Genomic DNA, 72,089 nt, shown 5'->3' on the forward strand with positions numbered 1-72,089 from the left:
ACAACTAGATCTAGCGGATTACGATGAAATTTTCCAAAACATTTTTCAATAATGTGAAAACCATATTATGAATAAATATCTTTAAAAATACAGTTAATAACATTAAAATTCAATTCCAGATAATTAAAGCCATAAAAACGAAATAAAATAAAATATTCTAACATTTTCAAAAAACATGCATATGTCACCAAAAATAAAGGCAAATCGAAATATAAAAACATTACAACAAAAGGTACAGTACGAATGTGTCAATCCTCCAAGTGCCAGTTACATGTTGCCCATCAAAAAGTATATGAAAAGATAAAGTTTGGGGAGTGAGCTAGGGAGCTCAGTGTGTTCCAACAGTGCAGAAATAAAAACATATAATTTAGATTTCAAAATCAGTTCATCAATAAGGTCATGAAATATCGATAGAGGTTTCAAAATTAGTTCAGTTCCAAATTGTGAAAACGTCAGTAGTGTTTTTAGTTTAAAATTTCATAATCGCCCTCCAACCAAACACCATATGCATTTCCCCAGAACTACATCTATAAGAACTTACCCTAGGCCCCAAAGGGCATAGGTGCCAACCTAAAGGAGCATCTTGGGTCCATAAGGTCTTACTCTAGCCGAAGCATAGGTGCCCACCTGAGAGGAGTACCTTCAGGCTCATAAGGACTTACCCAATGCACATAGAAGAGGTACCACCCTAAGGGAGTACCTTAGTGTCCATAATGTCTTACCACTAGGCCCAGGAGGCCACTTAAGAGTCGTCTTATGTCCATAAGGAATTACGAGTTCGATTGGTCTAAACTTATATAAGGAATTACCAGTTTGATCGAGTTAAATATGCAGAGACTTCAGATATATATTTTTCAGACAGTAACCAGTGATATCATGAAATCAAATTTTAGACATTTTATTTATCAGTAAAAATAGTAACCAGAGAACATGAATAAGACAATAGGCTTAAACTTTATTAAATCAGAAATCAGACTTTAAATTAGATAAATCATACATAATAAAGCAAACAGATAGTCACATTGCAAAGAAAACAGTCATGTCCACATGATTTTTTAAACAGATGTATGGCAGATAAAAAACACACCTCACAAAAAGTATTAGTTCGGGAGATCTATCGAGCACCAGCTTTACTATGATATTCAACTAAATGAGAACCTAAGTTATTATAGAATAGGGTTATAATCAGAGTAATAATCTAAACTGGATATTTAACAAGGCCATTAAAAATACGAGTATTCACAGGCTCTCGCGGACAAGCGGATTGAGAGAAAATGAGTTGAGCAGACAGACGGTCAAGAGATCCATGAGTACCTTAAATATTCGATAGCATTAATTAGTTATTGACCCTTTAGTTAAATTAGATGCACTGAAACAAATATTTAATTTATATATACACGTTCAGGTTTACGGGTCAATTTGTAGGTTTTCGAGTTCTAATTTGGAAAAATGGACTTCATATTCGGACTCAGGACGTCGAAAAACATAAAATATGATTTTTTTTTGGAAATTTTGACTTTTTGGTCAAAGTTAAAGTCAACGATCAACTATGGTCAAAGTCAACAGGTCGGGTCAAACAGACCCGATTCAGGTCGGGTTGGGCTGGTCCAGACCGACTGGACCGATCTAGAAGGCTCACTGAAGCGTGGGAGAGCCCCACACGCACATGACGGTGCTCGGTGGCGTGTGGCAACGGCAACGAAGTACGGGGCTACTGCCGATTATTCCACGAGAGACCAAACACACGAAATGATCCAATTCATCATCAAATCAAGGCAAAACCACAATAAAAATTAACTAAAAAATATTTGAAGCTTACCCTAACAATGGACAAAGACGGCGCAACACTGGGCGACGGGCTCGATCATGTTCTGATCGGAATCATCTGGGGAGTGTAACGATGGCCGGCGTGAGGCTCATCGGCGACTAGAGCGACCGAATCGAGTAAAAAATGTGAAGTATTGAAATGGGTTTTCCTCAATTGATTACGATGGTCGGTGATCAAATCGGGGTCGCCAACAGTTGGGGATTGATTATCGGAGGATGTCAGTTCGATTGATAGCGATGAAGCGTGACAATGGCGGCCGGATCAGAGCGAATCGCGGTGGTGAAGCGACGTGTAGGGTTGGGGTATAAAATTTAGGAATAAATTTAGGGTTTTTACTTGCTTGATAGGGGTTTCAGTTTTGGGTATATAACTCGAGTTACAATAATTAAATAATATATTTATTAAAAAGAAACACAAACAGTAGCCCAGCTTAATGGCTAAGGCATGAGTGCCCATGACCCTAGATGGGTTCTATACCCCACAACCACTCTAAAACATTTTTTATGTCAGGTGAGTTATGGGTAAATTACAGGACTAATCCCTAAACTCTCTACATATACAAAATTAACCCAAAAAACTTTAATATTATTCATTTTAGTCCCTTAATTAAAATAAATTAATTATTATTTAAACTAAAATTTTGGCGTGTGACACCTAGCTAGCTACCTAAGCTAACTAGCTAGCTACCTAAGTTACCTAGCTAGCTAAGTAACCTACTAAGCTACCTAGAAACCTTCCAAGCATGCTACATCATTCGGCCATGTGCCAAACACACCACCTTGGTCGAATCATCATATCACTTGGTGTGAAGACCTATGCTTTCAAAGGAGGAGTTGCAACCATACAAACCAGGCCATGTGCAAGCCATGTGCATCATTTAGGCGCCAAGCACCAAAGGGATCCAACCATTCAGCCAAAGCATGCAATCTTCTCATTTAGGTGCCAACATGAACCAACACCATGTTTATTCGACCAATCATTTTTTCTCATCATCCTAGCCGAACCATCACCTTTATTTTCATAATTAGTTATAAAACATTATATATTTATGAAAGGGAATTTAGTTTGGCCAAAACATCCTCTAGTTATTCGACCATTCCTTTTCATTTTCTATATAAGGCTAATGCTTGGGCCTTTGTTAGGCATCTCTCTTTGATCATTCAATATATTTTGAGGTTTTCCCTCTTTAATTAAGTTTTATGAATTGTATCGGCTTATCAAGTACTTTGTGTGCTTGTGGCGTCAACCCTTTCTTTTTTTCATATATACTTGTGTTTCTTGACTATTTATAGTCAACAGGGCCAAGACCTTTGTTACCACCCCTTGTTCAATCTATAAGGTTTGATGTTAGGATCTTTATATCCTAGTTTCTATTTTTATTGTTCAAGATACTACCGGCCTTTATCCATTCTTTTATAAGCATACCAACGCCCAAATCATTTCACAACCCAAATCATTTCACAGCCCAACTATTTCATATCATTGCAAAACAGTATATCTATTAACTTTTACATCAACCACCAAGCCTGCCATTTGAGCCTATCTTTTTCCAGACACTTGATCCATAACTAGATCCACAATCAAGGGCACGAGTGCCTTATATCATTAATAAGTCATGTTTTATCATCTTAACTCAATTTAGAAAAAATAAATCGATTTGAGTGACATGGATTTGGAGTTGAATTGAGTCGAATAAAATTGTCCCGAATGAATTTTAAAGGCTTAGTTAGACCTAAGACCCTTGGACTTTTGAAGAAAAAATTAATGTGACCCTTGAACTTACTTTGCACCCAATGTGTAACACCCCCAACCCGTACCCGACCCGAATACGAGTCTGAGTTGTCACATTGACTTTTCAAACTTTGACTCTTGACAATATTCAAAGAAAATTTAAAACTTTCATTAAAATAAAAGCGGTTTATTTACATAAATTGACCCAAAATAATCAAAATCGATTAGAGCATATTCAACTCAATCAATTAGTACATGCCAACTATATTCACATTAACCAAACACATTTAAATCATCTATTTTCTGATCTGAAATTTTGTAAGGGAGATGCTGACCTGTCTTGCTCTTCTTCGCTTCTCTTCTCGCTTTTTTAACCTACGTGTGAAACAATCACACGCTAAGTCTATAACTTAGTGAGGCATAATTAAATTTACTATAACATACCATATCTAATTGCTATTATGCATACTTCATGTAGACTTTATAAACTATGGAATGCATTATGTATCAAACATAACTACTAACATATGCATATCAATTCTTTATTTTTATTATAATTCTTATCCTTATCATTGATTTCTTAATCATATTACCTTTTACTCACCATGCATACACATCATATATAACTATACCAATTAACAATCGTATCATTATGAGATTGTTGTAACACACTTAACATTACCAAACATACATATCACATATAGTGTATTTGTTATTATCTCTTGATTAGCCCATGTACACTGTGAGAACTATAGATATGTGAGTCTATTGAGGTTGTGCACTAATGTTGTCACCACAGCTCGTATAAATGTACCGAAGTGACACGTAGAATTGCACCGTAGTGCCACGTAGAAATGCACCGAAGTGCCATATAAGTTTGTCCCTAAGGGCCACGTAGAAAATTCCTTAAGAACCATATACATATACCAAAGATCAAGTATGTGTCTCAAAAGACCTCACACATATTCCAAAGAATACATATATGTCTCGAATGACCGCGTAGACCCTCGACTCTTGGCATGCCAACTATACCTCTAGCTCTCATGTCACACAACATGGGCATTAATATTTATTTTATCATACATTCACATATACATATATTCTCATAGTTCTTTCACATAGCTCATTGTCATATAAATCACATATCACATATACATATAAACACATGGTTCACTTACGCGTAGAACATATTCATATGATTCACATATCACAGAGCTTATCACATATAATTGTATTCTTTTTCATATAATCACATAGTCATGTCACATAGATACGTATTCAATACTCATAATCGCATATCTTATCTTTTGTTCTAATAATTTCATATTTATCATTTAACACATCGATTCTTATTGCATATTTTATATCATATTCTTATACCATTAATTCATAATATAGTTTAGGTCAATGTCGCTTAACTTATTTTGCTCTTTCACTTATTCATATAATTTCATTATCCCAATTTCTAAAATTTATTACAACCTCTTGTACTCTTTTTCCTATAATTGACACATTAATGTCATATAATTTTTATTTCTGATTTCTATAACATCCTCACATGATTTTAAGTACTTTGATACTATACTTCATATCATATAAAAACCTAACAGTTTTAGATCATAGTTTCATTTAACATATCGACCTTCCTATATTACTTATCTGACATATTCTTATACTCATTGTATAATAATTTCATCTGACTATATCTTATGTTCATTTCATGCTTAAATCATAAAATATCTAATTTACCCATATATATATATATATATATATATATATATAGTTTACGCTACATATTCAAATAATCTTATTTGAGTCTTATATGTAATTGTTACTTATTTTATGTCATTTCCCTTTTACCAATTTACATGATTTATAACAATAACCTTTACAATAACATATGACTTATATCACTTATCTCACAATATTTACATACTCGATTATTCTATTTATTTGATTCAGTTCCATATACCTCCTATAATCCTTCTCATAGGGATTCTATAGTTCTTCATTTTATAATCCATATATCATAGTTTCTATAATGTTTATCCTATAGGTTCGTTTCACCATTATATAGTCATGCACACATACAAATAATGTAATACATATAATCACAAATAACACATATACTCATCTTACACTCATGATCATGCTCATGATTTCATGCATACTACCATAGAAAATAGACTCATCGCGAGTCTTGTTTCCATTCATCATGCTTCACTAAAATGCACTCACCTTAGCCTTGTTTACTTTGAATCAATCCTAATCCTTTGATTGTTTCGGAACAAGCTTTCCTTCTATATCTACATAGTAATACATTGACACTTATCAGTATACTAATTAACTATCACTTCTTAGGCTAAAAGAAAGGCTAATTTCATCTCTTAATGAAGGTATGTATCGATGCACTACACCATGTATCGATGCATCCCTTGACGGGTGCATCGATGCACTATCTATGCATCGGTGCATAAATTCCATTCGATGTTTGTATTTAAGGGGGTTCATCGATGCACTACTTGTGCATCGATACACTGATGGCATTCGATGTTTTTATTTTAAAAGAGTGCATCGATACACTTCATGTGCATCGATACACTTTGAACAATTTCTGGGATTTACTCATGATGCATCGGTACACAATGAATGTGTATCGATGCACTCTGCCCATAATTCACTTCTTGAATCCGAAAACTTATCCATTTTGGCTTAAATCCTTCATCCTTCAACCCCTTTTATATTCTTAACTCCAATACACATACTTAAACCAATATATATACTCATTTATTTCATCTTAAACCTCAAAATTCTATCTTCCTCATGAAATTCAAGAATTATACCAACTTTGTAACATGATTAAATTCCACTTTTAACACTTTGTTTGTCTTAACTATATTGATGACAAGTCAAATTTAACTTTCAATTCTAGATATGAACTTTATTCCAAGATTTCATTCAAAAACTCACAATCTTTAATCTCTTCTAATTCCATCATCTTTTGATTTTAAGATAACTTAAGCTTTCCTTAAGCTTAGTTATCATATAATAATCATAAACCAATCTTAAATTTAACAAGAAACTAACTAACCAGAAACTCACCTTTGTTTTGGGTTCCCACGCATGAAGGAAGAAGAAGATAAAGAGACCTTTGGAAGCTTATAGATTTCTCTTCCATTCCACGTGGTTAATATATAACCTTTCTTTAATTTAATTATTTCCCTTACAAAAGACCCTTTTGCCCTTCACTTCATCTAATAATTACTCACCTCTTTCAGGTAATATTCCAAATGAATCATTGAACTATTCCATTCTTCTACTTTAGTCACCAAGTTCTAAAAATTTTACAATTTAGTCACTAACCCATAGATTGGGATGTTACACATGCGACTCTTAAATATAAAAAATAATAATTTATTATTTTAACTAACAGAAAACAAATTAATCTTTACAGTGTTGACATGATGATTCATAGTCCATAATGACATTCCATAATTGACATGGTAATTCATATTGTTCATATGTGTAATACGTATAAAAGAAGCGTCATTCTATTATAACTCATCAAGCAACCTCAGTGGTTAAAATGAGTATTATTTTCCCTAGTGGTTTCGGGTTCAAACTGTTACGTCCATAGAGTATGTGTTATTAATAAATAAGAGATATTATGAACATATACTACCTTATAATCACCCACTCTCTTAAAAAAAATGTTAGTCTAATCATGATTTAAGGATCAAAATAATTTCTAAAGCGATCACCACTAATAATCTTCCATCGTTTAAATGTTAATTGGCTAAAAATTCACCCACATAAAACATTTTCCACACTCTAATTATAGACCTAAAGTGTTTTAAGTAGGTCGTTTACTACATCATAACCCTACTTTTATAGTTCCTGCTGACTATAGCACCAACATCATTTTTTTTTGGTTAAGAAATAATAATTAATATAATTCCTGTAGATTTTAAATCCCTAATTCCCTGCCTCAATCACAATGTTTCCCATTTTATTGCGTTCAATCAATTACTTATTGATCAAAGAATAATGTAAATCATGGTGATAATCAAATGGCAGACCAACTTTAAATTCTACCAAATTAAGGTTGTATAAAACAATAATTAGTTTGCGGGCATCTAGGCCTTACAATCAACATAGTTTCGTTTCCTAATCATTCATAATCAAATACTTGTGGAGCATTTTAAAATGCCCATAAAAAGAATTTACTTCTCTTCATTGTTATACTTTGTTTCGATATCTCGCAACATACATGATTTCTCAGACTGATGTTTTTCATTTATAATTTATTTGAGAAATGAATCCACTTATTATTTGTGTAATCAAATTTTAATTATCAAAATTACATTCAAGTTAGTTTAGAATACATTATAATGTATTACTTTATTTACATTTAGTATATCAGGTTATTCTATTCGTTATACATCTAAAGACAATTTACATTTGACACTTCTTATCTCCCATGGGTTTTGGATTCAATACTCATTAGGAGCAAAATTCTCATTCTCTTCCCCTAGGTTGAAATAATTCAGAAAAGTAAAGATCGTTTATATTTATATAATTAATTGTAAATTATTACATGATATAAAACTATTTTAATTTTACATAAATTTAAGACCGTTAGATGAATTAAAATAGATGACTGAGATTAATAGTAAGAAATGAAAAAATATTAATTGAAAAAAAAACAAGGACTTAATCTCATCTATTTATTTTTGTTCATCCAATGGTCCTAAATCTGTATAATACTAACAGAGTTTCATATTGTGTCAGTGGATTAGGTTAAATTTAAAGTTGTTAGGGGTGTTTTGGTTCAAAATTAAAATTATTATTAGAAACCTCACACTCTTGAATCAAATTCATAAGTTTGAATGAAAAACATTATCTTTAGTAGATAATATGATATTACTAAGGTATCAAAATAATATAATATAATATAATACGTACCTAAATTACAATCCTATGTGGCATCTTAATAATTTGATAAGTGAACACTTTCGCTAACTAATACACCAACTATAAAATTGATTGAAAAAACTAAGTCACATAATTAACAAAAAAATAATTAATAACTACTAAACAAATATCGTCAATACCTAAAAATTATTTTTTAAAAACTATCTAATGTATCAATTAAATTTTAATTTAATAGTTAAATTAAAATTATATATGCATATCATTAGATTTTTAATTCTGAATGTGATATATGAGATCAAGAATAATTTATCTGGCTCTTCTCATTATGTTAAGTAATTTTAGGTCTTTATCGTAGAGATTGTGGAATTTCAATTGTATTTGCACATGACAAGAAAATTCTCATTAGATGTTCAGTCATGGACTTAAAAAGAGTGTATAATGTTATATTATTCAACTAGCATAAATATTTATATATATAGGGAATAAAAAAAGATTTATGGTAAAGATAAATTTCTAAAATTTTAGGAGGAGTGAACTTATAAAATTCTAAGAATGAAAATAAATCATTAATTGAAAATACAAAGAAAATATTTAAAATATTAATTAATTTAAAATTTTTAAGAGGACGACTGTCCCAATCATCTCCTTTAATCCATCCATGTGTATATACCGTTTGAAAAAAAAAACAGAATTTGAGACGATCTAGACATCATACTTTTGAAGTATTTTTAATTATATAAATGATATTATAAAGTTTAAAACGAATACTAAACAGATTATTGTAATTAGTTGACAAAGGAAGATGAGAATGAATGTCTGGGCCCCCGGGTGGGGAAAATACAAAGATGTTTGAATGTTAAGTAATTGTGGGAAAGTACCAATTGTGTCTTTCAACCCATCTCCACAGCCATGACCTTGTTCAAAGGGAAATGGCCCAACTTCAGATCATGAAAACACCTTCCACCGAAACTTGTTTCTCATTTAAAGATGATAACCATTGTTCCATTTTTGTACAAAATCCTTCTTCCTTTTCCCCAACGGAAAAGGGTATTGTTTATCTCCCTTTCTAACTTATTCTCAACTTCATCGTTTGATATCTTATAAAGTAAATCGGATGATAATATATTATTAAAAGTTTATTTTTTAAGGCCATTGTGACTCGTGTGAGCCATGGTATACGGCTTAGGGTAGTGTGGTGTGGTTTAGGTCACAGTGTTCGAGTACAACAGAGGACAAAGAAGGTAATGTCCTTTATTTGACACTGATATTTGGTGGCCATTGTATTATACTTTGCTTCTTGAAATGCACAATATTGTCCACTTCCGCTTCTTCTTGGAGTACTATAAACAGATTAAAACGAAAGTGGTATGGACATTTTGTTCAGAAAAAAGAAAGCAGATTTATCTGATCTTATATCATACAGCAACAGGAAACACCTCAACGTGATGTCCGTCTCAAATTTCATGGTCCACTGCTAAAGGAACATATACAAGTTGTCACCTTGTATGATGGATTTTTTATGTTCGATAGAATAATTCCATTTTTGGTTTCAAAGGCCGAGAAGATCAAAAACCATAAATATTTCACTCAAATAGCTGTAATTTACACACTGTGCTAGCTGAGCTCTAGCTAGCTTATTTTCCTAGAATATTTATATACATATAGCAATATTGTAGGTCAAGATTTATAGAGACAAAACACCATATCTAACAGCAAGCTAAAATTAAGGATAATGGCTCTTTTTGAGACCGAGTTTAGTCTTTATCTGAGCCTGGGATGCACTTTGACCTTAAGGGGGTTAGCCATTTCACAGGAGAGCCTAAGGACTTCACCCAGATCGACCGGATTATTGTCGTCTGATGGCACCCACTTGAACCCATGCAACAATGTGCCGACCCAGAAGGTAACGGTGGCTAAACCTAGAGTCTTTCCAGGGCAACTCCGACGGCCCGACCCGAATGGCGACAGCCTGAGGTCAGACCCCAACACAGAGAACTCCACGTCAGGACTTTCCTTAGACACGAATCTCTCTGGCATGAAATTTAGTGGGTCCACCCAAACATCGGGGTCCCTTGTGATGGCCCACATGTTAACCATGGCGGTGGTCCCGGCGGGCACGTGATGTCCATCAACGGTAGTGTCTGTGATTGCTAAACGGGCCCATGATAGAAGTGGACCAGGCGGGTGCAGCCTCAGAACCTCCTTCACCACCGCCGGCAGGTAAACCATCGACTGAACGTCTGGTTCCATCAACGGCCGTGATTTCCCGACAACTTCATCAAGCTCCGCCTGCACTCTTGATTGGATTTCAGGGTGAAGCACCATTCTCGCTAGTATCCACTCTATTAAAACCGCCACAGTATCTGTTCCTCTAAAGATCATCTCCTATATAATATGAATATAGTATGATTAGTTTTTTTTATAAAAAAAGGTAATCTTTTTAAGCAAACAGAATAATTGTACGTTTTGTTCCTTATAAATCCTTTGAAAAACTAAGAAATTGTATTATTATAGGAATCTAATCAACAAATTGTTCCCCCAAATCATTATCAAGATTCCAACTAGAAAACTCATGCAAGAGAAAACAAAAAACATGCATATAAAATAGTAAATTGTTTTCTTTATGAATTATAATGGAAATTGCCAAGAAGCTTGTTTCTTACCCAAAGAACGGCGACCATATCGTTTTCCGAGAGTCTATCAGGTCCGTTGAGAGAAAGTAAAACGTCGACAAAATCATGGGTTTTTGTTCCAGTTTGGAGTTTATGTTCCTGGATGATTTTGTTCACAAATTTGTTCACCTTGGGAACAAGTTCCGAGCAACGAAGCCGGATTTTTTGAATGTCTAAGCCACCAAGCCATGGAAGATGATCAAACCAATTGAGCTTACCTAGTAGGTCGTAACCTTCTTCAACAAGCTGGCCGATTTCTTCTGTTTCAGGATTTGATGATCCCAGATGATATTTACTACCAAACACCGAGCTCATCATGTTGTTAAGGGAAGCTTTCTTGAGTAAATCACGTACGGAGAACTCTCCACGATGATATGAAATGATGGACACCATTTGAGACGCGATATCCAACCTTTGTGCCTCCGTGGAGCTGATTTGTTTAGGGCAAAACAGATGTGTTGCAGCGATTCTTCTTAGTGTCCGCCAGTAAACACCATAAGGAGCGAAACCGATTGCTCTGTTGAACATTAAACTATAAGCCGATTCCTTCACCGGACGATTAGCAAAAACAGAACTGTTAAGAATCTCTTTGGCAACATCAGGGTTGCATGTGATGATAACCCGTGTATCACCCAAGCTAAAAGCCATGAGCCGCTTAGCACCAAAGGATTTAGCTGCAGCGGAAAGCTTGTGGTGAGCCAGGTTATCCATGAGGTTTAAGCTTCCAACAATCGGAAAGCCTCGTGGTCCTGGAATGGCGTTATCGGGCTTTGTGAAAGCTCTCTTGGTCAGCCAATTATACTTGCCCCAAGCAGGACCTCCGGGATAGAACCAGAAACACAAGGCCATGGCCAACCAAGCCATGCAAAGGAAAAGAAGAAGCAAGATGGAACTTTGGGAAGAAAAATACTTGCATTTGGATGCAAGAAATAAAACCCAGAAGCAATCTGAGTGTGTCTCCATGAAGAAGGAAAAGATTGGATGTTTGTTTCAATGAGTGAATGATTTCCTTTTTTGGGTTAAACTAAGAAATGAGTTGCTTGGTTTATATAGAGATCTGTGTACTAAGAGCTGTTACATATACGTGTATAATTATTTTTCTAATATAATAAAAATTCATTTTTATTTCAAAAATTATTTTTAAAAATAATTACGGTATTACGTACCGTTATATATGTACGTAGCATTCCCATAAAAGTAACGGTTAAACAGGGCGTTATATTTATCAGCTTTATAACGGAAATAAATAAAATAAAAAATTAAGTCAAAAGGTACGCCGCCACTACCATAACGGAAGATGAGATTCGAGGAGTTTCATGCCCCATAGAGCCAAGTTGGAATTTTTTTTATTTTTTTCATTTACTTTATATATTAAAAACAAGCTTTCAGATTTAATTTCAGATTTAATTCCACAATATCAATTTTCTTTTATGAATTTGTAAAGAAACCGTATCGATTTTTTTCTTTTTACAGTTTGAGAAATCATTAAAACAATTATTAGTGATCTCTTAATTAGCATTTAACAGAGGAAAAAATCATTTTATGCCGTTGATTTCAGCATAGTAAACCTTTAAGTTGCATTAAACAGTGAAAAAACATAGCATTTCTTCTCACATGTGTACGGATCATTCACTTGTTTTCTTAATAAATATTGCCAACGGAATAATTTGGATCGTCTTTTTTAAACCCTAATTTAGAATTAATTACTTAGTTCGAACCTTAGGATAGATCCTGACTTTTAAATTTTAAATATTTATATTAATAATTTAATAATTAAATATTAATTTTCATTATCATTTATATTTAGAAAAAGTTAATTTCATGTTAACATTTATCACGTATGATTATAAATGAATCGAGCTTAAATGAATAAAGTTATTTTCATGTTCATTTGTTTGTTTTTGAATATGTTCATGTTCGGTTTGGGTTCGTTTAAATTTTTAGTATCATGTTCGTGTTCATTTATTTGTTTTTGAAGGTGTTTGTGTTAATTCATTTAGTGTTCACGAACATGTCCGTTTAACATTCGTGAACATGTTTGTTTAACGTTCGCAAACATCATGTTCGTTTAATGTTTGACAACCAACACTTTTATTTTACATTTGCAAATCAAAGAAAACGATGAAATAATGCCACTTGTCCTTAAGTTCATTATGCTTCACAGTTTGAACTCCAAAGTTCATCTTATATTCAATTTAGTCTCCATTTTTAACAATATATAAAATGTAAAAAAATAAAAAGAAAATAAAACTGAGTAAACAAGCTTATAAACGAGTTGATAATCGATTTTGTTCATAAACGTAAATAAATCAAACACACATTTATTCGTTAATTTATTAAATAAACATAAATTTTTATATATAATCATTTATTTAACTTAATAAATAAATACAAATAAAAGTTATACGAATAGTTGGATAAATAATTTATCAAACACTATATTCATTTACCACCTTCCCAATGATATAGTGTCTATCCACGAATCCCATGTGGATATTTCTTGTCCGAACGTCATGTGTCCCGTGCATTTTCAATTTTCCTTTTATTGTCTTCATTTCAGGACTCCACGTGTCTAAGGACTAAGGTCCCATGAAAGGGGTAAAAGGGTTTGGAAAAAAAGGACATGTCCTTTATTCAAATCGTTTGGTCTCAATCATGTGCCCTTAACAGCAAGGGACCTTGTTGTCTTTTTCGAATACCATTGCCTAGAAGCAAGGGACATTGTTGTCATATTCGAACACCGGAGAAGGACAAAAACAATACCCACACGGATTCGTCCTAGTCATTACTCCTTCCCCCTCAGCTGGGCCCTACTTTGAATTCGCTGACAATTGGTCCCACTTGGTCAAACTTTAAGCTGATCATTGGGAGTTTTAACTTTGAATAGGCTCATTTTTACCATAATGGTACGAAGGCCACTCGACACCCAACTTCAAGTCCCAACAATATTGCCCAGAGCTCAATCCAATGCCCCTGGTCATCGCGGAAAACTCGTCCATCGTCGATGCTTAAAGAGGAGATTTTGTTGGATTAAAACTTTTTTTATTCGAAATAACAAGAAATCTCCAAAGAAACTGATGAGATTTTAAAATAAATTTTATCGATTCCGATGGATTATCAAAAAGTAGTTATTCAATCATATTGAATCAAAGAAATGAGGTTAAATTTCATTTCTAAAAGTCAGTTTAGACGTTTGAAATAAATTATAATCTAGAATCAAATTTTTACGACCCTTTGAATCAAAACTTTAAACTTGTTCTTACGTTGTATCTTTCAAGATCAAGTCTAGAAGATCTTTGAAACGGACTCATCCATCCAAAAATAAGTCTATGTAAGTAAACCTTGGTCCAAATTCTCTCTAATCTTGTTTTGTCAACACAAAGAATATCAAACTCATTCTTTAAGATCAAGCCTCAACAACCTTTAAAGTGAACCTCACCGGCCATGATTAAGTCTCAACAATCCTAGATCAACTTTCAAGTAAATATCTATTTTCCCAAGGTTGTAATCAAATAATTTTCTTTATGTTTCAAAAATTATCCCTAGATTGTAATCCAAATTCAAAATTTCGATAGCTTGTGACTAGTCACCAGTTTGAGTGATTAGGGTTTAGTTGTATGCTAGGGATACCATAGCTAATCAAATTACCATATCTTGGTCAAGACACACACTAACTATCAAGGCTTAACTTATATGATATTGTCACGCCCTTGGAATTTCAACGCCTAGAATGTGCGGCCTTAGTCGCTTTCTTTGTGATAGCGGCTAAGTCAGCCTGAAAACAATCCAAGCAGAGATGCTTAGGATAACCGACGAAAGCAAAGAAAACAAGAGAACTTTGCAAGCACAAGAACAAAATCAAGAGAGAGTTTGAGAGAATGCTATGTGATTTCTCAAAATGAAGAAGTGAGTACAAATGAGGATGAGGGACCTCTATTTATAGTGGAAGCTCCATTCAATGAACAATTAAGATCTAAGTACATCGACGGTCCAGATCTATACAATCCCACAATCTAGGGGAATCATATCTACACAATCTCTCTATTTAAGGAAAGTACATCAAGTTATTGAGAATATGCCTTAAATAGATTATTATAAGGATTATAAAAAGAATCTGAAGTATTATGCATTAACCAAGTGATCTTCCTACCATAATCGTGCCAAGCTCTTCATCTCCATGGAATGGGTCAGTCTGAATGGGTGTGGGAAGGCCCAAAACGCCAATCAAGTAGTCTTGGGCTCCTTGTGTTGCAGCGACCTTGGCCATGGGCACGCGGTCTGTGACATTCTCCACTACTGGTTCCGGTGACACCCTCGTCACTCGCCTCAAATGATATTGGTCTATCATGGGTCTAAATTGCCAAAGTCCCTTGGCATGTTCCCAACTTCCTTCACTCTCGGGAAGTCCCTTCCACAAAACAAAGTACTCATGCCTTGGCAATGTCCTGGACGTCGAATAACTCTTTCTTCCTGGATGTCTTCAACCTTATTATCATAGGAGACCTTTACTCCGAATGGCACCGTGTGACTTGCCTCGGTCATGATCCTCCTCATCCCGATGGCACGGCTTAAGGAAGCTAACGTGGAGCGCAGGATGAGCTCAGATGGTTAGAGGCAACTCCAATCTGTAGGCCATGGAGCCTACCCGCTTCACAACTTGAAACGGACCCTCGTACCTCCGTACAAGTCTTGCCACTCCTTGGCAAACTTATGTGCTGCAAGATTTGGTCCATCATACTTAGTAACAACCGTGTTGGGTGTCAACGATTATTGCCTGGTTACGATCTCGAATGGACTTTGGTTTATCGCCTTGCTCCGTGCAAGTTGTAGAAAAACTGAGCCACATCCAACAACTTTGGCCAATCACATTGAGTGGCACTCACATAGTGCCTAAAATAAATCTCCAAAAGAGCATTCACTCTCTCGGTTTGCCCATTGGTTTGTGGATGGACTGCTGTGGAAAAGTTCAAGCTTGATCCCATCAACTTGAACAAATCGGTCCAAAATCTCCCAATGAACCTTGTGTTTCGGTCACTGACAATGATTTTTGGTACTCCCCATTAGTTCACCACGTACATGAGGAAAAGTCGAGTTACCTCCTTGGTTGGACATACCTTGGACGCTGAAATGAATATCCCATACTTCAAAAACTTGCCCACCATAATCATGATGCTTGAAAGCCCATCAATATTTGGCAAACCGACTATGAAGTCCATGGAAACACCTTCTCATGGTCGTTCGGGAATGGGAAAATGATGCAACAATCCCGTCAGCTTCTTCATCAACCTTGTCTTGTTGGTACACAAGGAAAGTCTTTACATAGGTCTGCACATCTTCAGCCATATGCGGCTAATAATACTTTTTCGCAAGTAGTGCCATGGTTCGATCAACTCCAGGATTTCCCGCCCACTTGGAGTCATGACATTCCTTCATGAGCTCTTTGTGCAGTTTTCCATACTGAGGCACAAAAAGACGATGCCCTCAAGTATAAAGTAACTCATTTTTAGCCAAAACTCTCGAGTTCGTCCCTCATTGGCTCCCTCCATTATTCTTTTTGTCATATGGTCATGTGGTAGCCCTTCCTTAATCCTATCTAGTAAAGGACCCTCCACCGTCTCGATGTCATACATTTGGCTTGTACTCCATGGAAAAGTCAAACTCAGCAAAGAACTCTTTCCAACGTGTTTGCTTGGGAGAAAGTTTCTTTTGAGTAAGGAAGTAGTTATTTGCAACATTTTTATTGAAAAAAACGAACCTGGAACCAAGCAAATAATGCCTCCAAATGCGAAAGCAATGCATCACTGTGGTCATTAGGGGTGTATTCGGTTTGGTTTTTAATAAAAGTTAAACTGAACAACAATAAACAGGTTTTTGAAAATTAAAAACGAAACCGAATTGTATAAAAGCTTCCTGACACTCTATACTCCATTCCCACACCTTATCCTTTTTGAGCAACTCATTCAAAGGTGTAGCCATCTTGGAATAGCCCTTCACAAACCGTTAGTAATAGTTGACTAATTCCAGGAAAGCTCTAAATTCAGTCACCTTAGTGGGTGGTTTTCATTCATCAATGGCTCGAATCTTGTCCCTATCCATTCAGAGCTTGTCACCTCCAATAACATGGCCTAGGGATAAGACCTCATTATACGAAAATGAGCACTTCTTCTTGACAAAGAGCTCATTCTCCTGTAAGACTTGGAACATTTTCCTCAAGTGCTCAGTATGTTCCTCAAGAGTCTTATTATATACCACAATATCATCAAGGTACACTACAACGAACCGATCAAGAAAGAGTTGTAGTATATTGTTCATCAAAGTGCAGAAGGTTGCGGGGGCATTTGTGAGGCCAAAAGGCATCATAAGGAACTTATACGAACCGTAACTTGTCATACAAGCTATTTTCGGTTCATCACCCTCGCCTATCCTGACTTGGTAGTATCCAGACCATAAATCCAACTTGGTGAACCACCTTACACCACCAAGTTGATTAAACAAGTTAGCTATCAACAGGATCGTGCACTTGTTCTTCACAGTGAGTTTTTACAAAGCTCGGTAGTCGATGAACATCCTAAGAGATCCATCATGCTTCTTTTGGAACAACACTGGTGCACCAAAGAGTTCCTTTGACGGTTGGAAATACCCGTCATCTAGGATTTATTTCAACTGTCTGCAAAGCTCCTATAACTCTGACGGGGCTATTTGATAAGGTGCTCTAGTGGACGGCTCCGTATTTGGCACAAGTTTGATCTTGTGGTCCACCTTCTTTTTAGGTGGTAAACTCTTCAGTAAATTTGTTGGCATCACATCTCTAAACTCTATCAACACTTGGGACCTTCTCGACCATTGCAGGCTCATCTCCCGCCAATGTCACCATAAAGGTGGGCTCCTCCTTGCGTACCCCCTTTGTGAATTAGATTGCGTAAAAATCTTTGCCCCAACTCCAACCTCTCGGCTCACCGAAATGATGCATTGATGCCTCGGATCAAGTATGCACAAGAAATTAGAAAACGAAACAGGGAATGCATTGATCCGATCAAGGAAACTAATACCTAAAACAAAGTCAAAGTCATCAAGTGGGATTACCTTCAAAGTTTCTTACCATTTCACCCTCTAATGTCGATCTCAACTCCTCTTACAGCCCCTGTAATTGGAGCCTTATTGGAATTGACAGTCTTGATAAAGCCGCTTGCCTTCTTCACACGAAGGTCAAGTTTTTTGGCAATTTGTTCAGACATGAACAACTCGGATGCACCAGTGCCGACTAGTGCACTCATCTTGTGGCCCGCCATAATGATGTCCACAAACATCATTATTTTCTTGGAATGACACTTCTAGACTTCTATAGATCTCAAAATGGAGCCAAGCTTCAAGGTCTCATTATCTTATCCATCATCCTCATTGATGGCAACAACTTTCTCATGAGGGGGGCAATCCCTCCTCATATGCCTTCCCCTATAAATGAAGCAAGATAAGTCATTTTTCTCCTATGAATTGGAAATCATCTTTGGCCAGTCACTTGGCTTTCCATTGCTCCCAAATTGCTTGTTTGATCCACCTTTAGCTTTCTCTCCCCCACCATTACCCTTGGGCTTTGGCTTTGGTTTAACAGAGTCGCTATTTTTTACTTCAAATGGGACAATGGCCTCAACTGTATCTAATGCTTTGGAGAGTTCGATCATTTCCCTCATCTGGATCTCCATGTTGGCCCAATGATGAAGTCCATCCATGAATACAAAGAACCCTTCTAACTCACCTAATTATGGGATTTATATATTGATCTCTGTGAAGTTCTTGACATACTCCAAGAGAGATCGGTCATGCCTCAATTGCTTCAACTTTGCTCACGCCTCGAGCTAAGTATTCTTGGGATATAATTACTCGTTGAGTTCTATCACGAACTATTTCTATGTCTTGATCAGAATCAACTTATCCTTCTTATCGGAACACCTACGTCGCCACCATAAGAGAGCGAAGCGACATTAGACAAATAGTTGGAAGCAACGTTTACCTTGGATTCATCATCTTCCACACCCATTCCTCGGAAGAATTGTTCCATGTCCCAGATGAAATTCTCCACATCTTGGGAAGTTTGAGTCCCCTTGAACTCCTTCGGCTTAGGGATATCGATCCTGGGTATAGGTGCTAGTGCCTCCCCAGTCACCCCATTTAGTACAATAACCTTGTAGACCAACAATTCACTCTTGAACTCCTTCATCTCCCGCATCATTTCTGCCTTCATGGCCAGGAACATGTTTTCTATACCTCTGATCCGCTCATCCACCTTCTTGGCCATATCATCGAGGACTCTCTAAGTCTTCTGGTTGAGCCCTTCCTCCAAAGACTCTAGCTTGTTCAGATGAAACTCGGACGAATCTTGAGTCTCATTGACTTCGTTGTATAGATCCTCAAGACTGTCAACCCTTCGCTCAAATGATGCCACAATATCCTTCGAGTTAGTACGCTTCTTCGCCACAACAGCACGAGTCTCTATCACTTCGGTTACTATTGAGGCCTCGTCTTGGTTTTGTGGTATAATCTCTCACAAAACTAGCTCTAATACCACTTGTCACGACATTGAAACTTCAACGCCTAGAACGTGCATCCTTAGTCTCTTTCTTTGTGATAGCGACTAAGTCAGCCTGAAAACAATCCAAGCAGAGATGCTTAAGATTCCCAATGGAAGCAAAGAAAACAAGATAACTTGGTAAGCACAAGCACAAAGACAATAGAGAGTTTGAGAGAATACTATGTGATTTCTCAAAATGAAGAAGTAAGTACACATGAGGATGAGAGGCCTCTATTTATTGTGGAAGCTCCCCTCAATAAACGGCTAAGATCTAAGTGCATCGACGGTCCAGATCTATACAATCCCACATTCTAGGGGAATCATATCTACACAATCTCTCTATATAAGGAAAGTACATCAAGTTATTGAGAATATGCCTTAAATAGAAGATTACAAGGATTATGGAAAGAATCTGAAGGATCATGCAATAATCAAGTGATCTTCCTACCATAATCGTGCCAAGCACTTCATCTCTTTGGAATGGGCCAGTCTGAATGGATGTGGGAAGGCCCAAAATGTCAATCAAGTAGTCTTGGGCTCCTTGTGTTGCGGCGACCTCAGATATGGGCTCGCGGTCTGTGACAATATACACCAACTAGTTGGATTAATATATTAATGATATCGAATTCATTGAGTTGTCTCGGTGGTAAGAAGAAATGTTATTATCTATAGAAGACCTAAGTTCGAGCAACTACGTTTGGAGAATGTGTGTTATCTTAATTTAAAAAAAATTCTAAACATATGTCAATTTAAAATTATTCAAAAGAATCATCAATGAAAGATGACATCATAACCCTAAAGGATTTGTCACGATAATCATCATTTACATGATATAAATATTAGTCAAACGAGCGAGTCCATGTTCTCTAAACTAGTGGACTATATTAGTCTTTCCTACTTGAGAAACAAAAAGGGTTTTCCAAAACAGAAGAAAAGCAATGGAAGGTTTAAAATAACCCAACTATGAATCTTTTGAATGTTTAGCAGGAACTTATGGTTCATCATATATTGTTCACTGTCTTTTAAGAGGCTCTTCCAATTTGCTCAAGTTGTTGATTCATCATTTTCAGCATTTTCATATTATTCTTTTGACCCAATGATGAGTTACAGAGATAGAGTTGAGAACTGTGTGGTTGTTTCTATATTAACATATCAAAGAAGCACTACCAGTAGTGAAAAGGATATCCAATTAATGAAAACCCCAAGAATATTGAGGCTTTATTCTTTTGCTGTGATAATTAAATATTAGGGCTTTTTTTAACTAAAGATTAGTCTAGTGCTTTAATTATGTTCAACTTGGAAGCTCGGAAGGGTTGCTAAGTAGAACTAGGGACATACCTATGATTTTAGGTTAGATGATGAACTTCTAAAATTTTAGGGATAAAAGTTTATAATTATAGGGACGAAATCATATTATCAATAGAAAATCAAAAGAAAACATTCAAAATATATGATAATTTAAAATTTTTAGTGGGACAACTGTCTCGGCCACCCTCAATCCATTTATGGACAGAACCACCATCTCTAGTGACAAACAAGTTGCCAGTGCAAATCAACAAATAAGGTAGCAAATCACTGAGATGAAGAGCCATTAAATTTGCCATAATTATTAACTAATTGACATTCACATAGGCGTGTGATCAAATCAGAATTTCTTTTTCTTGATTTGGATTTGAATTTCCAAGAACTTTACCTTGGTAAATGGCTTTTACATAAATGTGGATATATTTTTTTAAAGAGCAAAAGCTTTCATTGGTTAATGTAGCTTGTGCCTTCGGCAATCATGGGAGGACCGAGGCTAAGCTACACTTGAGTGCCATAGCATTCAAATTCTTATCTTTTCTTCTATTCTTTTCCACTAACGGATGAATAGCACAGATCCTGTGACCACCAACTGTTTTTGAAAAATCATTCGATAATTTAATTTAAATATAATTATGAATATATTTAATTAATAATTATAATTAATTTTATTGAATTAAATGAGATTGAACCACTAATTACTTAGTCTATTTCTTACATAGGGAGGTATAATAAGAGTGATTAGTCTTGGTTATAATTTATAATAGAGAAAATAATTTCAGTGACAAAAAATGTCTTATAATATACGATTTTAACCAACTTTTTTTGGATTTGCCAAAATGACCAACTAAATCGCAATGCGATCGATAATTCGTAACGCGATCTCCGATATCGCAAATCAGTTTCCAGATTCGCAACGCGAACTTCGACTATCGCATTGCGATTTACATATTCGCATTGCGATAGTCCAAGTTCGCGTTGCGATAGTCGAAGGTCGCGTTGCGATTTTCCAAATTCGTTGCGATAGTCCAAGTTCGCGTTGCGATTTATTCCAAATTTGTTGCGATAGTCCATAGTCCAAGTTCGCTTTGCGATTTACTACAAATTCGTTGCGATAGTCCAAGTTCGTTGCGATAGTCGAAGTTCGCGTTGCGATAGTCGAAGTTTGCGTTGCGATTTATTTCAAATTCGTTGCGATAGTCCAAAATCGCAATGACTGGTGGTATTTCATTTGTTTCTTAAGAATTTTCTCTGAAAAAATAGTATTCGTACGGACGTGTCAAAGACACGTATTACCACGACCACGAGGCGAGGCGGACGGCGGCGGCGGCGGCGCGCGAGAGTCTTCCTTGTTCTCTATCACTCAACAAGGAAGTGGGAAAGTCAAGCCTTAAATACCATTCCCAATAGTGTTTCCAATACTATGTGAGATTGAGCATTACAAACACTTGTTTCCAATACTATGTGATTATTCAGGAAACAATTAACAATCATGCCTCTTAAAATAACTGAATCAACAACCAATTGCATTAGTATCAAAACATTAAAAAAAATTGCATCACTCGCGAGAATAAAAAAAATTGTTATCGTGCAATTACAATCAATTGAAAATAAATTAGAATTGCATGAAAACTAAACGAACCACAAATACTTTTCATACATATATTAAAGTCATTAACTATAATTCACAAATAATATCACTATTTAAGGCTCAATCCCACATAGTATTGGGAACAAGTGTTGGTAATGCTCAATCTCACATAGTATTGGAAACACTAATGGGAATGCTATTTAAGGCTTGGTTTTCTCATTTCCTTGTTGAGTGATAGAGAACAATGGAGACTCTCGCACGCCGCCGCCGCCGCCGCTGTCTGTCTCGTGATCGTGGTCGTGGTAATACGTGTCTTCGACACGTCCACGCGAATACTATCTTTTTAGAGAAAATTCTTAAGAAACAAATGCAATACCACCAGTCGTTGCGATTTTGGACTATCGCAACGAATACGAATTTGGAAAATTGCGTTGCGATAGTCGATGTTCGCGTTGCGAATCTGGAAACTGATTTGCGATACCAGAGATCGCGTTGCGAATTATCGATCGCATTGCGATTTAGTTGGTCATTTTGACAAATCCAAAAAAAATTGGTTAAAATCGTATATTATAAGGCATTTTTGATCACTAAGATTATTTTTTCTTTATAATATCAAACATAATAATTATACTTTATCAACTAAGTACGGTTATGTATTAAAATTATTTGTAACTGTAAGAGATATAATTACAATTTTTTATTCAAAATACCAAAGTATTAAGCATTTTTTGTTATATATATATATATATATATATACTTAAAATTTTAATTTTCAGAATTATTTATGATTTTTTTAATTTTACAAAATAATGTAAAAATATAAAATTTTAGAAAAACACTAACTAGGACTAATCATGGAATTGATTCCATCTACCAGCTAGCTAGGCCCAAGGTTCTCCAAGAATGCTACTACCTACAACTATAAAGCCACCTGGTGGCTAAAAAACAAAATACAAACATCTTTTTATTAATTATTAAACGAGATATGATCTTTTTACCTGCAAGGGAAGGTGGATCTGCCCTTCATGGAATCTAAAACCTAGCTCATTGTGAAGCAGTTTTATTTATTAATCTGTAATTGCGTAGATACGTACGATGTTTTTTATTTGTATGATTAGCTTAGTTAGCTGAGATTTTATCCACAGCATAAATCTTCAGGGTTAGGTACAGAACTACTGATATTGAAACCTTAAACTGTCATTTGATGAAGAGAAAAAGGAGGAAGACTGAGCTGTACTCACCCAGGGAAGAACCCTTAAAAGTATTAATTGATGGATCGATTCCCTCTCAGGCTCAGCTTTGTGTGTGCTTTGCATATTATATTTTTGCAGAATCCATTTCCAGCCAATCTCACATCTTCTAAAGCAAACGCAGATTTGTTTTTCTTTTGCAGAAGAATTATACACACACACAAATCTTGCATCAAAAGCTGCCACTAAGTTGCTTTTATATATATACTACAAGTTGATTAAGACCTTTTCAAGTGGGATAAAGGCTTGGCAATGAGAACATATACTACAGTGGACGTGGTGAGGCATATGTTCTTGAACGAAGCAGAATATCAGAACCCATTTCTCGGCTTTTACTGTGGCCCAGATCACCAAGCAACTGTACAGCTGGTAGAACTAAAGGTGTGTTTTGATTCAGCCCTAGCTTTAACAGGCAGAATTTTGTTGGGAAAATTGACGTCTGAACAAATTGATGAATAGCTTCGCTCTGGGTTTCACATCATTGCCTTATTCTTTATATTCGTTTTGGTTGAAAGTGATAGAGCTTTTAAGATACACTCTTGATGTTAACAGGGCTTTGTCTTTAACCAGAATGTTTAAAAGTTAAAGCTGAGAAAAGAAGAAGATATGTGTTGGGGAAATGGGAATGGCCTAAATTGGCACTATACTTTATATATATATTACTTCCTATATTATAGGTGTTCTTAGGGGGAAAATAGTTAATTTGCATTCATTTTTATAGATGAAGATTGAATCTCAATCCTATGAATAAGAGATGAGATGAACAATCATCACAATACCTCTCATGGTTAATTAATATATTTTTTCTTATAGTAAATAAAAAGATATGATCAATTTACACTAAATAACTTTTTTTTTTAATTTTACAATATTCTATGATTATTGTATGAATATAAATAAATAACTAAAATTAAAAAAATTTACATTCACGTTATCCATTTTCCCTTTATCTGTAAAAAATTATTACTTATTTTCAATTATGGATCTTAGCCATCTATCTACATGTATATAATAATTCTAAATTAATCTACGACTAAAGAAATTTTACACCCTACAATTAGATACTATCCCATAAATAAATAAATACCGCTTTACTAATCTTAACAATTATCCTTAAATCATCCATATTTGTATTATCTCTGCTCACGGTCCTTGGGCAAGCCGAGTCCTTGACCAATGACTGCAGTTGGGCTTTTTAAAAGCAGTATATAGGAGAAGTGTAATATCTCTCGGATCCAAACAAATGGAGGTTTAAATCTCTGGAATATTGTACGCAGAAAACAAAGAAAAATAGGAGTGTTTGATAATTATTTTGGGAGTTAAGCTATTTATTATAATGCACGTGGAACTTATCACGGAAATAATGAATTTAATAAAATACATTATAAAAATAAATCTCATTATATGAAATAGAATAAAATTTTATGGAATTTATCACGAGAAGGGACAAATTCTAATTATTTATTATGTTTTATGAAACTTGTCACTTCCTCGAGACAAGTTCTACACGCACTGTAAGAAATGACGGAGATCTTAAAATAATTCACAAACACTCTGATTTTTCAAAATATTTTTACCGCTTGCATTATTTAGTCGAAGAAGTCAACAAATGGAGCCCCATTTGTATTATCCAAATAAAAGCTTCTATATATATGGGCCTTTAAACTGGGCTTTATTTAATCAAACGGAGGCCCGAAAGACACACTAGAAAACCCGAGTCGATCATTTCGATTCCGAGGTTCCCAAATTCATTGGACTCTCTCTGCGCGCAGATTTTTAGGGTTCGTAGCGGATTTCAATTTCCTCTGCCGTGTTTCTTTAGGGTTTAAGCTACAGATCAATTTGTTTGATTATCACTTGTTTTAATTGTAATTACAGTGAATCAATCAGAGGAGAGGAAGGAGAAATTACGAGTCCGTATAAATGGATGCATCACAAGCTTCGTCGTTAGGGACTACGGGTGGGAGCGGTGGAAACGGCTTAGTAAACAATCAAACCAATGACGCGGTAAACGCAACGCCGAATGATGATCCAAAGCAGAATCTGAATCAAGTAATAAACTCCATCCAGAAAACCTTAGGTCTTCTCCATCAACTATACCTCACCGTCTCTTCTTTCAATGCCGCTTCACAGCTCCCCCTCCTTCAACGCCTGTAATTTTTTTTCATCAAAATCCTATTTATTTTATTTTGCAAGTTTTTTAGCTTTTTGCACCATTGCTGATCTCATTAGGGCTTTCAATTTTTATGTTGTTTTTGTAGTAATTCATTAGTTACGGAGCTCGATAACATGGCTAAATTATCTGAGAAGTGTAATATTCAAGTGCCAATGGAAGTTCTTAAGTCGGTTTGGTTTCCTTTTATTATTACTTTTATGTGTCATTTTTGACAAATTTAGTTTCTTTTCTTTGGTTGCTAATAGTAACTTGTCCGTTTTTGTGTTAGTTTGATTGATGATGGGAAGAACCCTGATGAATTTACGAGGGATGTTTTAAACGACTGTATTGCAAAAAATCAGGTTACTAAAGGCAAAACCGATGCCTTCAAGGTAGTTCTTATTTCCCCTTATAGGATGGTTTCGTTTAATTTTATATTATCAAGCACAAAATGATCTTTATTTACTGTAATATTGAATCTTATAGAGTTTACGGAAGCATCTTCTTGAAGAGCTCGAACAGACATTTCCTGATGAAGTTGAATCCTACAGAGAGATTCGTGCAAGTGCTGCTGCTGTGAGTTATTTTGATAATTATGCTTTCATAAATGTTATCTATGAGTAGTAATTAGTTATCCTAAACGCCTTGACTGATGATATGTTATTTGTATAATCGTTGCATTTTGGTTCTTGTGTGGAAAATCTCCTTATTCATGGCCTCTTGACATATCTTTCTTTCCGTCAATGCTAGTCTACTCTCACTGTAACCTCTTGTTACCCTCTTTGATTTCATCATCGGATGGATGCTGTCTTTCCTGCTTTTTGAAAATGTCTAGGCTTATTTTCTTCTTATCTTTTTTTTTTCTTTTTGTTGCATGTCTTGTTATTCCCATGCAGGCTTGCACAGTTTTTTGGGTTAGATAAGGAGTGAAATGAAGGCATTCTAAAACATTGTTTTCCTGTCCAAAACTTTCTTTGCATGCGTGTCTTATGACATAATGTTTTTCTCCCATTTTCTTACTCAACTGCTCTCTGCTTGATAAAAGTGGAAACAAGCATTTAATTATTTTATCTATTGGTTGAGGAAGAACTTAAGAAGAATTGAATATCTGTTTTTACAATATCTGAACTTAGTACGCATCTTATAATATTTACAATGCATGGTTTAATTTCACAAACTTAGATTGATATGAACTATGAAGTACTTAAATGATGAAACCTTGAACTGTGCATTTCAAATGTTTGCATGGCTTAATGAGCATAAAGTTAGTATGAGACTACATTGAAATTGTTAGCCTGATAAGTTTATGAATATTTCTGTTGTTCCCTTGAAAATCGAATCTCATTTGTCATTCTTTTTTCACTGATTATGTCAAGCTAAAGCTCTTCATACAATGCAGGAATCTAAACGGCTTGCTCAATCACAAAGTATTTTACAGAATGGGGATGTAAAAGTCAAAACTGAGCTTTAGATGCTTGTAGTTGGAGTTCTTCCCTCCCCCACCCCACCTCTTTTTTTTATCTATATAGGTTTCTGTATGTACTAGATTTGCTCAATACATTCTGATGTAACAACATTTCTGGCTTGTATTAAGAATTCGACAATTTGCAGTGCTCTCTCTGATTTTAATTTCCCTCTTGTTTGCTTCATTTGTACGTACGATTAAATGATTAATATAAACGACTAAAGGGGTTTCTGATGTGCTATAGTCTTTCAAAGAAAGCACTTTTGTCTGACCTTGTTAGCATGCTCTGTGGGTACAAGCACGATACCCTACACCTAGGATTTATCTGTTGCCATGCTTATATCATGCAAAATTTGACATTCTCGAATGCTTGTTAAAATTCTTGCTATTCTCTGTATTTTGGTTTCATTTTAGCTTTCTGAACCGGGAAGATAGAAATATGTGTGTGTGTGTGTGTGTGTGTGTAGAGAAGATCAATATTTCACATTGAATTCAGTTGGTGGGCTTTTGATGCAAGGGGCCTGCATATTTCATTTTCCATTTAACTTCACCAGCACTCCCACCAGTTCGAACTACAACTTGACTCATCAAGAAAACAATTGAACTCGAAGCTGCACCCATTTTCCGATGAAGTCAAGGAACCATCAGTGTCTTCTATCTTGTTCAGAACCACCCTATCTTCATCCCTTCTCTCAACATTTCTGTTATTGTCATTGGATGAAAACAAATGGTCATTTTCTTTGAATATAAGGGTAACCTTCTCGTTATGTCGAATATAGCACCACTGTTTTCGTCTGCTCTGTTTGATCCATTAGGTTGGTTTCCATGTCCCATTTCAAGCTGATTCTTCAGTTTTTGCAGCTGTTGGGAAACCACTAGGATTAAACCGGCAATATCAAGGTGCTTCAAATTCAGTTCAGCATGCATGGCGAATGATAAAGGAAATACCTGGATACGCAAGGATTGGTTTTCTCGTTTCAAGGATTCATATCTAGAGGAAAGAGCATCATAACTGTCTTTCAAAACGTTGTAATCTCTTTCAATTTGCTTAGCTTTTGATCTAGCTCTCCTATTCTGGAACCAGATAGCAATCTGTCGAGGCTGCAGTCTGTCGGAACCGTCTTTCGGTTGGGCCCCGGAATTGGGCTTCGACTTAGATTAAATGTATTGGAGTCGCCACTGACCATTTATTTTATTAAAAATGGGTTGATCGGATACCTTATTTCTTACCTGATCTGCGTTGTACCAGAAATGTGTCGGGTTCGGGAGTCGGTTACGGTCAAGGAAGGATTAGCACCCTTGAACCACCCTTTCGGTACTACGTAATTTCCAGTTGTCTTTATCAAGAAAGTTGTAATTTTAAATTAAAAGGTAAAATTTGATCCTAAATTACGTACCACTGATTAATTGAATGAAGACCATTAAGAAGAAAACGTTACGTTTGGAGTGGTGAAAATAAATAAGATATAACAACCACAAAACCAATGATACAAATAAGAGGAGACAATACAAATAAACTAATGATAAATAAGATAAATAAAGGAAAAGAAATAATAAAAAAATATACTAAATAAATATATATATACATATATGCATGAATAGCTAAAAAAACATACAAACAAAGAAATGAAAATTATATAAAAACAAAGGAATATAAATAAAACATGTATTAAATAAAAAAGGAAACACAATAGAATAAAAATAAATAAAGTAAATGAAAAAATATAAAGAATATACATATAATAATAAAAGAAAAAAATATATGTTTATATACGCTACCAATAATACTTAAAATAATAAAAATAATGATGGTTATGTATATATATATATATATATATATATATAAAATAAAATAAAAATGTACATAAGATATATATATATATATATAAGGGAATAAAATATAATAATAATGAAAATATAGTATATAATAATAGTAGGGATTAAATTGAAAACGAAATAAACTCAAGGGTCAATTTACAAGGATTTCGGGTTCAATAATCGATTCAGAGGACCAAATTAAATGTTTTTGAAACTGGAGAACCAAAACGCAAATCTCTCGCTTCTTGCAAAAACACGCGGGTCCGAGGAGTTCATCAGGTCGGGTCGGGTCGTGAGGCTGGAACGGGCTTAATATATGACTCAAACAAATTTTTTTAGTTTCATTTCTTTCCTCACAAATCAAAAGCCCCCCTCCTATTTTCATTTCTCTCTCGCCTGTTCTTCATATATGAAGAACACGGCGGATTTCCAGAATCCGGTAACCATACACCGCCTCGCCGCCGCCGTTGAACGGCGACGGCCACCGTTCATCGGCGGCAAAACCTAAAAAAAATGGTTTTTCCGAAAGCCCTTCTCTCCCTCGACATGAAAAACACCACCATTTTCTAAAATAAGCCTTGTAGGGGTGCGGATCTAGAAAAGAAATTTTCGTACACCCCTACTCCGGTCATCGGCTTTTAATGTTTTTCTTTGGGGTTTTCAAGCACAAAACGCGAGTAACTACGCATGCAAGAAACCAAGGACGAACAAAACGAGGTAAAAACGCTACCTTTATTTCCTTTCAAACGTTGTACAAAGATTCGGCTTGCTTCCCTATATTTGCTATAGATGTGTGGTGTTTGTGTACCAGTCTCCTCCTCTATTTCTTTCCTCTAGATCTCTATTTATAATACAACAAATACCCTATCTTAGAATTTTAATCCGAGTAAAACTCGGCTTGGTTGTTGAAGTCCTAAACTAACACGCTGTCTTGCTTGTTGTTTATGGTTGGCTTCGTGTGCTTTCCTTGCGCCGAGGGGATCGGGAACTGGTGCCGAGATAACCGGGGATAGGCTCCTGGTGAGACGTGGGACACGAGGATTCTCGCAAGGGGACAGTTGCGGCGCTGAAATGAGTGAAGGTTAAAACCCTACAATAGGGTCTATTGTGGACCGTTGGATCTCATCTAGATCCAATGGTCGAGGCGTTTGGCGGCTGGGACAAGAGGGAGGCAAGCTAGGGTTTCCAGAAAACCCTATTCCTATGCGTGGTGGGTTGCACTCCAGCGATTTTTTGGGCCTGCAAATGTTTTTTTATTTGTGAAACGGACCTGTGACATGTAAAATAAATGTATGTAAATGTAATAAACTATTATATAATATAATCTATAATGTAAGTATATTATGCAATGTAACGACATTAAAGGACATATATTATATAACGGGACAAAATTTGGTGTCTTCAGCTGCCCCTCTTTGCTCATTATCGTGTAACGGGAGCAAAGATTAAAAGACACAAATTTCAGCCATATCGAATATCCTCTGCCGTAGAGTTGAAATCCGATTATTGTTCTGAGTCCAATATCCTCCGCTGTGAAGTTGAAATTGGTTCTGGAACTGGAAAATTGTTTATTGACAGCGGTCCCTTCGTTGTGAAGTTGAACTTGTGTTGTCTGGAGTCCAATATCCTTCGTTGTGAAGTTGAAATTGGGAAATTGTTGATTGACAACCAGCGGTCCCTTCGTCGTGAAGTTGAACTTGCGTTGTCTGGAGTCCAATATCCTTCATTGTGAAGTTAAAATTGGGAAATTGTTGATTGACAACCAGCGGTCCCTTCGTCATGAAGTTGAACTTGCATTGTCTGGAGTCCAATATCCTTCGTTGTGAAGTTGAAATTTGGAAATTGTTGATTGACAACCAGCGGTCCCTTCATCATGAAGTTGAACTTGCATTGTCTGGAGTCCAATATCCTTCGTTGTGAAGTTGAAATTGGGAAATTGTTGATTGACAACCAGCGGTCCATTCGTCGTGAAGTTGAACTTGCATTGTCTGGAGTCCAATATCCTTCGTTGTGAAGTTAAAATTGGCTCTGAAATTGAGAAATGTTTGTTGACAACCAGCGGTCCCTTCGTCGTGAAGTTGAACTTGCATTGTCTGGAGTACAATGTCCTTCGTTGTGAAGTTGAAATTGGCTCTGAAATTGAGAAATGTTTGTTGACAACCAGCGGTCCCTTCGTCGTTAAGTTGAACTTGCATTGTCTGGAATCCAATATCCTTCGTTGTGAAGTTGAAATTGGCTCTGAAATTGAGAAATGTTTGTTGACAACCAGCGGTCCCTTCGTCGTGAAGTTGAACTTGCATTGTCTGGAGTCCAATGTCCTTCGTTGTGAAGTTGAAATTGGCTCTGAAATTGAGAAATATTTGTTGACAACCAGCGGTCCCTTCGTCGTGAAGTTGAACTTGCATTGTCTGGAGTCCAATGTCCTTCGTTGTGAAGTTGAAATTGGCTCTGAAATTGAGAAATGTTTGTTGACAACCAGCGGTCCCTTCGTCGTGAAGTTAAACTTGCGTTGTCTGGAGTCCAATATCCTTCGTTGAGAAGTTGAAATTGACTCTGGGTAAAACCTGCAAAGATATGCATATATGCGATGTTATGGATGTCATGCTCTTAGGTATGCCTAAAATGTATATGCAACATATGTTATTCTGGGCTCTGGAGAGAAATCTCGATCTCCGGTGGCCCGTCGTTGTTGACTCTTGATTTTGAAAGCTTGAAGTTCCGATCTCTGATCTTGAATTCTTCAAATGTTTGAATCTGATGTGCACATTCTGGTTTTTTTTTTTGGAGATGCTCCTCAACCATCTTAAGCATGTGCATGAGCCTTGATCGGCTTTTGGGTACCTGTACTTTTCAATAAATCTTTGTACAGTAATATGCGATTATCTTTCACAAAAAATAAATAAATCATTAGGTTTAAATCTAATTCAAGATGCTCATAAGGAATTAGAGGAAATATTGTATTTATTCATAAGGGAGGAGAAGAACAAATAATACATGGCAAACATTCTAGAAAACGAATACACGATGATGTGTAAATGAATGTCTTAGATCTCGATAACGTGGGCACTTCTGAGCTGAAAAGCCGTTTGGTGACCTTGAATGCAGCCTTTGCCAAAGGATCTTTGAAAATGCGACAACGTTTGGGGAGGGTGCAACATTTCTCCGATTTGTTGAGTTCGTAGAAGATTCATGTGCTGGGATGTTTCCACCGTTAATATCCAAATCGCCCTTTCCGGGTTTTCAACTTGGACTCATCCTTGGTTGCAAGACGCCCTTTGCGGGTTTTCATCTTGAACCCACCTTATTTTCTCTTCTTTTGTTCTTTTTTCCTCTTTTCTTTTTCTTTTCTCAATTTAGGGCGCCCTTTCGGGTTTTCACCCTACGCGTTCTTTTCTTCTTCTTCTTTTTTTTTTCCTTCTTTGTTTTTTCTTTTTTCTTTTTTCTTTTTTTTTCAACTTAGAACGCCCTCTCGGGTTTTCATCCTAAGCGAAGTATTTCTTGACTGCGTCCGAGGTAATGGGATGTGACAGTTCAGGTCCGTCCATTTCAGCCAGGATGAGGGCTCCTCCGGAGAAAGCCTTTTTCATGACATAAGGTCCTTCACAATTTGGCGTCCATTTTCCTCGGAAATCTTTCTGGACTGGCCAAATTCTTTTTAGCACTAGATCCCCTTCGCGGAATATTCTCGGGCGCACCTTTTTGTCATGTGCCCGAATCATTCGTTTCTGATAGATTTGACCATGATGAATGGCTTTCAGTCTTTTTTCCTCTATCAGATTAAGCTGATCATATCTGGATTGTACCCACTCTGCATCGTCTAGTTTGACTTCTGTCAAGACCCGAAGAGACGGAATCTCGACTTCAATGGGTAAGACTGCTTCCATTCCATAGGCTAGTGAAAACGGAGTTGCCCCAGTCGAGGTTCGTACCGAGGTTCTATAAGCGAACAAAGCAAAAGGTAACTTCTTATGCCAATCTTTGTAAGTTTCAGTCGTTTTCTCCACTATCTTCTTAATGTTTTTGTTTGCTGCTTCTACTGCTCCGTTCATCTTTGGTCTGTAAGTAGTGGAATTGTGATGTTTTATGTTGAACTGTTCGCAAGCAGCACTCATCATCTTGTTGTTCAAGTTTGTTGCGTTATCGGTGATAATCCTTTCAGGTAGACCATACCGACATATAATTTCTTTCTTCAGAAACTTGCAAATAGTGGATTGAGTGACACTGGCATATGACGCAGCCTCTACCCACTTTGTGAAATAGTCAATTGCTACGAGAATGAAACGGTGACCATTCGAAGCCTTCGGATAGATTTGCCCGATAACGTCCATGCCCCACACAGAGAAAGGCCATGGTGACGTCATTACATGAAGCGGATGGGGTGGAACATTTATCTTGTCTCCATAAATCTGACATTTATGACATCTCCTAGCATGGTTGATGCAATCGCTTTCCAGTGTGGACCAAAAATATCCACATCTCATTATTTGTCTTGACATCATATGCCCATTTGCATGTGCTCCACAAACTCCATCATGTACTTCTTCCACTATCATTTTTGCCTCTTCAGCATCGACGCACCTTAACAGAACTTGGTTATGGCTTTTCTTGTATAAAACCTCTCCGTCAAGGACGTATCCAGCTGCCAACCTTCTAAGGGTTCTCTTCTCAATTTCGATGGTTTTTCCTGGATAACTCCGATGCTTGATATACTGCAGAATGTCGTAGTACCAAGGCTTAGTGTCTTTCACTTCTTCAATTTGGTAACAATGAGCTGGGTACTCATACGACTGCATGTTAATTGGCATCATTTTAGACTCCCCACCAGCCCTGAATGCGGCTGCCAATGTAGCTAAAGCGTCAGCCATCTGATTTTCTTCTCTAGGCACGTAGTGGAAGGTGACTTCGTCGAGCTCTTCGAGTAGATCCAGCACTAGTCTCCGGTATTCTAACAGTTTTATATCCTTAGTTTCCCATTCTCCTCGGAGCTGATAGATTACTAAAGCTGAGTCACCATACACCCGCAAAGTCTTTATATTTTGCCCCAATGCAGCCCGAATTCCTAAGACGCATGCTTCATATTCAGCCATGTTATTGGTGCAATCAAAGTTTAGTCTGCTGGTAAATGGGTAATGACTCCCTTCCGGAGAGATCAGGATTGCCCCGATGCCATGTCCTAATGCATTTGATGCTCCATCGAAATGCATTCTCCAGGAGCTGTCTGTTGAAGTATCTGCTTCTTCTAAAGATATGGCCATCAAGTTTTCATCTAGGAAATCAAAGTCCAGCGGCTCATAGCTCTCATCAGTTCTGCTTGCCAAAAAATCGGATATGGCACTGCCTTTTACCGCTTTTTGGCTCACGTACTTGATGTCAAATTTAGACAAAAGCATCTGCCATCGGGCTAACCTTCCGGATAGAGCAGGTACACCCATCATGTATTTTAATGGGTCTAACTTGGAAATCAGGCAAGTGGTGTGATACAACATGTATTTTCGGAGTCTTTTTGTAGCCCAGACCAGAGCACAACAAACCTTCTCCATAGGAGGATATCGGACCTCGCAATCGGTGAACTTCTTGCTTAAGTAGTAGATGGCTCTTTCCTTCTTCCCGGACTCGTCATGTTGACCTAGGACACACCCCATGGAGCTCTCGAATATGGAGAGATACAAGAACAGAGGTTTTTCTGGGATAGGGGACATCAGGATAGGAGCGTGGGACAGGTACTCTTTTACCTTCTCAAATGCAATCTGACAATTTTCATCCCATGTTCCAGGGCTGTTTTTTCGGAGAAGGCGAAAGATTGGATCACATTTGTCAGTTAACTGAGATATAAACCGGGCTATGTAATTCAATCTTCCTAAAAAACCTCGGACCTCTTTTTGTGTTCGTGGAAGAGGTAGACTCTGGATAGCCTTAACCTTATCAGGATCAACCTCAATGTCTTTTCTGCTGACTATAAAGCCTAATAGTTTCCCGGATATCACCCCGAAGGTACACTTGCTAGGGTTCAGTCGTAACCGGAATTTCCTCAATCTCTGGAAGAGCTTTCTCAGATTCTCGACATGTTCATTCTCGGTCTGTGCCTTGACAATCATGTCGTCGACATAAACCTCGATCTCTTGGTACATCATGTCGTGGAACAGGGTTACCATAGCTCTCTGATATGTTGCCCCAGCATTCTTTAATCCGAAAGGCATTACTTTGTAACAGAAAGTTCCCCACATTGTGACGAAAGTGGTCTTCTCCATGTCTTCGGGATGCATCTTGATCTGATTGTACCCCAAAAATCCATCCATGAATGAAAAGTAGCCGTTCCCGGCCGTGTTGTCCACCAGAGTGTCTATGTGTGGTAGGGGAAAGTTGTCCTTGGGACTTGCCTTGTTAAGGTCCCGATAATCGACACACATGCGTACTTTCTCGTCCTTCTTTGGCATAGGCACTATGTTGGCCACCCACTCCGGGTATTTGGCTACTTGGAGAAAACCGGCATCAAATTGTTTCTTGACTTCTTCCTTGATCTTAAGGAGCATTTCTGGTCGCATTCTTCTCAGTTTTTACTGCACAGGTTTGAATTCTGGTTTGATTGGCAGTTTGTGAACTACCATATCTGTGTCTAGACCCGGAATGTCTTGATACGACCAAGCGAACACATCTCCGTACTCCTGAAGTAAGACTATCAGGTTTTTTCTTACTTCAGTCAAAAGAGTTGTGCCGATTTTAACCTCCTTTCGATCTTCCTCAGTGCCCAAATTTAAGATTTCGATCGCCTCCTCATGTGGCAGTATTTGCTTTTCTTCTCTTTCTATCATTCTCAACAATTCGGTAGGCAAGTTGTACTCCTCTTCATTATCGCATTCATCAAATTCCCCAAGACAAATGGTTGATTCAAAATCCACCTCTGGATCAGGATCATCAGTGCCCATAGTATCGTTATCTGGGAACCTGAAAGGAGGAAGATGTGCATGTGTGAGAGGATAATATCCCACACGGAACGGTCAAGAACTAACTTTGAGAGTAACTGGAAATGAAGTACTGGAATGAATTCAAAAATAAAAGAAAATTTTGTTTGCCATGGAAAAGAAAAATGCATCTTTTATTAAACTTAAACAAAATATTTATTCATCCTTACAAAAGATCACCTATTGCCCCGGGTATAGGAAAATAGGGATAGTTCGAATATTACTCTGAAAGATTCTTGTAAACCACAGGTAGTTCTTCCATCGACCAACTGCTAGGCACGAACCCATGTGTCAGAGGGTATATCCCGGATCTATCTCCGTTGTCAACATCTTCTGTGGTCACGGCATTGATGTTCAGATCTTCCAGAGCCGTTTCTAACTCGGATATGGTGGTCTCAAACACATAACCACCTGACTTGAATGTTCTGAAAAGCGACGGGAATGTCATAGGCTTCCATTGGAGTTCGTTTCCAGTCAATCTGGCCAATCTTCTCTGCCGGTTCTTTTGGATCTCCTTTCTCTTTTCATGATAACTGGGCTGAAAACCAAGCCCAAATTGGTCTAATTTTGAGATAGGAAGGACATGATTAATCATTCCTTGCAAATGTTTCCCAAAACCTCTCCCGGTTCTGGCACCCCGGCCCAAGGTTTGCTTGATCTCCATCTTTGTGCATTTGGAGAGTCGGGGTCTTGGAATCTTCTTTCCTTCCGCCACGAATGTGGCATTCACAAACTCCAAGGAGCGGAACGAACATTCTACCACTTCCTCGTCTACTTCGATGTATGGAGCCTCCGTGGTCACGCTTGCCACGATATCTTCCTCAGCGTTGATAATTACTAAGGCCCCGTCAATGACAAATTTAACTTTTTGGTGCAACGTGGAGGGTACTGCACCTGCTTGATGAATCCATAGCCTTCCCAAAAGAGAGCTATAGGACGGCATGATATCCATCACAAGGAACTCAACATCATAGGTGGCTGGTCCAATGGTCAATGGTACCTCGATCTTTCCGATTACCTCTCTTTTGGTCCCATCAAATGCTCGGACCACATTATGACAAGCTCTCATATGAGAGGTATCTATTGGTAGCCTCTTCAATGTAATCGAGGGCATCACGTTCAGGGCCGAACCATTATCGATTAAGACACTTGGTAAAGCGTGCCCCTTACAGTATGTAGTAATGTGTAACGCCTTTGTTCGGCCTCTTCCTCCGGATGGAATCTCATCATCTGAAAACGAGATGAGATTATCAGCTTGAATATTGTTCACCAGTCGATCCATCTTGCTGACTGGTATGTCTTGTGGCACGAACGTTTGATTAAGGACATTCAACAGCGCTTCTCAGTGTGCTTCCGAGCTTAAAAATAGTGCTAGCATTGAAGTACGTGTAGGTAAGTTGTGGAGCTGTTCTACAATGTTGTACTCGCTGTGCTTTAAGATCTTGAGGAACTCTTTAGCTTCTTCCTCCTTTATAGGTTCATTGACAACTAGCACATCTTCTTTGAACGGCTCAAGTGGTCTTTGCCCCACTTTACTATTACCTCCTCCGGAAGTACTCACCTGACATTCGTACTTCCATGACACTTACCGATTGTCCTTATATTGAAAAGGCCGAGGTGCTGAGATTACCACCTTGGCTGGTGTTGTTATTGTCATGCTTGCCTTAGGGGTAATTATCAAAGGACTACCCCTACCAAATCTTCTGTCTGATGATTCTCCAATGGCACAAACATCTGCTTCCAAGGACTCTTGAATTTTTTCGTAAAACTCCAGCTCCTTCCGATTCATCATGAGCTGGACTAACAATCTGAACTCTGGGCAATCTTGCACTTTATGCCCTTCTTTTTTGTGGTAACAACAATGGTTACCGTCTTCATTTTTTGTCGTATCTGGATATGGTGCAAGAAATCATGCCTTTACCATTTGGCTCCATACCCAAGCCAAAGGAGATTTAATTTCTGAAACACTTGATTTAATTCTCCTGCCCCCTTCAGTAGTAATGGCATTGATTCCTGTCTCCTGATGATTGGGCAAGGGATTCTGGGCGACGTTTAGTGCTCCGGAGTTGAAAGTGATCCAATTCTTGTTCCGCATTCGTTGCACAAGTCTCTTGAATACGAGACAACTTTCAATCGAATGCCCCTGCACACCGCCATGGTATTCGCAGTGAGCGCTCTCGTCATACCATTTTGGGTAAGGGGGACTTATTGGATTCATAGGATAAGGCGACACTGCATGAGTGTCGAAGAGCTGTTGGTATAATTCTTTATATGTCATGCGAATGGGTTCGAACTGCTCCCTTTCCCTTTCCCTTCTTGGTTCTCTCTGATTCTGTCTAGAAGTACCAGATGGCACAGCTGCTGTGGAATTTGAGCTTGAGATCGTAACCCCCTTGCTGACGTTGTAGGTGTTTACATTGTTGATCTCTCGCTCTTTGTTTTTCACGGGAGGTTTTTTACTGGAGTCTCCTCCCTCAATCTTTCCTTGTTTAATGGCCAACTCGATCATTTCACCGGCCATGACTAAATCTGAGAAACTTCCCGACGTGATTGCTACCAAGTGCCCGAAGTAAGGTGCCTTCAAGGTCTGTACAAACAACTTTCTAGTTTCCTTTTCATCCAAGGGTGGATGAACTTGCACAGATAAATCTCTTCATCTCTGTGCGTACTGTCGGAAACTCTCATTGTGTTTCTTCTCTAGGCTTTGTAACATAACCCGGTCTGGTCTCATATCGTTGATATGCTTATACTGCTCCAAGAAAGACTTGGCTAGGTCTTTCCACGTCTTGATATGAGTTCGGCTAAGCTGGTTGTACCACCGAATAGTTGAACCGGACATGCTCTCCTGAAAGCAATGGATCAGGAGTTGGTCATTCCCGCCATATCCTGTCATCTTTCGACAAAATATAGTGATATGGGCTGAAGGTCAGCTGTTCCCGTCGAACTTCTCAAACTCAGGAACTTTAAACTTTGGTGGAAGCACCAAGTTTGGAACTAGGCTCAGCTCCATTGTGTCCACTCCATAATAATCATGGTCTCCCTGGACCATCTTTATTTGATCTTCTAATATTTTTATCTTTTATTCCATCTTTTTGGCTTTATCTTCCTCATCAAAGTCTGGGACATGATAATCATCCGGATGATCGTCAGGGATGATCGTAGAAGTTTGTATCTTCACAGCAGGTGCAACTTTCACTTTGGTAACGAATGAGTCCCCGGGTAGTGCTGCTTTCCCTTTAGTAGCAGATGCGTCCCCGGGTAATATTCCGGGTGAGATAACCACTTGCGGGGTTGGTGGTATGGCCACCCCCTCGGAAGAAGTGCCCCCTGATGCACTAGCTTGTTGTAGACTTGACAACTTGGCTACGATTTGGTCGACCAAGGACTCCTGATTTTTCTTTATGGACTCCAGAGTACTTTCACTGTTCTGAGCCATCTTATCTTCTAATTCCTTTTAAAGTCTTGCCATGTTCTCTTCGATTTTCTCCATTATGGCTTCCATTTGTCTCTTTTTTGCTCGAGTATTGTGCGGGTGATGTGTATCTGATGCTTGCGGTGGTAAGCTCGGTGTCTGAGACATGTTCTGCTAGTTAATACGAATGTAAAAACATGGAAAATATAAAATAAACAAACATGAAATATAAAATGTGTAACACCCCAACCCGTACCCGACCTGGATACGAGTCTGAGATGTCACATTGACATTTTCAAAACCTTTATTCTTGTAAAATAATTGAACATTTGAATTTATATTAAGAAAATACAATCATGTATTATTCAATTATGTTTGGTATAAAATTTTGAGATAAAAACGTGTTTATGAACGGTGAAATACGATATGAACAGTAATACAATAACCTGCTACAATGATTTTCGTAAATTGTACATAACACTCGTAAAAATTTAACAGTTCATTTCTTTGTATTTGTACTTATATAAATATGTTTAAAATATTACAAAACTCGATCAGAGCATAAATACCTAATTTACCTACTTTATTTACATGCCAACCTATTTATCACATAATAATACATACTGTGTAATTTACTTCTGATCTGGTCTTTGAGCAGAGATATATTGTTACTATGAACTTAGCTTTGATCCTTTTGCTTCTCAGTACCTACGTGTAAATCACTTACACGCTAAGTCATAGACTTAGTGAAGCAAAAACATAATAATAATCCATTTCTCATAAATATAAACATTCAATCTATGAATTCAATCGAGTCACATATAATTCAGTATACATGATAACATGAGATAATACAAGTACTTTTAGTACCTTTTTATCGTATAAATACATATATCGAACATTTCTCTACATACCATGGAACACATATACTACTTCACAACAAAACATACATAGTAGCAAATCAATTTATTTATTTACTCTCTGTAAGGACCATGTATTAGCCCATGTATACTTTTGAGAACTTAAGGTATGTGAGTACATTGAGGTTGTGCACACATATGCTGTCACCACAGCTCGATCAATGTCCCGAAGGACCAGTCCATAGATTCCGAAGAACCTAGGTAATCAGTCCATATGTCCCGAAGAACATAGGTAAACAGTCCATATGTCCCGAAGAACATAGGTAAACCCTCGACCCTTGGCATGCCAACTATACCCCTAGCTCTCATATCACATAACATGGGCATTATCATTTATAACAGTTCACATTACTTATTCATATTCTTTTTCTTATAAACACATATCTTTTCTTTTCAGTCACGTATCACATGTACGTGTAATCATGGATCTCATAATCACATGTTCCTTCTCTTCTATCACATACCACATGTATGTGTAAACATATATCTAATATCATATGTTGCATTTGTCACGTAAGCATGTAAATCATGTAACATATAAACCTACATCCATTTCTATGTACTAATGCACACGTAGTAATCACATAACATTATATAAGTTACTTCTTACCATAGTAACTCTATCATTGACTCATCGCAAGCCAATGTTTGATCAATCACATAAGTACAATTTAAATTGCACTCACCTTAGCCTTGCTTTGATTCGATTATAATCCTTTGATTATTCCGGAACTTGTTTAGGCTCAATATCTACATAAATATATCATTTCAAAACAACTATCAGAAGCCTAAACTTTAAACTTGATGTTAATAACTTAAACCGGTTTAATGAATCAAATTCTATATTTTCATTTAGGGGGGAATCGATACCTCCCCAGGGGAATCGATACCCCCTGAACATACTGGAATTTTTCGTTCAAGAGGGGGAATCGATTCCTATTCATAGGGTATCGGTTCCCTCTACCCAGAAATTGTATTTTAAGCTCGAAAATCATCAATTTTCAACTCAAACCTTCCTATTTCACTTCCTTTAATACTCCTAACTTTAATACACATACTTAACTTATTTCTATTCCATAATCACTTCTTTAACTTCAAATCTAGTCATTCCTATGTAATTGCAAAAATTATACTAGTTTTGCAACATGTTCAAATTCCTATTCTAACACTTCCTATCCCTTAATTAACTTGATGACAAGTCAAATTCAACTTTCAATTCTCAATATAAACTTTATTTCGATATTTCATTCAAAAACTCCAAATCTTTAAATCATCATAAACTCTTCATTTTGTTGTTTTAAAGCAAAATAATCCTTCCTTAATCTTACTTAGCATCTAATAATCAAAACTAAACTTAAATTTCAGCACATAATCAGCTCAAGAGAAAACTCACCTTTGCTTGGCTTCACACGTGGAGAAGAGAAAATGAAGAAGAAAAGAGAGAAGAGATTTCTGGAAAATCTCCCATCCTTATCCATATATATATATATCATTTAATTATAATTTTCAAGTCTAATGACCATTTTGCCCTTTAATTCTTTGGATAATTACTATAAACTTTTAGGAAATATTTCCGAACAAATCATTAAACTATTAAACTATTCTACTTTAATCACCATATTCTGAAATTTTACAATTTTGGTCACTAACCCGTATTTTGGGATGTTACAAAATGCAAGAAATGCAATGTATGATGTATGCAATTGGAGGCATTGATCCAGAAAAGTGTTCATTATTATAAATAATCCTTATTCAGACAAAAATGTTTTATCTTTTTAGAGACATATAAACAAATTAAAGGTACATTCGGACTAAATCCTCTAGACCCCGAACGGCTTCCAGTAGGTTGACGAGTCTTCTGCCTTCATCTGTTACTGGTTGAATGCCTTGTCGAACCACTCCAGCTTCCCTTGCTAAGCCGTGAAGATGACGGCTGCTTTTTGCACTTGATCCAGGAAATCTCGGATGGTTGCATCTCGGGCCCTCACCCTTCGCTGTGCTTGCTCCCAACGGAAACGCCATTGTAATCCTCCATCGAAGGGCACTATCTGAAGCTCGTTTGCTTGCCTCTTGAACCCATCTATAACAGCTTCCAACTCAGCTATCATCTTGCCATTTTTCTCATGCTGTTTTTCTAAGTCAGCTACCTGAACTCTCAAGCGTTGGTTCTGATATTGACTATCCACCAAGCGTCTTTGGGCAGTCTTCATCTGTTCCTTCCAAGCTTTCTCATCAGGCCCCTCGAACTTCCTTTTCAGGCTATGAGCTTCGTCTTTCCAGTATTCGGAAGCAACTTTCAACTTGGAGTTATCTTTGACTTTATCTTGATACCCCTTTCTCAGGTCTTCGAGCTCAAAGCGGGCCCTTTTCTGTTCTCTTTCCAGTTTATCTGCTCGATCTTTCTGAGAGTCAGCATCAAGCTTCCACTGATAATGTTCAGCTTCAAGTTCCCTTATCCTCTGCTTTAGCTCATTATTCACAGCTTCAAACTCGGTCTTGGCTATCTCGAGTTCAGAAGGGACATGCATGAGATGTTCCTCCATGGTACGGGTGTCTTCATAGTCTGGTACTTGAATATTGTCATTTTTCCTTAACCTTCGCCACTCTACATAATCAGGAGTAAGCATGCTTCTGGCAGCTACAACATCCATCCTGAATACTTTCCTCCATGAATCAGCTACTTCCTTGATCATCTTCTTATAGCTGTCATCGTGATACTTAAACTCTGACCTAGCTAGTCCATATGTTGCTGGGACAAACTGACGTGCCCCATACTATCTAAGTGCTAACAATGGATCATACCCAACTGCACCCCAAAGTCCAAGTAAGGTCACAGTGTCGGAGTCACCACATCGAAAAAGAACATCACTGAGGAATAACCAGGGGGCTCTCTAGACAATATCTCGATCCTGAAGATGTGTAAAGACCTTCATCCATTTTTCCTTCGAAGCGCCTTCATGCCATTTCAAGGTGATGAATTCACCTAGAGGTGAATAGGTGGTGCTGAAACGGCGGTAGGCAACCCCGTTAGTCTTCCAGAAGTGGCTGTGAATCCAGACCTGAAGGAGCTGAATACACCCGGTAAATCTTCCTCCGCCAGTTCTTCGGCAATGATTGAGAGATCGAAAGGTCTCAGCCAAGATGGCTGGTGCTGGATTGACTCTTCTCGAGAGTTGTTCGAATAGCTCTACTACGATGGCATCGATGTATCCCAAGGTCTTTGGGAATATAATTAGACCATACAGACCTAATGCAAATAGGTCTATTGTCTTCCACTCATCGGGATGGTGCTTCATTAGTTGTTTGATATGAAGCCAAGCGATTCCTTCTTCACTACCCTTACATCGAGCTCGGTCAGTTACCCATTTTTCATCAACTCCGGCAACCTTAGCTAGTGCATTTTTGAAAGGTTGACTTTTAATGTGCTTAAGGTAGGCCCGCTCGAGTTTGATGTTTTCACAATGCAGCAGTATAGTGTACTCTTCTATGGTGGGCACCATGTCTTCCCGGTTAAAGGTGAAACAACTGTATCCCGGGTTCCAGAATTGAACCAAGGCTCTAATTAGGGGCTCATCAATCTTAACATGAAGCAAAAGTGCAACATCACCATACCGTTGGCTGAACTTCTGTTTCACCTCATTCTTCCAACTGTCCCAGATGTCCCGGAGCTCTTGTACGTCATTCTGCTTTAGGCTGATCGAGGCGTAGCTAACCAGCTCTGACACATAGCTGTCTTGAAGACTGTCTCCCTTTTCCTTCTGAGTCTTCTCGGACCATAGTCGTACCTCAGGGTTTTTAATCTCTTGTATTACAACACCTTTATCCATTAATTCAGATTATTTTGTACGTAATGAACGTCTTTTTAGGGATCAATGACCTCTTGTTATGATGCAAATGCTAAAAACAAACACAAAGGCAAATAGTTAGTAAAACAAAAATAAAAATAACAAGAAATAAATGGCAAGAAAAAACATAAGGAAAAACAAATGGTTAGGAAAGAACTGTCCTAGGTTCTGGAATGTGGTTTTGGGGCATGCTCTATTTCTTCGAAGTCTCCTGGTTTAGGTTCTAAAAAACGGTACCCGAGTTCTCCTTGCTGGTGCCCCCTTGGGCTTACCAGACCCTTAGTCCTAAACCCATCACAGGCTTGTGTGGACTAAGTTAAACTCGAGGGGACACATTCCCTTATGTCTATGCGGAGAATAAATTCACACGAAGACATAAGGTATATGAATCCCGAAGGCTACTTGCTAGGCATATGCGGTGAATAAATTCACACGAATGCGTCGCTTTCACCCCCACTTAAAGGGTTCGGAGCTCGGGTATAGAGCCTTTGGATGAAAAAGTTTGGAAGGCTGAAATCATTAGAAAACGGTCAGTCCAACTATTTACTCGAAAAAATATAACCAAAAGTAAGTAATAAGGATCGAAATGTTACCTTAAAGTTCAAACTTACCCTTTTCATTAAAAAGACAACTGTAAATTACCTTAGCCTGACTCACTTACCTGTGTCCCCAAAAGAGTCGCCAAGCTGTCGGAACCGTCTTTCAGTTGGGCCCCAGAATTGGGCTTCGACTTAGATTAAATGTATTGGAGTCGCCACCGACCATTTATTTTATTAAAAATGGGTTGATCGGATACCTTATTTCTTACCTGATCTGCGTTGTACCAGAAACGTGTCGGGTTCGGGAGTCAGTTACGATCAAGGAATGATTAGCACCCTTGAACCACCCTTTCGGTACTACGTAATTTCCAGTTGTCTTTATCAAGAAAGTTGTAATTTTAAATTAAAAGGTAAAATTTGATCCTAAATTACTTACCACTGATTAATTGAATGAAGACCATTAAGAAGAAAACGTTACGTTTGGAGTGGTGAAAATAAATAAGATATAACAACCACAAAACCAATGATACAAATAAGAGGAGACAATACAAATAAACTAATGATAAATAAGATAAATAAAGGAAAATAAATAATAAAAAAAATATACTAAATAAATATATATATATATACATATATGCATGAATAGCTAAAAAACATACAAACAAAGAAATGAAAATTTTATAAAAACAAAGGAATATAAATAAAACATGTATTAAATAAAAAAGGAAACGCAATAGAATAAAAATAAATAAAGTAAATGAAAAAAATATAAAGAATATACATATAATAATAAAAGAAAAAATATATATGTTTATATACGCTACCAATAATACTTAAAATAATAAAAATAATGATGGTTATGTATATATATATATATATATATAAATATAAATATAATAAAATAAAATAAAAATGTACATAAGATATATATATATATATAAGGGAATAAAATATAATAATAATGAAAATATAGTATATAATAATAGTAGGGATTAAATTGAAAACGAAATAAACTCAAGGGTCAATTTACAAGGATTTCGGGTTCAATAATCGATTCAGAGGACCAAATTAAATGTTTTTGAAACTGGAGAACCAAAACGCAAATCTCTCGCTTCTTGCAAAAACACGCGGGTCCGAGGAGTTCATCAGGTCGGGTCGGGTCGTGAGGCTGGAACGGGCTTAATATATGACTCAAACAAATTTTTTTTAGTTTCATTTCTTTCCTCACAAATCAAAAGCCCCCCCCCTCCTATTTTCATTTCTCTCTCGCATGTTCTTCATATATGAAGAACACGGCGGATTTCCAGAATCCGATAACCATACACCGCCTCGCCGCCGCCGTTGAACGGCGACGGCCACCGTTCATCGGCGGCAAAACCTAAAAAAAATGGTTTTTCCGAAAGCCCTTCTCTCCCTTGACACGAAAAACACCACCATTTTCTAAAATAAGCCTCGTAGGGGTGCAGATCTAGAAAAGAAATTTTCGTACACCCCTACTCCGGTAATCGACTTTTAATGTTTTTCTTTGGGGTTTTCAAGCACAAAACGCGAGTAACTACGCATGCAAGAAACCAAGGACGAACAAAATGAGGTAAAAACGCTACCTTTATTTCCTTTCAAACGTTGTACAAAGATTCGGCTTGCTTCCCTATATTTGCTATAGATGTGTGGTGTTTGTGTACCAGTCTCCTCCTCTATTTCTTTCCTCTAGATCTCTATTTATAATATAACAAATACCCTATCTTAGAATTTTAATCCGAGTAAAACTCAGCTTGGTTGTTGAAGTCCTAAACTAACACGCTGTCTTGCTTGTTGTTTATGGTTGGCTTCGTGTGCTTTCCTTGCGTCGAGGGGATCGGGAACTGGTGCCGAGATAACCGGGGATAGGCTCCTGGTGAGACGTGGGACACGAGGATTCTCGCAAGGGGACAGTTGCGGCGCTGAAATGAGTGAAGGTTAAAACCCTACAATAGGGTCTATTGTGGACCGTTGGATCTCATCTAGATCCAACGGTCGAGGCGTTTGGCGGCTGGGACAAGAGGGAGGCAAGCTAGGGTTTCCAGAAAACCCTATTCCTATGCGTGGTGGGCTGCACTCCAGCGATTTGTTGGGCCTGCAAATGTTTTTTTATTTGTGAAACGGACCTGTGACATGTAAAATAAATGTATGTAAATGTAATAAACTATTATATAATATAATCTATAATGTAAGTATATTATGCAATGTAACGACATTAAAGGACATATATTATATAACGGGACAAAATTTGGTGTCTTCACAGTCCAAGCTCATTAGCTAGCTGTTGTTTTATTACCGACTCCGGTCTCGAGTCCGACTCGAACATGACTTCCAGCAACCTAATTTGTTCGTCGTTGAATCTTCTCTTCTTCTTTCCGTGGGATTTAACATTTGTAATAGGGTGCATGTCCAGGTCTAAACCTGATAAACCAAGCTCCACCTTCACCGTCGCCGCTTGGAGCTGCTCTTTCTTTGCAAACATGGTGGTAATACTAATGCAGAGCAGAGAATGGGAACGAACTAAAGATGTATATAGACATGGTGATTGGGAACCAGGTGGGTATAATAAGTGGTGGTGAGGGTATCCGAGGGGTGGGGCTGAGCTTGACCTGAAGCAGGGTATTGATAGGGAAAATACCAACTGCACTGTTGGTTTATTGGGACACCTGTTGGACAACCTTGTGGGTTTCTCTCTCAACTAGCATGAAATTTGGCCATTTGTAGTCCAAGAAGTTATATGTCGTAACGTGATAGGTTATGGGCTTGCATGGAGTCTCCATTTTGTGATTTGAGAATTCGGATTTGGGGTCCTAAAATAAGAAAAGTTCCTCTAATATTTGTTTCTGCTATTAAACAAATATGTACAGGTCCTGTACTTTAAAATGAGCAAATGTGTACTTAATAAAATTATATTTTTTAGCTTAGATATTATAAGAATTTATTATAAAAGAAAGCTTCACAATGTTTTATTATAAAATTATAATATTTTGAAGTGATATGACATGAATATTTAATTTATTATTACTCAGCTAAAATTGTTGCGTTGAAAACAACACTTTTGATTGAACAACAATTGATTGTTTGAAATACCACGTCACGTAATAATGCTATTCTCATATTTCAAATTAATACATTATCTATTGGTTTTTTCTTTATGAAATTATAAGTTTTCTAATCATTATATTATTTTACTTGTTTTAAATAATATATTAATAAAATTATTTTTCTTATTTTAAAGATAAAATATTAAAGTATTAAATATTTTAAAAATAAAAGATATCATTAGACTTATTTTAAAAGTACATGATGACACACTTTGCAATATAGTTTAATTCTTATTATAATACAAGCACAGGGTACTTAATTTTTTTTATTATAAAAAAGACAAGTTATTTTCGCACCCAAAATTGGATTGTGATAATGTTGAACACATATTCTGAACCCATTAAACATAAAATAAAGTAATAAAATTGAGGTGAAATGAATATCTTGGGAATAAATATAAAATATAAAATATAAAAGAATATGGTTATGAATATGTGAGTAATCCCAACATAATATATTGAAAGGCAATCCCGCTGCCAAGTCATTTCGTGTGTGGTGCACAATGCGGGGAAGCCACGTCTGGCGTCTTAAAGTAAATGTTTGACAATGCCAGCTTTGGATCGTAGCGTTGGGACAAATCCAGATGCAACCAATGAGTTGAGGCCACACGCTTGTTTACAGTTAAAAAAAACTTTTTAAATCTCATTATGATCTAACTATAGTCTGGGTTTCATGGGGGTATTTCGCATCTTAACGTGTCCACCATCTGCAGGTTGTCTAAGGACACATAAAGTTCAGTTCAAATGGCGTTTTCGAAATGAGGGCTGTGGTGACAAGTGTCTGGTAAACAGATCATTGATCCTTGAAGATTCTATGTTTCATACTTCCCCAGTGAGACTATCTCTGTTACTGATGCTAAATGAAACGTTATTATAATATTTATTTATTAAATTCATTAAATAAATAAATATAAAAATAGAGTAAATAAAATTTTTATATTCATTCAATAAATTAATAAATATAAATAAAAATATATTCATTTAACTTATATTTACGAACAACAACATTAAAGATTAAATTAAACAAACTTTAAAGTACATACCGTGAAACTTAAGGATTAATAATATAGTTTCGTTCTATTTTTGATTTGTAAAAGAAAGGGTAGGAGTGTTGGTTGCTTAGGGGACTTAAATCCGTGCCCCTTGAGATTGGTTTAACACACTCTTGTCACTTCGTCTACTTCTTGGGTGAGTTCAAATTATTTATTTATTTAGTTGACATTTTTGAATATGTTTGTAAACGTTAAATTGAATATATTAGCGAATATATAAATGAACATGTTTGTAAAAGTTAAATCAACCGAACACGAATACTTTTAAAAATAAACAAACGAGCACAACACATGATATTAAAATTTTAAACGAACATACAAAACTAAACAAACGAATACGAATACAATCTTACCGAGTCTCACCGTATTTAATTTTCATTTTGTTATCGTTTATGTATGTACCAGTTTCATTCCTATATATATAATTGATGCGCCACAACATGGAGAGCTCAATTATGGAAATCCAAGAGTTGGTTTAATTCTAAAGAAGATGGTGCCCATGAACAATTGAGGGTTTCTGAGAAATGGGTTGGCTATTTGGGCTATAATTTGAAGAAAATCAAGCTTGTATTTGGGCTCAAACTAGAGCATAAGTTCAAAGATGATAAACCCACCCCATAACCGTTTTACCATGCATGAACCACTAAGAACACATATGGGTAGAATCATGTCATAACACGTGGCATAATTTATTAAAAATCATATGGGTTGGATTCAGTGTTCCCAGAGTCGCGGCCACCGCCCACAGAAATCACGTGTTTGGATTTGCTTCGGCCGTAGCTATCTTATAAGTCACCATCCTATCCGTTGTGCTATCGCTATTTATCAATCAATTAACTCATCATTCATCTCCCTTTCCCTACCCTTCCATTTTTTGGGCTAAAACAAAGATCTCATACTCAATTACATTCGAATTGATGACGTCCCCAGGATAAGATCTAAACATGCTTATTTCAGCAAAGTTATTGGCTGATTAATCATTCACCCATGTTCTTGTATCAATGATTATACATTAAAAATGTATAAATGTTACTATATTAGATAGAAATATTTTTTTAATTTAGAAGTTATAAAATAGTTAAACTACTTATAAAATTGTTATAAAATATTTCTTACATGTTATAAAACAATAATAAATTTTGATAAGTTTAAGGACTATTTTATAATAATTGGATAAAACTTGATGATAATTATTTAGAGAGTTTAATGATATTTTATAATTTTTAAAATTCTAATACTCAAAAATATCATTTCAATATATTTTAATGATAATTCGTACACTTTATCCTCCAAATGAATCCCCTTAAAAATCAAAGATTGAGGTAAGTGATGGTTAGAGGTTCGGGTGGCGGTGTAGCCTAATCAACGACGATGATCAAGTGATTGTTGATGGAAGAAATAATTTTGCACAATAATATTTAAGGACGGTGTGTGACGACAATGGGGTCGATCGATTGATGAGAGTAATGGGATTAAATGTGTAATTATACAAATTTGATAACTACTGTGTCATCTTCTCCGTTAATATTTAACGATATGTGGATTGATTGACAATAATTAAATAGTTAGATGACTCGATTGACAAAATTAAAAAATCGGTGGTAGAGGTAAAAATGCTGGTTAATGGTATAGTTTACCATAAAAACTAATGTTTTATAAATAGTGTATTTTAATTAAATTTACATTTATATTTTTAATTAATTTATAATTATACGTTTACTACTTTATTATTTAATGTTTTATAAATTAATTTAATGATGTTTATCGTTAACAGTGTTCATCCACACTGAAGTTTTCAAATAAATAAGGGTTAATCCTTTGAATCTTTGTTTATAAAGTAAAAAGGCAGATGCCTTCATTGTATTAATTAAATAATATAATCACAAGAAGGTGGAAAATGTTTAATATCAATTTTGATCCTTTATTAGAGTAGAATTTGCATTTTTTTTATCACTTTGGTCTCCCTACTTTTATTTTGTTCATCACTTTAATTCATTGTCATTAATAGACATGGCTGAGGTAGAGTATAATCTTTTATTAGTCTTACAACTGTTGTATCTTGGTATTGGGCATCTCTTAATAGACAATACATTAATTCATATTATAACAATGGATTTTATATCGTTAAAGCCTTAAAGGAGATATATCAAGCTGACGACATAAAACTCTTAATAGTTTTGTTACCTACTATTTTGCTGGTTATAGGTTTTGGTAAACCGATGTTATTATTTTGTGATGAAGAGACTCTGCAGGCATTGATGGGTTAAAATTCTTTATTTTGGAGTGATGTTTGTTTATTTTCTGGTTGAGTTGTACTTTTTTCCTCTATTTAGGATTAGAGAGGTTTTTAAGGAGACACTAAACTCTCGCATAGACCTATATGATTCATCTAATAAATCATATTCACCGAGCAAAAAAAAAAAAAAATCAAAGTCCCATAACAATAACATTGAACCGAACACAGATGGAGATCAAACATGACAATTTGTTGCTGGAACTGAAATTAAGATTGAAAACTACAAGTAGCCTAATCCCTCCAAATGTTTCTTCAACTTGATAATCCCTGGATTGACGTTCATGTTGCATGAAGCAAGGGAAGATTTTACATTTAGTTACCATGAATAGAAGAGTGGAAGAGAACGATACTCGAAAAATTGTAAATAAAGCGATAAATAAGAATCAAGGGTTTAATTTAGTTGATTCATATAATCTTCTTTACGATATTAAAGGTTAATAGATTCGATATAACTTTTAATTTCCCCATAACAGTTTTCGTCGTTGACAATATTATATGCAGTTGGGGGTAGGTTTCCTCCTCAAATACACGTTCCAAAGGTATGTTACAATTATCCAATTAGATTAATTAAAAAGTTTAATTAGGAGCCTATACTCTTAACATGAGTCTAAAACATAATTTGAATCAATTAAAATATCTGAAAAATCTCATGATTAAGGAATTGTTGTTATCTCTTGAGGTCTCGGGTTCGAACACAACGTTCGTAAGGGTGTATGAACTTTCATTATCAAATGATTGATAATTTTTTCGAACAAATATTACCTCGTATTCACCCTTATTAATAACAATTGTATTATAACAATTTTCAAGATCATTGAACCATAATATAACGTAACAATCATATTTTAACGATTTTTAAGATATTGAACACAAAATTGATGCAATGCCACGAAGGATCTAAAACTATTACGTAATGGAGCAACAAATTATGAATTATGACGCGACATACTTCTAAATGACCCAAAGTGTGAAACTCTATGAAATACTCTAATACTTTTGAACTATTCATATGTTATTTATTAAGATTATGATTATTATTATTATTATTCATGACCTAACATGATAATTTTGTATAGTTCATATTTGTTTTCAATGAACTTTTATTTATAAAATTTATTTTTTATTTTTATAAATAAAATAAATACACCAAAGAGTATATTAATTAAGATATTGAAATATAATTGTAAAATATGTACATATAATAATTTAAAAATATTGTGATTTTGATTTTTTTTAAAAAAAATTACATTGGTGACAATCAATTGATAATAATTAAGATGTTTACAACTGCAACACATAATCATATTTACAATAAAAATCATAACCACAATTTAATACTATAAGACCTATAGACAAAATCTTCCATGGCAACAAAGTTTTTACTATACTGTAATCATTTCTCCACAACTGTCTTTTCCATGCTTTAATGGACTAGCACATAAATTTGATTTGAGATTTTTTTTACTCATCCGCTTATATATGGATTATTAGTCGATTAATTTAAATTGAGTATTGTAGAAAATTTTATGTGTACTTCTTTTAACTTAATTTATTTCGTTTACAATGTCAAGATTCAAACATCTGATTTTATATATTTTGTTAAATCGGTTCTAGCACCAAGACATGTAAGCAAAAACCCTAATTTTTTTACTTCCATATTTTGTAGTTTGAACTTGCAAGTCTTTTTTGTTGCAAAGTCAAAAAGCAAAACGCGTTGCATTAATGAATTCGATGCAAGTGGTGCAATTAGCATGACTTTTGTAATGGTAAAATAGCTCATTTACTCATTGGACTTTAAGGTATTTATAAATTAGCCCTTAAGGCTTCAACTATAAATACCCTAGCTCATTTAGCTTCAAAACCATCCCAAAGCATTCTAGCTTTCTTACAATACTAGAGAGAATTTAGAGAGTTTCTTGAGAGTTATTTTCTCCTTTTTATCAAGAGATAATTATCATTGTTTTCTCATTGATAGATCGAGAGAAGTTATAATTCCTATTTTCTCATAGTGAAATTCTTCTACCGTCGCCCGTGGTTTTTACCATATATTATTTAGGAGTTTTCCACGTAAATTTTGTGTCTCTTTTATCTTCATTTTTATTTTCTCAAATTATCAGTTGTGATTTTGTTCTATCCGATAGCCGTCTTTCGTAATATTTTTATTTCACATAAATTATATATAAATAGTAAATGTGAATGAATGCACGCAAGAAATCAAGAGGGAATAACGTAAGCTGTGAATGTCAAATGTCTTTTCATTACATGTTAGCTGAAGCAGGTGAAGAAACATAAAAGGGAAGGGCTTTCGTTTTCCTGGGAGAAAGAGGATGTACCTTTCGGTGATCCCCACGAGGAAAATATGTTTGCGCAAAGTTGAATCTTGACACACTACAGAAACTTTGCTTATATTCTATATCTCTTGGCAATTTTTTTTTTATTCCATTCTGGTAATGATGCCAAATTTGACGAAATTTTTGCAATTAATTCTACATTTAATACGTTGGAAAACGAAGGTCAATTAGTCAACGACAGCAATTGGTGAACGCGGAAGCCTCTTCTCCGACCACTCCTAATAATAATTCGCTCAATTTGGGTTTTATTCTTTTGTGTTTTACTTTATTAATATCATGCAGCACGTAGATTACATATGAATATCACTGTAACCAATATCATTACAAACTATACATAATGTTTTTATTTGGTAGAATGATCTTTTTGCCCCTCAATTGTTTAATCATTGGTTTTTTTTTGGGTCAAATTGACTCAAATATAATGAAATGACACTTTTAAACTAAGCCAACTATTATGTTTTTCTTTTCTCACACCATCAAAAATTTAAAAAAAAAATTAAAAAATAGCTAATTTATGTTCACTAAAATGTAAAATATAATTTTCTCTTTTTATAATTTTAATATATTTTTATAATTTTTGATAACGTGACAAAACATACAAAATAATCAATGTCAATATTTTAATAAATATAAAATAATGCTATTATTTCATCACTTTAAATTAATTCAATAAAAAAATAATTCTAATAAATATATATTATTTCATCAATCTAGATTAGTTTAATAAAAAATAATCAATGGCATACTTATATATCATGTTTATAATATGCTTATTTAGGTCATATATCATGTTTATAATATGCTTAAATAGGTTTTATTAAGTTTGGGCACTAATCAGACATGTTTAGGAGTATGTCAGGTAAGTTTAAATATAATTTTATGTAATTTTATAAAAATAATATAAATATTTTATTTTTAATATCGATACTCAAAATTCTAACAGTCAATTTAGTATTAATAATGAACAATAGTATCGATACTGATATCTTAATATTGATATTAAACAATAAGTATTAACACTCATGTATTATTTTATTCGATAATTTGTTTATAAATGTTTTATGTTTGTTATATTGGTTTATAAGCCTTGAATGTTTAATTTATATGCAAATTGATCCCTATTGTTGTGATTAATATTTTATAAGTTTAATTTTAAAATTTAATTGAGTCTGAAATTAATTTGTCGGAAGAAAGTAACAATATCTACTCGATTAGACCTTCAAACAAGATAGGAATACTATGATAATAATTCCTTTTGAAATTGTGAATATAGTAAGTTGAATGAATATTGATTTACTATTCTCCTCCATAATAATTCTTTTGAAATTGTGAATATACTTGTTGGTTTTTTTGGCAAATATCCCACATTGGTTTTGTATAAGGAGGAGGGAAATTCTTTTGTTATAAATAGAGTCCTCCTCCTCCTTAGTTTAGCATCCCACAAATATAAGCCTTCTTCACTATTAAAGGCTATTTGTACTCTTTCTCTCTTTGTAATATTTCCTCTACTAGTGAAATATTATTTTAGTAGTGTTCGAGGAGGTAGGCATAATTTTGGTCTAACCTCGTTAAATTTTGGTGTTCTCTTTATGTCTATTTAATAGCTATTGTCGGGTATAGTTGTTGTTAATTATTGTCCTATTAAAATTACTTGTCTTGGTAGTTCTGTCTAAGGAAAGTGGGTTTTAAGAGGGACCATTGTGACCCTCCTCTTTCCTGGGAATCTATTTTGGTGTAATTTTTAGTACAATCGTTTTCACAGTAGTCACCTAGATAATAGTTTTCAAGGTGAATTTGTTATTATTGGTAGAAATTAACCCGAATTCCACAACAATTGATATCAGAGCTCTTGGTTTATTTTAGTATGCTCTGTGGTTGCGAATTAGGCTGATCTTCCACATCATAAAAAAATTTCATTGGGATAATTGGCATTCCGCATTGACAGCTATTAAATAGAATTTATAGCAGAAATGGCAGACGCAACAAAAACATCCATATCACCGTCAACAGCTATGACAAATGTTAGATTTGCAGTGGAGATTTTTGATGGCACCGGTCATTTCGGCATGTGGCAAAGTGCGGTTCTAGATGCCCTATTTTAGCAGGCTCTAGACATTGCTATTGAAGGAGAGAAACCAGATGATGTTGAGGAGGAAGAATCGAAGAGGATCAATAGATTGGCATGTGGTACTATTCGATCGTGTCTTTCTAGAGAGCAGAAGTATGCATTTTCTAAGGAAACTTCTGCAAGTAAATTGTAGAAGGCACTGGAGGAGAAATTTTTGAAGAAAAGCGGTCAGAACAAGCTCTACATGAAAAAGAGATTGTTCTGCTTCAACTATGTACCATGTACCACTATGAATGATCACATTACTAGCTTTAATCAGCTGGTAACTAATCTGATGAATATGGACGTGACTTTTGAAGATGAAGATCTGGCTCTGATGTTGATGGGATCACTTCCTGATGAGTTTGAGTATCTTGAAACTACTCTACTTCATGGGAAAGTTGATGTGTCTCTCAGTGAAGTAACTGCTACCTTGTATAGTTATGAATTGAGAAAGAAAGACAAACAAGAAAACACAAGTGTCGAAGTAGAAGCTCTTATTGTTAGAGGTCGTTCGAAGAGTCAGAATAAAGGAAGGAGAGGGAGATCGAAGTCAAAGTCCAGATTGAGTAAAGATGAATGTGTCTTTTGTCTAGAAAAAGGGCACTGGAAGAAAGAATGTCCCAGGCTAAAGAACAAAGGCAAACCTGAAAGGGGAAAGGCTGTCTCAGAATCAAATGTGGTCGAGTATGATAATGCAGATTCAGATTTCGTATTCGCTACTATGCCATCAACCAGCTGTTCTAGTTCATGGCTGTTAGATTCAACTTGTAGCCACCATATGACCCCCAATAGAGAATGGTTCTTTGATTTTAAAGAACTAAAAGGTGGAATTGTCTACACAACAAATAATTCCCCTCTTGACACACTTGGGATTGGTTCAATTCGCTTGAGGAATCAGGATAGATCAATCAGAACCTTAACAGGTGTCCATTATGTACCAGATTTAATGAGAAATCTCATCTCTGTGGGAACCTTAGAGTCAAAAGGTTTAGAAGTGAGGGCAAAAGATGGGATTATAAGGATTATCTCTGGTGCACTGGTTATAATGAAGGGAATCCGGAAAAGAAACAATGTGTATTACTTTCTGGGTAGTACAATTGTTGGGACAGCAGCAGCGACAACTTCTACTGATGAACAGGAGTCAGAAGCAACCAGGTTATGGCATATGCGCTTGGGGCATGTTGGTGAAAAATCCTTGAAATTGCTGATAGATCAAGGATTATTGAAGGGTGCTCGGGCTTGCAAATTAGCTTTTTGTGAGCATTGCATCAAAGGGAAGAAGACGAGGGTGAAATTTGGAACAACAATCCATAATACTAAAGGTATTTTGGATTATGTTCATTCAGATGTATGGGGGCCTTCCAAGATAACTTCATTGGGAGAAACACACTATTATGTTACCTTTGTTGATGCTTTTTCCAGGAGAGTTTGGGTGTATACAATGAAGACAAAGGATGAGGTGCTAGGATTTTTCCTTAAATGGAAAAAGATGGTGGAGACTCAAACAGGCAGAAAAATCAAACGTCTCTATACAGACAATGGTGGAGAGTACAAAAATGATCCATTTCTGAAAGTCTGTGAAGAAGAAGGTATTGTCAGGCATTTCACTGTCAGATCTACACCACAACAGAATGGGGTGGCAGAGCGTATAAACTGGACATTAGTGGAGAAGGTTCGGTGTATGTTGTCTAATGTTGGGTTAGGCAAAGAATTTTGGACTGAGGCTTTGGTCTATGCTTGTCACCTTGTCAACCGCTTACCATCGACTGCTATTGTTGGTAAAACACCATTAGAGAAATGGTTTGGAGAACCTGCTACAGATTATGATTCCTTACATGTGTTTGGTTCCACTGCATACTACCATGTTAAGGAGTCAAAGCTGGATCCAAGAGCAAAGAAGGCGATCTTTATGACGATCACCTATGGTGTGAAAGGCTATCGTCTTTGGTGTCCAGAAACAAAGAAAATAATCTTCAGCAGGGATGTTACCTTTGATGAATCTACCATGTTGAGAAAGGTGACTTCAGAAAAATTAGAGCAGACAGATGGAACTCCCAAACAGGTGGAGTTTGAAGGAAGCAGAATTAACCCAGTCAGTAAAGAAACTGATGTTGACTCTCCTATGGTAGAAGAAGAGTCAAATGAAGAAGAGGTTCAGACCCAAGAACCTCCACAGCAACATGAATCAATTGCACTTAGAAAGGGAAAGAGGACCATTAGACAACCTGCTCGTTATGCTGATATGGTCTCTTTTGCATCACCAATTACAATTGATGATGTTCCTGCCACTTTTAATGAAGCAATCCAAAGTTCAGAACATAAAAAGTGGAGGATCGCCATGAACGAAGAAATGCAATCCCTTCAAAAGAATCAGACATGAAAACTAGCTAGTCTTCCGAAGGGAAAGAAGGCAATTGAGTGCAAGTGGGTATATGCAAAGAAAGATGGATTTCCTGACAAGAATAACATCCGCTACAAAGCAAGATTGGTGGCTAAAGGCTACGCTCAAACGGAGGGAGTTGATTATAATGAAGTATTTTCTCCAGTTGAAAACATTCCTCCATCAGAATTTTGTTGGCTTTGGTAGCACAGTTGGATTTGGAACTAGTTCAGATGGATTTAAAAACTGCATTTTTACATGGAAACTTGGATGAGGAAATCTACATGACTCAGCCAGATGGATTCAAAGTTGCTGAAAAAGAAGAGATGGTGTGCACATTAAAAAAATTGCTATACGGATTGAAGCAATCTCCAAGGCAGTGGTACAAGCGATTTGACAAGTTTATGATAGGGAAGAAGTACACAAGAAGCAAATATGATCATTGTGTGTATTTACGCAAGCTACAAGATGGATCCTATATATATCTTCTTCTTTATGTTGATGATATGCTGATAGCTTCCAGGAGTCAGATAGAAATTGCGAAACTAAAGACTCAATTGAACAAGGAGTTTGAGATGAAGGATCTTGGTGAAGCAAAGAAGATTCTAGGCATGGAGATATCAAGGGATAAGAAATTGAGGAGGCTTTGTTTGTCTCAGAAAGAATATTTGAGGAAGGTACTAAAATGTTTTGGCATGAATGAGAAGTCAAAACCAGTTTGTACACCTCTTGCTCCTCATTTCAAGCTCGGTGCATCCATGTCACCTAAGGATGATGCAGAACGAGAATACATGTCAAAGGTTCCATATGCAAGTGTTGATGGTAGCTTAATGTATACAATGGTGTGTACGAGACCCGATATTTCACAAGCAGTTGGGGTTGTGAGCAGGTATATGCATGATCCTGGAAAGGAGCATTGGGAAGCTGTGAAATGGATTCTGCGGTATATTATGAACACCGTAGTTGTTGGTTTGGTCTTTCAGTAGGACAAACAAGATGGTCAGTGTGTAGTTGGGTATTGTGATTCAGACTATGCAGGTGATTTGGACAAGCGTCGATCAACTACTGGTTATGTGTTTACATTTGCAAAAACACTAGTCAGTTGGAAGTCCACCTTACAGTCAACATTGGCTTTGTCTACTATAGAGGCAGAGTATATGGCAGTTACAGAGGCTGTGAAGGAGGCAATTTGGCTTCAAGGGTTGTTTGGTGAATTGGGAATGGAAGAAAAGCACATCAAAGTGCATTGTGACAGTCAGAGTGCTATTCATTTAGCAAAGAACCAAGTTTACCATGCAAGGACGAAGCACATCGATGTTCGATATCACTTTGTACGAGAGATTCTAGAAGAAGGTGGAGTCATAATCCAGAAGATTCGGACCACTGAGAATCCTGCTGATATATTGACAAAAGTGGTAACTACGGTCAAGTTTAAACATTGTTTAGACTTGGTCAATATTGTTATAAATTGAAAGATGAATTTGCAGACACTACTGAAGATTGAATTTTTTTAGAGACGTGTGTGGAATTTGCCAAGGTGGAGATTTGTTGGTTTTTGGCAAATATCCCACATTGGTTTTGTATAAGGAGGAGGGGAAATTCTTTTGTTATAAATATAGCCCTCCTCCTCCTTAGTTTAGCATCCCACAAATATAAGCCTTCTTCACTATTAAAGGCTATTTGTACTCTTTCTCTCTTTGTAATATTTCCTCTACTAGTGAAATATTATTTTAGTAGTGTTCGAGGAGGTAGGCATAATTTTGGTCTAACCTCGTTAAATTTTGGTGTTCTCTTTATGTCTATTTAATAGCTATTGTCGGGTATAATTGTTGTTAATTATTGTCCTATTAAAATTACTTGTCTTGGTAGTTCTGTCTAAGGAAAGTGGGTTTTAAGAGGGACCATTGTGACCCATCCTCTTTCCTGGGAATCTACCTTGGTGTGATTTTTAGTACAATCGTTTTCACACTAGTCACCTGGATAATAGTTTCAAGGTGAATTTGTTATTATTGGTGGAAATTAACCCGAATTTCACAACAAATTGATCCCTATTGTTGTGATTAATATTTTATAAGTTTAATTTTAAAATTTAATTGAGTCTGAAATTAATTTGTCGGAAGAAAGTAACAATATCTACTCGATTAGACCTCCAAACAAGATAGGAATACTATGATAATAATTCCTTTTGAAATTGTGAATATAGTAAGTTGAATGAATATTGATTTACTATTCTCCTCCATAATAATTCTTTTGAAATTGTGAATATACTAAGTTAAATGAATATTGATTTATGTTGTCCCCATCATAATAACTCTTTTGAAATTGTGAGAATATTCTACCCATTATTTATATCGGATGTATTTGTGAAAATCAATGTCCTAAATCATCCACTTCAATATTCGTGTATTTGCATAATTAAATAGAACTTCAAACATAATGACCTTGGTGGTAAATGAATTGTTGTTATTTCTTGAAGTCCAAGGAATGTCAGGGGTACGAGCATTTAATGTCAAATGGTTAAAATATATATTTGAACATATATTAGCTTGTACTTATTACAGATTATCAAAAAAATATTTTAGTGGTAAAAGAGAGTATTGTTCTTCTTAGATGTTTTGAGTTCTAATAACTATACCTAAAGATTATATATATTATCCATTACTAAAAAAAAATTTGAACATATATCATCGGTCCACTCTCTTATCATGAACATGATACATCAAACACAAAATCAATGCTCATAAGAAGAGATAACTGGTCAAACATAATATTCTTTAATGATACGAAATCCATCGGCTAGCTAGGGCATGTTTCATGTGCTTTAATTGCATATATATGGAATTTTGGGATTAAAAGCTCCTTGAAAGAGAGATGTTAACTTAAGATTTTTTATGTTATTTGACGTGTTAGTGTCATCGATAATGCGTCATTATACACTCAAATTCAATCATAAGTGATTTTTTTAATATTTTATTAATAATACAAATACTATATGACAATTGAAAGTGTGCATTAAAAGCATTAGCAATAATTATACTAATAAGGTACCCGTTCTTGATTTTTACTTCAATGGTCCCCAAAGGGAAAACCTTACCTGGAAATAAAACATTTAAGCAATGATGTTGATTTTAAACTTTCTTTGAAGGATTCTACATATATACCTTCATGCACCGACACTTTAATGACAATGACAGATATCTTAAGAAAGTTTTAAAAAATATATATATACACAAAAAAAATCTAATCTTCCTGGGAAATAAAAGGAAAATTATCGTGGGAAATTAAAAAGAAGAAGCAAAAGATGAGCACGAAATGCCCATAACTAGTGTGAATTAGAAGTGGAAAATTACTAGTAGTGGAAAGTGTGAGTCTCCAAGAGGAAACCCTGAACTCTACATCAATAGGATGATGGTGGTTCTGGGCATCTAGAATAAGATTTCCACGTGATTACGGTGTAAAGATTTTGACCAACAATAGTACCATCAATAATTAATGGTCCTTTAATGGCCAAGAAAACACTTGTTTTCTCCGAACATCCCAACCGCATCACTCATTCTCCTTTTGGAGTTTCCTGCTGCTGCTACTACATAGCCGTTATCATTTTCGTTTCTCTTTATATATTCTTCCTGCGGCGAAGAACTACTACTCAACACCATCATGGCTTGTTCTTCACCGTCTTCTCTGATTACCCAAGGTCCAGATAAGTCACCTACGCTGCAACAACGCCTCCAATTCATCGTCCAAAGAAGGCCTGAATGGTGGGTTTATTCCATTTTCTGGCAAGCTTCAAGGGATGCTCGAGGTCACGTTGTTTTATCATGGGGTGATGGGTATTTCCTGGGGACACGAGACTTCACAGGCAAATCTTGCAATAAGTTGATCCAACAGAGGAAGAGATCGGGAAAAGAGGTGCAAGTTTTTTCTAACGAAGTGATGGGCATGGATCGAATGGTAGATGGCGGTGGCGATCTCACTGATTACGAGTGGTTTTATTCTGTATCGATGACTCAATCCTTTGCTGTTGGAGATGGCATTCTCGGGAAAGCTTTTGGCTCAGGCTCCCATATTTGGTTGAGTGGAGACCATGAACTCCAATCGTACCCATGTGAGCGAGTTAGAGAAGCTCGAATGCGAGGGATTCAGACCTTACTGTGTCTTTCCACACCCCTTGGGGTTGTCGAATTGGGATCTTCAGAGATGATCGTGGAAGACTGGGGCACGGTGCAACTTATAAAATCAATACTCTGTTCAAAGCAGGCTGGCCACGAATCCCAAGTCAAGATTTCAACCCCAGGTATCCCTTTTGTCGATTTCGGAATGGTTTCAACTAGTAACCAAAAGGAACCGATTCTTCAAGAGAAGGCCAGGAAAGAAACTACAGGTTTAGACCGGCTTTCACCGGACTCCTGTGCTGATTCAGATAACAATTTTGCCTCTGAAGACACGGGGTCTAATACCAGCCGTTCGAAGAAGAGAGGGCGCAAACTGGGGAGTAGGAAAGAACCCCCTATAAAGCACGTGGAAGCAGAACGGCAGCGGCGCGAGAGGCTGAACCATCGGTTCTACGCACTCCGATCAGTTGTTCCAAACGTATCAAGGATGGATAAAGCATCTTTGCTTTCGGATGCAGTAGCCTACATCAAGGAACTGAGATCAAGGATCGACAAATTAGAGACTGAACTCTTAGTACAATCCCAAAAACCCAAGCTGAATCCCATCAACGTTTTCGAAAACCAAAGCACGAAACCCACATTCGACAATACAATCAAGCAATCCTCTAGTTTTTGGCCAAAGAAGGTGGAAGTTGATGTAAAGATTGTGGGATCGGAAGCTATGATTCGTGTTCAAAGTCCTGATATCAACTATCCAGCCGCAAGATTGATGGATGCTCTTCGAGACCTAGAGCTTCATGTTCACCATGTAAGCGTATCGAGCGTCAATGATCTAATGCTTCAAGATGTTGTCGTCAAAATTCCTACCGGAATATTTATAAGCGAGGAAGTGCTTAGAAATGCTATCCTTCAAAGATGCTCGTTGAACTAGCTAGCTAGGTTACCTCTCCGGTCACCGGAAAGATGAACTTTTTGTTTTTCTTTCTTCTTATGTTTAGTTGTTCATGCAATTATTTAACCTCTTCGACATGGTCCACCATCGTGCATGCACCAAGCGGTGAAGCAATTGATATATGTTCTAAGTACTTGAGTACAGTTAATAAACTAGCTTTTTATATGCATGATTATACATTCCCATCAACAAATTTAATTGAGATATAGTTGGGAATGGATGCCCTAATATGTCATAATTTTCACCAAATTTGTAGTGTACTGATAAAGAACATTATTTTACTCTTATTATAAATTATGTGAGATGTTTATGTGGATTCTAGTTTGACAATCTGCGGAATGTAGGGAGGAAATGAATAAGGCTAGTTTTTAACTGGTATGGAGTTTCACCTTGGGGAAAATCAATGCACAAAAGCTCTTGTTCCGTGGGTGCCGTGGCCGTGGTCGACATTAAATCCGGGGAGTACTCTATTTCTTCTCTTGCACTTTAATTTTATGTTTTGAGGCAAAACGCTTTAAGTGAGGGGGGAGTAGAGTGTAGGTTGAATTTCCCTTTTGCTTATCTTTATGTTTTGATGTAATATCCTCAATATCGGGTTAGTGATTAAATTGAAATATTTCGGAATTTGTTGGTCAAAGTAGATAAATTGAAAGTTTGGGGACTTACATGAAAAAAATGTTGTGTAGGATTTTAATATTAAAAAAAGGAAATATGGAAGGGTAAAATGGTAATTTGGTGGAAAGTTAATTATTAAGTGGGGATATATATGTGTTACACGTGGGAATGAAGGAGAAAAAGGAAGTTTTCTAAAGTTCTCTTCTTCATCCTCTTACAGCCGTGAGCTCAAACTTGATAAGGTGAGTTTTCTAGACAGTTAATTATTCATTGAATTTAGGTTGGGTTTATGATTCTTAAGTGATACTTAAGCCTAAGGAAGGCTTAAGCTAGTATTAAAACAAAGAATAGAAGAGTTGGGAGGAATTAAAGTTAAGGAGTTTTTAAGTGAAATTTTGATGATGAGTTAATAAGCTAAATTGGAAGATAAATTTGACTTGTCAAAAGTTGAATTAAGAAATATGAAGTGTTAGAATTGGATTTAGACCACGTTGGAAATTTAGTATGATTTTTGAATTTCATAGGATGGATAGGATTTTGAGGCTTAAGATGTGATAAATGGGTATTAAGTGGTTTAAGTAGGTGTATGTAAGTTTAGGATGTGAAAAGGGTTGAAATATGAAAAAATTGAGCTAAGTTGAGTGATTTTCGTGCATAAATTGGAATTCTGGGCCAGTGTGCATCGGTACACATTCAACATGTACTGATGCATCAAGGGTAAATTTCCAGAAATTACTCAGTGTGTATCGATGCACAGGAAGTGCATCGATGCACCCCTTAAAGTAAAAACATTGAATGTAATTTGTGTATCGATGCATAGTTGGTGCATCGATATACATGTTAAGGAATGTACTGATGCACCACAAAGTGTACCGATGCATACTTAAATAAAAGATGTAAATAGCTTTTCTTTTTAACACAAGAAATGAAAAGATTAGAGTCTATCAATTAGAATACTGATATGGATCCATGTATGATTATGTAGATACCAAGCTCGAGCAAGTTTTGGAACGATCACCAAGTTAGAATTCGATCGAAAGAAAGGAAGTCATAGGAATAATGAATAGTCAGTGAGGCCAATGTGAGTGCATATTAGATAGTGTGTTATGTTTAATGGAAATAAGACTTGCGACAAGTCTATTTCTTATAGTAGAATGCATGAACTCATTAATATGAGCATATGTTTGACATGATACATGTGTGTTAATGATTATTGCATATGTTAAATGATATGTGTGAATACAAGTTTATATGATACATGATAAATGTCTATAATATATGTGAACACAAGATGATATGAGAAAGGATATAAGAGATATTATGTGATTTATAGAAAACATATGTGAACAATAAATAGCAATGATATACATGTTATATGAATACAAGAGAAGTGTTATAAGTTACGTGATATATGCATATGAAATCATATGAACAATGATAAGTACATGTGAAGATATGAAATAATAAATAATAATGCCCATGTTATATATCATGAAGGCTAGTAGTATAGTTGACATGCCAAGAGTCAAGGGATTACCAGTGGTCCTTCGGGACATAGTGGTTCTTCTGGACATTTCATAGTGGTCCTTCGGGACAAATTCATATGCCCCTAGTGGGACCCCATACGAGCTGTGGTGACAACATAGTACACAACCTCAGTAGACTCACATATCTATAGTTCTCACATGTGTACATGGGCTAATCAAGAAATAATAACAATTACATTATATATGACATGTATATTTGGTAATGTGAAGTGTGTTACAGAAATTTCATGATGATATGTTTGTTAATTGGCATAGTTATATATATATGATATATGACGTGTATTCATGGTGTGTAAAGGGTTATAGGATCAAAGAAATCAATGATAATGATACGTGTTGGAAACATTTTTGTGTTTCGATATAACAAATTAAGTTTAAATGAATTTTAAGATTTTACAAATGATTTTCTAAAGTATATTCGATTTAATTAATCGAATATCAAATTATTACTCCAAGTCTTTCAAGTTCAAATTCAAACCTTACTAAATGTGCAAAATTGTGTTTTATACTTAAACTATTTTTGAAATAATTTTCATAAAGTATTTTGAACCAAAATCAAGCCTAAAATCAATTTATCAAAGTGATACACCGATGCACCAATCCATGCATCGATGCACCATGAATTAAATTGAACATCAAATGCATTTCATGCATCGATGCACATACCATGCACCGATGCACTGAGGATTTTATGAAAACATCGAATGCATTTGATGCATCGATGCACCAGCCATACATCGATGCACCAGCCATGCATCGATGTACCAGCCATGCATTGATGCACTCTGGCTATTTTGAAACATCGAATGCACTTGATGCATCGATGCACTCTTAGTGCACCGATGCACTAAGGGTCCAACGGTCAAAATATTTGAATTTTACACTGATGCACCGTTGCACAATGGGTATGCATCGATGCACTGACGCTCCCAACTGAATTTGTTAATTTTTTTCACGCTTAAATGACTATATTGACTCCACTAAGCATCCCCAACGTTCAGAATCATTTGAAAGTGTATTTAAACAAGCTTATAAGCCATTGATCAATAACAAGAAACAACAAGCAACTAGAATCAAGAGAGAATCAAAGAGAAAGCATCAAACCTCAAGTTTGAGCATTTCAAGCCTATTTTTCATTCAATATTCATTTTGCTTTCAAGAACACTACTTGTACTCAATTGTATTCATTTTTAGTGTTCTTTTCTTTGTTCTAGAATTGTGCAAACAATCTACCTTGTGAGGATTTCCTTGCAAGTTTACAAATTTGTAATCTTCTCTTTGAGAAAGAGTGTTCTCAAGAATTGGGGTATATTCTTGAGGGAGTTGTAAGGTTATCTCTTTGGCCTCAAAAGAAAGAACAAATTAGTGAATTTGTTGGAAAATCCTTAGTGTGGATAGCTAAGGTAGTGGACGTAGACTTTGATTGAGAAAGTCGAACCACTCTAAATCGCTGTGCAATTACTTTCAATTTTCTGCAAAAGCTTCCACCAAAATTTTAATTTCCAATTTACCCCCCTCTTGACCGATTCTGTCGATCGATTAACTTAACAATAAGAATTATAATAAGGATAAAGAATTGATATGCATATGTCTATAGTTATGTTTGAATGCATAATGCATTCCATAGTTTATGATGATTGCATGAAGTATGCATAATAGGGATTAGAAATGGTATGTCATAGTAAGTTTAATTATGCCTCACTAAGTCTATGACTTAGCGTGTAAGCGTTTTTACATGTAGGTTCCAAAGAGCAAGAAGATCAAGACGAAACTCAATGTGGGACTATAGCCATTAGATCATATCTTTTAGGCCAATATATTAATATTGACCCTGCAATTATAGCTTCACATTTTGGATTAGATGATGATGGGTTATATAATGATAATGAAACTATAGATTATCCCTATGTTCCAAACGCTAGTATTAGTACTCTACGATCTCATCACGATCTTTTTCTTCATCTGATGATCTCTTGGTGGTTTAGACCATCCGAAGGTAGGTACTCCACTCTTCGTATTAGGGATTTTTGGTGGATGCACTATCTCAAGAATAAGATCATAATCAATCTACCCCACATTATCTTTAGCCAACTAGTTGATGTCATAAATATTGTTCCTTCAAAACATGTCGAAACATTAGTTTATGGATGTCTTATTAGTAACCTCTTTATCAAAATTGGTCTAGACGTCTCTCTCGATAATCCTATCCCACTCCAAAACCAAATCAATCTTACTTCCTTAAAAAAAACGGATTGGAAACAAGACGAGGAAATCGGTCTTTGGGTATTTCGACCCGGGAGCTAGCTCTTCACGAGCTGCTCCTAGCTCTTCTCGTGCTCCTCCTCCGGTACCGGCTGCTGACGATGATCCTGAGTTTCAACAACTTATGCAAGATATCAACGATCACGTTCCAGACGATGAGCCTGCACCGGAACCGACATGACAAGAAGATCAAATGCCACCATATTTTCTATCCTTCTCGGAGTCGTTTGATGAGGTTTGCCTCCATGGAGTCTCAGATTACTGAGTTTCAGTGGGAGATGCGTGAACGTATGGACGCTCTCACTCTTGAAGTTCGAGCTCATTATCCTCCTCCTTCCGATCCTCCTATGGAGTGAATTTGTTTCCTTGTTATGTTTTCTTGGATTTTCAAACTTGGATTAATTTTTGATATTTCTAGATTGTTTGTTTTGGATTGATAAATGTTTGAATTTGTTAGGGGTTGGATGTTTTATGGATTTTGAACTTATTATAAATATATTTGGTTTGATTCTATTATTTTGAGCTTAATGATTATTAATTTTTGCATCATATTAGTTCATTTTGACCAATTATTCTATTTCACATTTAATTATGAATATTGTTTATGAAACTAATGGCTAATGTCTCTTTTGATTGTGATCTTTTGATTGTGTTATAGTAAGGGGAGTCCAAATTGAGTCAAAATTGATTTCAAATTTTTAGAAAATCTTAAAATAACACAAATATTTTTTATATCAAAAAGGATGAGATTGTTAAAAACATTTTTGTGTTTCGATATAACAAATTAAGTTTAAATGAATTTTAAGAGTTTACAAATGATTTTCTAAAGTATATTCAATTTAATTAATTGAATATCAAATTATTACTCCAAGTCTTTCAAGTTCAAATTCAAACCTTACTAAATGTGTAAAATTGTGTTTTATACTTAAACTATTTTTGAAACAATTTTCATAAAGTATTTTGAACCAAAATCAAGCATAAAATCAATTTATCAAAGTGATGCACTGATGCACCAATCCATGCATTGATGCACCATGAATTAAATTGAACATCGAATGTATTTCATGCATCAATGCACATACCATGCACCGATGCACTGAGGATTTTATGAAAACATCGAATGCATTTGATGCATCGACGCACCAGCCATGCATCGATGCACTCTGACCACTCTTAGTGCACCGATGCACTAAGGGTCCAACGGTCAAAATATTTGAATTTTACACTGATACACCGTTGCACAATGGGTATGCATCGATGCACTGACGCTCCAAACTAAATTTATTAATTGTTTTCACACTTAAATGGCTATATTGACTACACTAAGCATCCTCAACGTTTAGAATCATTTGAAGTTGTATTTAAACAAGCTTAGAAGCCATTGATCAAAAACAAGAAAGAACAAGCAACTAGAATCAAGAGAGAATCAAAGAGAAAGCATCAAACCTCAAGTTTGAGCATTTCAAGCCTATTTTTCATTCAATATTCATTTTGCTTTCAAGAACACTACTTGTACTCAATTGTATTCATTTTTAGTGTTCTTTTCTTTGTTCTAGAATTGTGCAAACAATCTACCTTGTGAGGATTTCCTTGTAAGTTTGCAAATTTGTAATCTTCTCTTTGAGAAAGAGTGTTCTCAAGAATTGGGGTATATTCTTGATAGAGTTGTAAGGTTATCTCTTTGGCCTCAAAAGAAATAACAAATTAGTGAATTTGTTGGAAAATCCTTAGTGTGGATAGCTAAGGTAGTGGACGTAGACTTTGATTGAGAAAGTCGAACCACTCTAAATCGTTGTGCAATTACTTTCAATTTTCTGCAAAGCTTCCACCAAAATTTTAATTACTAATTCACCCCCTCTTGGCCGATTCTATCGATCGATTAACTCAACAATTGGTATCAGAGCCTCACTCATTTGAAGGTTTAATCACCTCTTGAGTCGATTCGGGAAGAGTTACATCGATTATCAAGTCATCAATGACATCTACTTCAAATGTCGACTCCGGTCTCGATTCAATGCCCGTCAACAAGCCTTCTTTCTTCAATGGAGCTAACTATGCCTATTGGAAAAATAGGATGGTGTATTTCATTCAAGCAAGTGACATGGGAGCATGGAATGTTGTAGAATATGAATATATCAAGCCTCTCACTCATCCAAAATTATGGAGTGAAGGAGAGACAAGAATGTTCCAGCTTAACTCCAAAGCAATCCATATCATATTTTGTGCTCTTGGACCAGATGAATATGGAAGAGTTTCATCTTGTACAACCGCCAAAGAAATATGGGATAAAATACAAGTCACTCATAAAGGCACCGACGAGGTAAAAGAATCTAAAATTAGTCTTCTAACACATAGTTATGAAAATTTCAGGATGAAACCAAATGAAGATATCAAAGCTATGATGGATAGATTCTCAACGATTGTCAATGGTCTCAAATCATATGGAGAGACCATTCCAAACGAAAAGCTTGTGAGGAAGTTAGTTTACTCACTTCCAAAATCATGGCAATCTAAGAAGACTGCAATCATCGAGGCTAAAATCCTAAAGTCCTTAACTCTTGAAGAGCTAATCGATTCTCTCCTCACTCGTGAAATGATGCTTGAAGATGAAGTGGACCTCGATAAGATTTACGAGACAGCAAAGGAGAAGGAGAAGAAGAAAAACATTGGAGTTGCTCTCAAATCCACAAAAGATGAGAGTGATTCAGTTGAAGATGACGATGACGAGAAAATGACAATGTTTGCCAAACGATTCAGAAAAATGATGAGACCTTACCGAGGAAGAAAATTCAAACGAAATGAAGGCCTCAAAAATGAACCAAAAGAGAAGGACCCTATCATTTGCTATGAATGCAAAAAACCGGGGCATGTCAAATATGATTGTCCACAATTGAAAAAAAGGGTCAATCAAAAAATAAATAAAAGGCTCATATGGCTACATGGAGCGATGAAGAGGGTTCTGATAAAGAGGGTTCCGATGAAGAGGAACAAGAAGTAGTAAACTTTTGCTTGATGGCATTCGGGAAAGATTTTAAGGTAACCTCTAACTCATCTGAATTTGATGATTTATCTTATGATGAGCTATTAGAGGAATATAATGGGTTGGCTTCGGATTATGAGAAATTATTTTTAAAGTATAAAAATAATGTTTCAAAATTGAAAAATGAAAATAAACTCATATCAAAAACCAATAACGATCTTGAAAGTAAAATCAGAGATTTGCAAATCAAACTAGAAGAGTTTGAAAAGAAAATTTTGGATTTGCAAAATTTACTTTCAAAGGTCAATGATGATCATCAAAAGAAAATTGATGATCTTAAAACTTCTTTTGATAAAGATGGAACAAAAAGTTTTGAAAATGGAGAAAATTCAAAATCCAATTTTGTTAGAAAAAGTTTTAAAAACTACAATCATAGAGGTCCCCGAAGAACCTCTAATGGAAAAATCATTAGAAGTATATGGGTTCCTAAAGGACTCATTACTACTAAAGATAAAGATATCCTACACAAATGGATACCTAAGGGGACTAGGATTTTAGAAACTAATGAATATAGACCCAAAAGAATTTGAGTACCAAAAATTAGAAATTAATCTATGTTTGTAGGAAAATTAGCATTGCTACAAGGCATGGGAAACAAATTCAAACTCATGGTACCTTGATAGTGGATGCTCAAGACACATTACCGGAGACAAAAACTGGTTCATAGAGCTTAACACCAAAAATCGAGGAGAAGTGACTTTTGATGATAATTCAAAAGGTCACATCGAAGGTATAGGTACTATAGGTATTACCTCTTCCATATAAATTAAAAATGTTTTATATGTGAATGGATTAAAGCATAATCTCTTAAGTATTAGTCAATTATGTGATAAAGGATTCAATGTCATGTTTAAAACTAATGGTTGTAAAGTTATTGACATTGCATCTAATCGAATTATGGTTGTTGGTCATAGAATAGGAAACATATACATGGTGCATTTAGACTCTATTGATATGACTAATTTATGCCTAGTTGTTAAGGATGAGCATGATAGTTGGTTATGGCATAGGAGACTAGGACATGCTAGTATGAGTGTTTTGCAACGGCTAATTCAAGGAAATTTAGTTTGAGGGTTGCCTAAGCTTAAATTTTATAATGATAAAATATGTGATGCTTGTGCTAAAGGAAAACAAAAGCGAATTTGTTTTAAATCCATTAATGATGTATCAACTAGTAGAGTATTACAATTGATCCATATAGATCTTTTTAGGCTAACTAGGACTACTAGCTTGGGTGGAAAACAATATGCATTTGTCTTGGT

The 72,089-nt window shown here is 35.9% G+C and overlaps 4 protein-coding genes across 5 annotated transcripts; 2 read left to right on the forward strand and 2 right to left on the reverse strand.

Moving 5' to 3' along the window:
* Positions 1 to 10,251: 10,251 nt before the first annotated feature.
* Positions 10,252 to 12,187, reverse strand: LOC120155159 (cytochrome P450 78A9-like). The gene is made up of 2 exons (XM_039166740.1): positions 11,158 to 12,187; positions 10,252 to 10,879 (listed from the first exon to the last, which is right to left on the reverse strand). Exons 1-2 carry the CDS (start codon positions 12,127 to 12,129, stop codon positions 10,256 to 10,258), a joined length of 1,596 nt encoding a protein of 531 aa, XP_039022671.1. The 5' UTR covers positions 12,130 to 12,187; the 3' UTR covers positions 10,252 to 10,255.
* Positions 12,188 to 25,568: 13,381 nt separating this feature from the next.
* LOC120155197 (mediator of RNA polymerase II transcription subunit 10b-like) lies at positions 25,569 to 27,646 on the forward strand. Of its 2 annotated transcripts, XM_039166782.1 has the most exons (6): positions 25,576 to 25,656; positions 25,754 to 26,028; positions 26,137 to 26,217; positions 26,320 to 26,422; positions 26,517 to 26,606; positions 27,430 to 27,646. In XM_039166782.1, exons 2-6 carry the CDS (start codon positions 25,799 to 25,801, stop codon positions 27,499 to 27,501), a joined length of 576 nt encoding a protein of 191 aa, XP_039022713.1. In that variant the 5' UTR covers positions 25,576 to 25,656; positions 25,754 to 25,798; the 3' UTR covers positions 27,502 to 27,646. The 2 variants fall into 2 exon arrangements, with proteins under 2 accessions (XP_039022714.1, XP_039022713.1); XM_039166783.1 differs by lacking the exon at positions 26,137 to 26,217 and having other exon boundaries at positions 25,569 to 25,656.
* Positions 27,647 to 28,014: 368 nt separating this feature from the next.
* Positions 28,015 to 47,488, reverse strand: LOC120155313 (homeobox-leucine zipper protein ATHB-7-like). Its single transcript, XM_039166867.1, has 3 exons — positions 47,268 to 47,488; positions 28,444 to 28,603; positions 28,015 to 28,356 (listed from the first exon to the last, which is right to left on the reverse strand). Exons 1-3 carry the CDS (start codon positions 47,486 to 47,488, stop codon positions 28,159 to 28,161), a joined length of 579 nt encoding a protein of 192 aa, XP_039022798.1. The 3' UTR covers positions 28,015 to 28,158.
* Positions 47,489 to 61,688: 14,200 nt separating this feature from the next.
* Positions 61,689 to 63,535, forward strand: LOC120155254 (transcription factor MYC2-like). Its single transcript, XM_039166828.1, has one exon. It carries the CDS (start codon positions 61,957 to 61,959, stop codon positions 63,340 to 63,342), a length of 1,386 nt encoding a protein of 461 aa, XP_039022759.1. The 5' UTR covers positions 61,689 to 61,956; the 3' UTR covers positions 63,343 to 63,535.
* Positions 63,536 to 72,089: the final 8,554 nt, after the last annotated feature.

The sequence above is a fragment of the Hibiscus syriacus genome, unplaced genomic scaffold, assembly GCF_006381635.1.
Source record: "Hibiscus syriacus cultivar Baekdansim isolate YM2019G1 unplaced genomic scaffold, ASM638163v2 tig00111166_pilon, whole genome shotgun sequence".
Taxonomy (NCBI): domain Eukaryota; kingdom Viridiplantae; phylum Streptophyta; class Magnoliopsida; order Malvales; family Malvaceae; genus Hibiscus; species Hibiscus syriacus.

What these genes read in the sequence shown, in the direction of transcription:
- LOC120155159 (XM_039166740.1), bottom strand. Translation starts at nt 12,129, where the DNA reads ATGGAGACACACTCAGATTGCTTCTGGGTTTTATTTCTTGCATCCAAA. An exon ending in ATATGGTCGCCGTTCTTTGG is followed by an intron (nt 10,880 to 11,157) that starts GTAAGAAACAAG and finishes CATATTATATAG; the next exon opens with GAGATGATCTTTAGAGGAAC.
- LOC120155197 (XM_039166782.1), top strand. Translation starts at nt 25,799, where the DNA reads ATGGATGCATCACAAGCTTCGTCGTTAGGGACTACGGGTGGGAGCGGT. An exon ending in GCAAAACCGATGCCTTCAAG is followed by an intron (nt 26,423 to 26,516) that starts GTAGTTCTTATT and finishes TGAATCTTATAG; the next exon opens with AGTTTACGGAAGCATCTTCT. An exon ending in TTCGTGCAAGTGCTGCTGCT is followed by an intron (nt 26,607 to 27,429) that starts GTGAGTTATTTT and finishes CATACAATGCAG; the next exon opens with GAATCTAAACGGCTTGCTCA.
- LOC120155313 (XM_039166867.1), bottom strand. Translation starts at nt 47,488, where the DNA reads ATGTTTGCAAAGAAAGAGCAGCTCCAAGCGGCGACGGTGAAGGTGGAG. An exon ending in CTAGCTAATGAGCTTGGACT is followed by an intron (nt 28,604 to 47,267) that starts GTGAAGACACCA and finishes CGGTTCCGACAG; the next exon opens with ACTGCAGCCTCGACAGATTG. An exon ending in ACCAATCCTTGCGTATCCAG is followed by an intron (nt 28,357 to 28,443) that starts GTATTTCCTTTA and finishes GTTTCCCAACAG; the next exon opens with CTGCAAAAACTGAAGAATCA.
- LOC120155254 (XM_039166828.1), top strand. Translation starts at nt 61,957, where the DNA reads ATGGCTTGTTCTTCACCGTCTTCTCTGATTACCCAAGGTCCAGATAAG.